This window comes from Prionailurus bengalensis, chromosome B3 (genome assembly GCF_016509475.1).
Source record: "Prionailurus bengalensis isolate Pbe53 chromosome B3, Fcat_Pben_1.1_paternal_pri, whole genome shotgun sequence".
In the NCBI taxonomy this organism is placed as follows: domain Eukaryota; kingdom Metazoa; phylum Chordata; class Mammalia; order Carnivora; family Felidae; genus Prionailurus; species Prionailurus bengalensis.
Window position 1 is genome coordinate 115,255,999 of NC_057355.1, and position 70,898 is coordinate 115,326,896.

At 51.1% G+C, this 70,898-nt stretch overlaps 1 protein-coding gene and 1 long non-coding RNA gene across 2 annotated transcripts; one reads left to right on the forward strand and one right to left on the reverse strand.

Moving 5' to 3' along the window:
* Positions 1-29,294: 29,294 nt before the first annotated feature.
* ZFP36L1 (ZFP36 ring finger protein like 1) lies at positions 29,295-34,418 on the reverse strand. The gene is made up of 2 exons (XM_043554366.1): positions 33,574-34,418; positions 29,295-31,170 (listed from the first exon to the last, which is right to left on the reverse strand). Exons 1-2 carry the CDS (start codon positions 33,628-33,630, stop codon positions 30,211-30,213), a joined length of 1,017 nt encoding a protein of 338 aa, XP_043410301.1. The 5' UTR covers positions 33,631-34,418; the 3' UTR covers positions 29,295-30,210.
* Positions 32,775-33,690, forward strand: LOC122467777. The gene is made up of 2 exons (XR_006293059.1): positions 32,775-32,888; positions 33,048-33,690. It is a non-coding gene; the product is annotated as an uncharacterized LOC122467777 (long non-coding RNA).
* Positions 34,419-70,898: the final 36,480 nt, after the last annotated feature.

Genomic DNA, 70,898 nt, shown 5'->3' on the forward strand with positions numbered 1-70,898 from the left:
TGGTGTGGTCTGGCCCTTCCCTGCGCTGGTGTCAGAGAGAGAACTAGAAGGTGGCTGATGCTCTCTAGTTCTTTAAGCGCAGAGTTTCCAGACCTCTCAGGTAGGTAGGGGGCTTCCTGCGGGAAGGCTAGAGGCGTGCTTGAGCCAGCCTGGGGGCAACAATCCCTCAGTACTTCCCATTTTCTGAACCCTACGCTAAACCAGAGGGAGGGGCAGGAACTAACATTTACTAATTCTCTGTTATGTGCCAGGCACTTTGCCCATGGCAGCACTACTTCCTATACCCCACAGAGGGTGTTATTATCGCCGTTTAACAGATGAGGAGAAACAGGTTCCAAGACGCTATCCATCATCACACAAAGTGGAAGGGATGGAATGGAATATAAATCCAGGGTTCTCACATCTCGGCGTGGTTCTCCCATCTCGGCGTGGATATGGGGGTGGATTGCAGACACCACGGTCACTTCCTGAGTCTATATATAGCGGGTTTACTGGAGTAGATGAAAAGAAGGAAAGCATAAAGTTCTACGGACTTCTGGATTTTTGTATTATGATCTCACGATGGATACTGGAAGTAAATGTAAAAATAGTTGCTGTTAGCATAGATATCTTTAATTTTGTTGTGTTACCATCTCAGTAAAAAACCACAAAAAGATTCCCTCCTAACAATTTCCTGTTCCCAAAGTAAGCAGCTGATGCATATAAACAGTAGCGACTAATATTCATCGACCCCTTACTGTGCACAAAGCCTTATACAGGAATCGCTCATCTAATCCGCCAACAGCCTATGCAAGAAGTACTCTTGTTACCTGTTTTACAGATGAGGACACTGAGGTGTAAAAGCGATTTCCTCCAGGTCGCTGAGGTGGTCAGAAAATCTAAAACCCCTATGGTCTGATACTGGAGCCCGTACCCTGACCCATTAAACTTAACGTTATCAGCTCTGAGACTTCTTGGACCAAGAAGGAAGCATGAGCCAATGAAGGTACCTAGTATGTGCTAGCACCAGAGAGTCAAGAAGCACTTAATAACCACTGGAGGGAAGGGAAAGAAGGAAGAGATGAATAAGGGGCAAATGGATGATTTTCTCATGGGTCTTGGGGGTAACGCACACATGGAAGAGTTGAGTTGGCCATTAGCAACTGGATCCTTCTAACTGCTGCCCTGTGAGGGCAAGATGGGGAAGGTGGGTGGGTGCAGACAGCTCCAAGGGAATTGGGCCCTACCTACGTGAGCTGTTTCCACGATGTTGACCGCTCAGGACAACATCACCAGTCTGGTATCATCTCAAACCACCCAGAGCTGGGCCGAGGGACCAGAAAGATACCTACCATAGATGAGGCTAAGGCCAAGAGGAACACCCACAGGAGGCTGCCCCAAACCCACAGTCATTTGGGGAGCATTGATGCTGGAAGGCAACCGGCTAAGGCTGGAGAGGACTCTGCCCCGGGAGTTAGCATCTAAATGTATCTCAGAAATGACCGCGGTTCTCATTTCTCTGTAGAGGAAAGACTCTGGGAGTTTCTTTTCTTCCCTCCAGGTCCCCCTTCTTCCTTTTCTCTGCTCACCAAGACCCAGGCCTGACTACTCTGCAGCCCCATCTCTCGTTACTGCTTCCTTCCCCCTCTAGGCCTCAGGGAATACCACTACTTTCTTTTTCCCCTGAATCCCCTACTCTCTTTCTCTTCCTCAATGTTTCCATCTGCAGTGGTAGTCCCTCTGCCCGGGATGCTCCTTCTCTAGACCTCCCTCAGTTGTCTAGACAAGCCTGCTCACCCTTCAGAAAGTCTTTCCCAACCCTCAGGAAGGTTAGGTGTTTGCTATGTGCCTCCATAGCACATCCTGCCTTGGCCCATGATTCATAGAATCACTTAACTGCTTTGAATCTCCATGAGGGCATGGACTGGGTCTACTTTATTCATTACTCTGTGCCTATTCCCCAGCACATAGCAACTGCTCTTCGATGGCTTTTAGCTCCATAATAGTACAGAGTTCAGACTCAATTTCTTTCAGGGACGTTGAGGAATGCAGTGCAGAACAAGCAAGGCAGGTGATTGGATTAGCTCAAGCACATTACTGTAAGGCTTGTTGGGGCTGGAGATCTTTCCCAGGTCCCCAGAGCCCCAAGAGGCCAGGTGAGATGTAGAGTCCCATGCCCACTGCTTTTTGGGTGAAAGGCCCCACTCCAAATGTAGAAAGCCTTGTTTTCAGCTGAAGCCAAGGTCTAGCTGGCTTCTTGCAGGAAGTCTGGACAGGCGGGGGGGGGGGGGGGGGGGAGGACGGGGGAGGGGGGAGAGAGGTAAGGGGGAGATCTGTAAGCCATCCGTCCTTGGCCAGCTGAAAGCAAGTCTCGGGCCAGGAACCCCACACTGCCACCTACCCACATAGCTCCTTCACCCCACCCCCAGGGACCAGCAAGAACTCAAGCTTAGGTAAACAAGGCCACAGGAAAGCAAGCATCCTTATCTGTTATCAGTTTTCTTTCTCCAGCTCAGCCACTTGGCTGGAATAGCAGCCAGGAGGTGGGAGTTGGCCAGACTCCTCCCCTTCTCTTCCTTATCTTTTCTCCCTGGCTAGCTTCTCCTCCCCCAGGACTTGAGCTCCCTGGGGTCAGTGCTCCCACCAGCTGGAGAAGGGAGGCGGTCCTATCATAACAACCCAAGTCAAGGCCGAGTCTCTGATTGTCTGCACTGGGGAGGCTCCCTCCTCCCTCCTTCCTTCCCCCCAGGTCCCCTCAGGATGGGGTCACAGATGTGTTTATCTTGTTGGGGAGACGGGAAGGGGTGGTGGGAAGCAGGCTGGAAGTTAGTCGAAGGATAGGATATGGAGGGCCCATGGTACCCTGCCTTCGACACCTAGGACAAGAGGGTTGCATTTGGGTCCTCGTGATGTTCAAATAAAAATCCAGTTGGGACCAGATGGAGGAGAGATCATTAGATATAAGTTCTCTTTCTGCTCTAAAAGTCTGTGACAACCAGCTAGAAGCCTGCGGGGAAAGGTTGTTGGCCGGGGTGAGTCTGACTGTCTCCCTGTCTCGTCTTTGGACTTCTAATTACATAAGCCTGGTACTGACCCAGAAAGAAAGGGTGGCTGCTAATACTCTCTAGACTGTCACATTACACCAGAGGCATGCCAGCCTGAAAAAAATCTGTAAGTCTGAGGCATCAGGTTCCATGAAATGAAAATATCCGAGCCACATCTCTAAGAAAATAGATTTCTATACTCCTCAGACCAACTGAATGGTAAGGAGAGACGCAGGCCCCTCCTCCTCACCCAGCCACATGCCCTTCTTTCCCCCACTGGTAGCCAAGGGGTCCTTGGAGCAAGTCAAACAGGGAGACTGGACGCATGCCCCAAAAGCGAGACAGATGAGGATGTGGTTGGAGTGGAGCACCTGGGATTTACAACAGCACAGTGAAAGCCAAAACCTGGCCAGATCAGGGTGTTTGGGGATGAATGTGCTCCCTGGACAAAAATAACCAAAATCCTAAACACTCCAACCAGACATCAGGAGGTTTCAAAACTACAATATGGTGGCACGTCATTTTATGGAGATGAGAGTGATAAATCTACGACCCTAAAATAATCCTGAAAAACCCCGAGGAAAGCAAGAGTTTGAGAAGCCAGCTTTGTGGCTGGATTAGGGGTAGGCAAACTACCACCCACCAGCCAAGTCTGGTCCCCTGCCTGTCTTTGTAAATAAAGTTTTCTTGAAACACAGCCACACTCAACCATTTACATATAGTCTATGGCTGCTTTGCTCCACAACAGACTCAAATAGTTGTGACAGAGACCACATGATATGGTCTGTAAAGCCTAAAATATATAAGGTCTGCCCTTTACAGAAAAAGCTTGCTGACTCTGGGGCTAGAAACACAGCATCCCAAAGCAGAAGGTGAAGTCCCAGCTCATCTGGTTCCATCAGAGAGCCACAAGTTCTCTGAGTATGTCCATCTCCACACCCAAAGATATCAGAGCATGGGACACAGATCCTCCTTGGCTGAGGCAGGAAGGGTCATACTGCATCTCGAACCCATTTATAATTCATTCGGCAATAAAGATATGTTGAGGGACCTGTTCTTAGCCTTTGGGATATACCAGTGAATGAAATAGACTTGTGTCTCCCGGAGCCTATACTCCTGCTTCTAGCTTATAACTCCATCCTAAGGCAATTGTCCACAACCGGATTCTGAGGTCTCTACGACTCACAAGTATTAGTGAGGTTGGACCCTCATATGGCCTATAACAGAACTCTTTGGGCCTTTTTCTTGCGGTAAACTTGATTATTGGTCATTAGAGGACAATTATCCTTTGATCTCCCAGGGGAGTTTAGGCTTGGCCATATGACTTGCATCGGCCAATGAAATGTGAGCAGAAGTGACAGGTGTCACTTCCAGAAAGAAGTTTTAAGGATCTGTGAGTGATTCATCACATTAGTCTCTCTTCCCTCTGCTATGAAATGGTCAGAGTCCCAGATCAAAAAGTCCCAACGTCTGTCCATCAGCCCAGGAGTGAAAAACACTGAGCAGACCTACAGAAACACACCACAGACACGTGGTACAAATGAAAAATAACCTTTGTTATCGCAAGCCACCAAGATTTTGTGGTCATTACCACAGCATGACCGCGCAAACCCTGACTTCATTCTTGCACACTAGATGTGTCCCAGTAAAGTTGACTGCATGTTTTTCCTCTAGTTCTCCACTGACTCTCATTGGGGAAATGATCATCTGATTCCAGTGGATGACACTGAATGATGACATTACATTCTCTAGACTGCAGAGCCCTCCCCATAAGACTTTTCATTTTGCTTGATTGTTACACTAACAACATCCAATGCTGCTTTTTGTGACTTCTGGAGGACAATGTCTTGTGGATCTGGGTTGTACCGTGACAGTTTTTTTAGTAGGTGGGGCCATCTAACTCACAGTTGTTGTTTTTTTAATTTAATGTTTATTTATTTGAGAGAGAGAGAGAGAGAGAGAGAGAGCGCATGCGTGGGGCAGGGGCAGAGAGAGAGGGAGACCTTACAGAATCTGAAGCAGGCTCCAGGCTCTGAGCTGTCAGCACAGAGCCCAATGCAGGGTTCGAACTCGTGAACAGCTAGATCATGACCTGAGCTGAAGTTGGCTGCTTAACCAACTGAGCCACCCGGGCGCCCCTAATTCACACTTTTACGTCCTAGCCTGAAAATTCTAGGTGAGTCCACTGGACGTATAAAAAACACATTGTCCTGATCTGCCAGTGTTGTTGGTTCAGAATCATATACATCAGATTTGTTTGTGCCTCGGATCTACACCTGTGCCCAGGCGACTTCCCTCTTCCACACCCTATACTCTAAAGTTCACAGTATTTCATGTTGGCCCCTTTGCCCCATTTCTGCATGAGAAGCAATTCTCCCCTGTGGCCAACCATTCTTGTTCTTTGAAACATGCTCCTGTTTTCTGGTCAGAAACATTTGTCTTCTGGGCTCCTGCATACCTTTCCTCTGACTCTGTCACTGCCGTGGCCAGCCCAGGACAGGCTGCAGGTGCCGGTTGAAGTTCCTGAAGCCAGAACCCCCAGGTTGGAAAAATTAGTGTGCTTGTGGGCAAATATCAGAGTCTTTACCAAGGCCAGGATTGGGGCTGCCGCCTGTGCAGTTTGTCAGGAAGGAGCCTGAGACCTGAGTTGGTGTAAGAGACGGGTACTGACCTTTGGGGCTGGCAGACCCACAGAGCACCTGGCAGAGCAAGGTGGAAAGCCATGGGTGTGCCTCATAGGTAGGACAGATGAGAAAAGAAATAGATTATTGCGATGCCAGCAAAGTACCAGAAGATCTGGTCTCCTCCTAGCCTAGAGCTCCTCCCTTCAAGGAGACATGGAAAGAGGGGTCCCCCCCCTTCCTTGCCTTCCTGGGAACCCAGGTAAGCCAGGTGTGAGGGCAGATGTCTGGGAAGGACAGGGGGCAGGACCAAGGGAGAGGAGGCGGGGCTGCTCAGAAGAACACCCCCCCAGATCCTTGCCCCTGTTCTCACCCTGCTCCAAATCCCAGTACAGGTGCTCAGTCCCAGAAACAGGAAGGAGAAATGGGAAGGTCAGGGTCAAGGCCCTCCTGGAAATATATGGGGTTGAGGCAGCTGAAACTCCTCCATTCTCCCCCTGTTCCTGACTAATAGATGCGAAAGCCCTTTCTAAACTGTGAAACGCCACAAAGTGTGAAGCCCTGCACGGCCATTATTTATTATTATTCTCTCTCCCTCGTACCCCAGGGGTCAGCCCATGTTCTGTCAGCCCCAGGTCTCAGCTTCTTCTTGAGGACACAGGGCTTGGCCACACCACCAGGCTTGCAGGAAGCCCTGCATTCCGTGGCGTTCTGAGTTCTTGTCTCCCTGTACCCTCCTGGCCTGGAGGTTCATCCTTTGGTTCTTCCCACCCAAGTCCCCATCTCCTGAAGCCACATCTCATCCATGCTTCTCCCGTGCCCCGTCCCATCCAGCTGGAGGTCAGTGGAGGCCCACCAGGTCTGAACCCCACACGGACATAAAGAGAGGGGCCGTGTGAGGGATCCCAGGGATGGTTCTCAACAAAGCTCTGGAGTCAGTCAACTGTCTTCCTTGTCCCAGCGTCCCTTCTTTAGGCCCCAGCCCTTTCTCTCCAGGCTACTATCTTCTCTGGCTGTCCCCAGCACTGAGCCCCGCTGCCCTCCCACACTGTAGAGCCCACTTTCCTCAGGCAGGACCCCAAACTCCAGCCCTTTATGGGATTCCTCAAAACCTGCCAGTCCTGGGGCGCCTGGGTGGCTCAGTGGGTTAAACGTCCGACTTTGGCTCAGGTCATGATCTCATGAGGTTCATGAGTTCGAGCCCCAAGTCAGGTTCTGCTCTGATAGTTCAGAGCCTGGAGCCTGCTTCGGATTCTGTGTCTCTGTCTCTCTCTGCCCCTCCCCCACTCGTGCTCTGTTTCTCTCTCTCTCTCTCTCTCTCTCTCCCTCAAAAATAAATAAACATTAAAACAAAACAACAAATCACCTGCCAGTCCTGTGATCCATCCTCTCAAGCTCGGCTCCCCTGCTCAGGGCAGACACCTAACTACCACAGGGCCTCCGTAGATGCTTCGTGAGTATCCAGCATCATGCTAAGTGATGTGTGGCTCCCAAATGAAATGCAATTCTCACCTTCAAGGGAGTTCGAGAAATGAGCACCTACCTGGAGAAAGAGAGTCATTCAAGGCCTCTGAGGCCACGAGTGGAGCCCTATGTTCTATTCGTGAAGGTCTGTGCAGTTCTATGGAGCTCAGACCTGGGGCCCAGTCCTTCATGGAAGGTGAATTTCATGTGGGCAGAGAGGACGGGTAGGCCTTGCTGCCCTAACACATTCCAGAGAGATGAAACTCTACTCTGTTTGGGAAAGACTTCCAGGGCTGAAGTTTTCACGGCAGCCCAACAACCAGATAGGGCTCTTTGGGCTCTACCAGATAGGGCTGCCTGCTGCCACCTAAGTTCCCTGCTCGGCTCCAGGAGATGGACAACAGCTGGTCACCAGCCTCAGGGCCATCACCCTTGGTGGACAAGAAGACAGGCGGTGGAGGAGCGTTGGCTGCTGAGCTGAGGAAACCAGCCCAGATGGGCTTTTCGGGAAAGGGCTCAGTGAACAGTCATCTGATATCTGCCTCTGGTTTCTGTGATTGACAGACAATTAACCACTGCACCAACAAGGGGGTGGGAGGTGTTTGGGGTTCTGCTGGAGACAAGAGAGTCCCAAGTGTTCTGGGTTAGTGAGGATGGTTAGGAATGAAAACATGGCCAAGTCATGGGAGGAGGTGGCCCCCACGGTCCCAGAACCATTGAGTTGAAGCTTCCAAACTGAGGAGGCTGCAAAATGAGTGTGGTTCTTTCGTGGCCGGCAGGCATGGGCCAAGCCAGCATGACTGATGGCCAGGCTGATTCAAGAGGGAGGGTGGCCCTGGGAGGCTGGTTGCTCATCGCCCCAGGACCGGGCTTCCTGAGAGAAACACAGAAAGAGCCAAGCTCCTGGTCATGCAGAGACTTCACGCGACCGTCCCCTAAGCCATGACAATTCTGTAAAATGGGTCAGACATGTAACCCTCACTACAGACGTGTGCAAACCTCAGGAGGCCCGTGATTTCCCTAGGGTCACACAGCAAGAAGTGGCCCAGAAGCCCCCACATGGATCTCCTCCTCCATCACTACCACACGACCTCCCCTAATCCACACAAGCTCTCCATGAGGACAGTCACTTTTATGATCTGCATTTCACACATGAGGACACTGAGGCTCAAAGAGGTCAAGGGCCTTCCCCAAGGTTATGCAAGGAGCAAGGGAGTAAGGTCAGGATTGAACCCCTGACTTTCCAACTTCAGAAGAGCCCACACTTGTAGTCACCAGTCCTTGCTGCCTCCCTTCCCATCTCCCACATAAGGAGCCGAGAAACAGCTTATTTTTTCCAAAAAGAGGCCCCTTCTCTGAGGGTATTGTGATCTGTAATATGAAAATGCACTTGGGGGAAAGCACACCCCTGTATGAGCCATTAAACAATGCTCTTGCAGACCCAGAGACAGGATGGCACCTCACCCCACATGATTGACATTCCATCTGCTCCCTCTACACCAACAGAAGATCCCTTTTTAATGTCATGTAGGCATGGAACATCGAGTGAGATATCACCACGCTGTCTTTGTTTGTTTCTTTATTTTTGAGAAAGAGAGAGAGAATGTGAGCAGGTGAGGGGCAGAGAAAGAGGGGGACAGAGGATCCGAAGCAGGCTCTGTGCTGACAGCAGCATGCCCGATGAGGTGGGGGCTGGAACTCACGAACTGCAAGATCATGACCTGAGCTGAAGTCGGACATTTAACCAACTGAGCCACCAAGGCACCCCACCATACTTTTATTGCTTACTATGGGTTAATTGATACTGGGTTGGGAGAAAAGTAGCCTCTTGGTAAAGCATAAGGACACACGTACCAAGAGGCTGTGTCCCCAAACACCAACACACTGTCACAACAGACAATGTGCTCTAAGAGAAACTCACTGCACACAAAGGGAAGGCAGGGGAGCTTCAGGAACGTACTCGGACCTCCGAGAAAGCAAGGTGGCCACACCTCCTAGGGCCTTACAAGGGCCCAGCCTGGGGAATTTCTGGAGGGCCTCATTTTCTGATTTGCCACCCCCACGCTACCTCTATACCCTTCCTGAAATTGTTTCTTCAACCCAGGAAGGCCCACCTGCCTCAACTGAGACCGAGTCGTACAAGAGGAAGCCAAAGAGGGTGAAATAGATCCAGGACAAAGGGCCGGCTCGTATCCAAATCCCCCCAGCTCCCATTTAAGAACTGGCTTTGTTTGAGGCACCCGGGGTGGTTCAGTTGGTCGAGCATCTTGATTTCTTGATTTCAACTCAGGTCACGGGTTGTGGGATCACGGTTTGTGGGATCGAGCCCCGCATCGGGCTGTGTGCTGACAGTGCAGAGCCTGCTTGGGATTCTCTCTCTCCCTCTCTCTCTCTGCCCCTCCCCTGCTCGTGCATGCTCCCCCTCTCTCAAAATAAATAAATCAACATTAAAAAAAAAAAAAAGAACTGGCTTTGTTTCCTGAGTTTCTTCACTCCTCCTCCATGCACGTCCCCGGCACTCCTGGAGGATGTGAATGGAGACAGGCTACAAGTCAGGGTCCCAGGTTGGCTTCGAGCTCCTGTAGAGACAGGTCTTCAGCCCTGGGCCCAAGCAGCAGAGGCAGAGAGGGGACACTGGGGGGAAAAACTGCTGGGGCAGAAAAAAAGCAAACTCTGGCCAGGCCCATCCTCTGTCCTCCACCTTGCTAAGACAAGATGGAGAAGAACTCAGACCTTCCCAGAAGCTCCTCTCCTGCAAGTCTGAACAAGAGGCTTTCCTGCTGCCCGTCCCTCTCCAGCGGTCAAGCGCCACGTTTCTTGCTCTATGATTTCATGCACCTCGGTCTCTAAGGCTTCTATTGCTTGTACTGTCATGTCACTTCCTGTGCCTGTTAATGTTGTGTTTGAAAAGGAAGGGCTGGATTGTACTCAGAGCTACATCCCAGGCACATAGCAAGTCTCAGTACTAACTCAGTGAGTACTTGTACAGGGCAAGTTAGGACCAGCCCCCTGTTCCCTGCTCTTTCCCTACGCCTCTACCATGGCACCACACCCACAGCGCCTTCTCTCTTGGTTTGTTTCTCTGCCTCTGCAGAGTCCCGGACTCTTGTCCACCCTTGCCGGGCACACACCTGCTATGAATATTCATTTGCTTAACATGTATTCCATTCCTTCCACCATTTATGTCTTACACGCTTTGTGCACAATTCTTTGATTTTTTTCAAAATGTTTATTTATTTTTGAGAAAGAGAGAGAGCTCAAGGAGGAGGGGCAGAGAGACAGAGGGAGACAGAGAATCCGAAGTAGACTCTGAGCAAACTGTCAGCGCGGAGCTCCATGTGGGGCTCAAACCCATGAACCATGAGATCATGACCTGAGCTGCAGTCGGATGCATAACCGACTGAACCACCCACATTTCTTTGATTTTTAAGCCACAACTCAGTAAGAGTCCAAAATTGGGTATTCTCCTATTTTACAGAGGGAAAAACTGAAGTTCAGAGAAGTTAACCGAGGACACCCAGCTGGTAAGAGGCAGAGGCAAAATTCGAACCCAGGCTTCTCTGGCATTCCAAGCCAAGCCCCTTCATTCAGGCCCACTGCCTCCTCAGTCTCAAGGCAATAACAGCCTTTTGTCATCAGACCCTTCCAGGCCTGTGGGCAACAGAGATACATCACCCCTGTGGGGAGCCTGTTTCTGCTGGCACCCAGGGAAGAGGTCTCAGGGAGCTCCAGCCTGGAGCTTTCCATCACCAGGGCTGGGAGCAGGGAAACGGGTGTTTTTCTTGCCTGCGGCCTGAAAGGCTGATTTCTACAATGTATCCGCCCTGGAGAATGACCGGAAGAAGTGGCATCCGGCTGGCTCAGGGAGGAGCTGACCTCTTCCCGCCCTACAGAGAAGGGATTTTCGCTGCAAACAGCAGCCACAGCTGCTCCTTGGTGCCCTCGGACAGGGAGTAGAGGGTCTGGGTGCAGGGTCTGGATTCTGCCCCCTGCCTGTTCAGGGCCTGGCCAGCTTCGGGGCCCACCATCTGAAAAGTTGGAGGGACTTTATCCTTTCTGACACTTGACCTGGAAGGCTCTCAAGGAAAATGACACTGGGACGCAAGACATTTCCTAGACGGAGGGCTGTGGGAGCTGATCCATTAAACAGTAACTGAGCATCTCCTAGGTAGGAGACCAAGGCGGACCCCTGGCTTTGCCACATACTGGCTGTGTGACCTTGGGAAAGGTACTTCTTTGTGCTGAGGCTCTTTCCCCATCTGAAAGCGGGGGAAAACAACCCTTATCTCAGTGAGTTGCTGGAACACCAGTAAGAAAATATAAGCAAGGGGCTTAGAACAATGCTTGGCACATAATGAGTGTTTTGCAAATGTTCAAAAGCTATGTGTTCAAAAGCATGTGACAGATACGGCAGACGCTGCCGCCAGGGTCAATTTGCTCATCTGTAAGTTGCTCCCAATTTGCAGATGAGAAACCTGACACGGAGCACAGGAGTGAAGCCGGCACTTGAATCCGAGGGCCTGGTTCCAAGCATTTCCACTCTCCCAAGGGTTCCTCACTCCGTAGCTCTTCACAGAACAGTGAAGTCACACAGCTGCTAAGTGGCGGAGCCGGGACTCCCCTCTGCCCCCACCCCCACCCCCACCCCCACCCCCGACCCTGGGGAATCAGAACTGGGAAGTGATGAGTTGGGGGATATTTGTTACATTTGCTTCTGATAGAATTTATTTAATTATTTATGTGTGTCTAATTTACTAGTTAATAATGGCTGTGTTTAACGGCTGACTCACAAAATTCCTGGAAATTTAGCAATCAGCCCTCCTGAACCAATACTATACATGGCCAATTATGTCTCAGGGCTGTTGTAAAAGGAAAGGAGGTAATGTCAGTATCAACCATCAGCCTGCTGGAACCAGCTGTGGGATCTCGGGCAAGTTTCTTAACCATCACATGCTTCAGATTTTCCCCATCTGTAAAATGCTGTTGTGAGAAAATGTATTTAAAGAATCAGCCAGGGGTGTGCCTGGGTGGCTCAGCTGGTTAAGCGTCCGACTTCAGCTCAGGTCATGATCTCACGGTTTGTGGGTTTGAGCCCCGCGTCAGGCTCTGAGCTGACAGCCTGGAGCCTGCTTTGGATTCTGTGTCTCCCTCTCTCTCTGCCCCCTCCTCCACTTGTACTCTCTCTCTCTCTCTCTCAAAAATAAATAAATGAACTTAAAAAAAAAAAAAAAAAAGGGAATCAGCCAGGGCGGGACCAAGCAAGGAGACAGTCGCGCAAAATTCAATAAGGCACTCTCTCCGGGTCATGCTAGTGCGAGGCTGGCACTGTATGCTTGCTTAACATTTATATACTAGGTGCCTTACTCACCTCACCCTAGTCCCAGCCCCACTCCTGACACATAGTAGGTACTTTAGTAGGTACTTGCTGCTCTGTTGCCACTGCAAAAGCTTCAGAGTGGGTGTAACCTAACAGGCTGGACTAGAAAAGTTATCTAACAACACATGAGAAACACAAGAGCTCAGTACATTGTCCCGGAGCATATGGTAGATACCCAACAAGGCTTTCAGATAATGAGGGTTATATTTCAGCAAATAACCCCCACGGCCTGCCGAGGAGACTGGGCTGTCACTAGAAGATCCAGGGCTATCTCTGGAAACAGTTGCTGCAAGCAAGAATGTCTTTGCATTAATTTGAAAGATAAAAACCACTAGTCTTCAAAGTATATGTTCTCCCACATAGGTAGATATATATTGTAGTATTATCCTCCCCCAAAAACGTTTCCAGTAAAGTTGGCACCAGTAGAAGATGGGCCTGTGGACCTGTGGTTTCCCAAGCTCTTTGACACCCCCTTGTATACCACCTACCCAAAGGTGGTGGTTCGGGGCAGGGAAGGTGCTGAGACACCGGCCAGACCCATCCCAGTGCGGGCTGGAGGCAGTGAGAAGAGAGCATTTGCTAAGCACGAGGGAAGGGGACCTGGGGTTTGCATTAGGGTCTCCAGAGAAACAGAATCAATAGGATACATGGAGATATATAGAAAGAGACTTATTATCAGGGATTGGCTCACAGGATTATGAAGGCTGAGAAGTCCTACCATCTGCCACCTACAAAGCATAAGGCCAGAAAAGCCAGTGCCATGGTTCTAGTCCAAATCCAAAGGCCTGAACTAGGGGAGCCGATGGGAGCCGATGGTGTGAGTCCCAGTCCTGGTCTGAGTCCAGAGGTCCCGAGAACGGGGAAGCCGAGGATATAAATCCCAGCCCTAGTCTGAAGGCCTGAGAGCAGAAGCACTAATGTCCAAGGGCCGGAGACGATGGATATTCCAACTCAGACAAAGAGCAAATTCTCCTTCCCTCCGCCTTTTTGTTTTATTCAGGCCCTCTTCGCATACTATGATGCGCTGCTACCCTGGTGAGGGCACTCTTCTCTACCGGGTCTACCAGTTCAAATGCCGATCTCTTCTAGAAAACACCTTCAGACACACTCAGAGATCATGTTTTACCAGCTATCTGGGCATCTCTTAGCTCAGTCAAGTTCACATATAAAATTAACCATCACAGGGGTGGCACCATAAAAAAGGTGGCTGGAACATTCCTAAAGTGTATCACATTTTGAAGGAAGACCAGTAGCAAATCTCTACACTAAAATCATTTGTCTTCAATGCAAATTCCAGATTAATACTGAAGTATTGTGATACAAGCATTGGATTTGGAATTAAACGGCTCAATTCCCACTCCTTACTACCTCCATAAACTTGGGCAAACCATTTGATCTCTAAAAGCCTCAGTTTCTGTAAAAAGTCCCCGTAAAGCAGGGACTGAGGTGAAGAACAGAGGGAAGGAGGGCTCTCGAACGCAGAGAGTTTCTACACAAATGCTCACAAAGGCTATGGGTTGGTTGGCCGTTGGAAGATCCCCGGCCAATGGCACCAAGAGCCAAGAAGAAGGTCCCTGTGGCTTCCGGAATGCACAGTGAGAACTGCAGGTGAGTGCCGTTCCCACAGATTCATCCTGACCCATGAATATTTGAACTGTGCATGCGCAGTTCACACCCAGCTGGTCTCAGGTGGAGATACTACAAGAACACTTCTGATTCCTGGGGTGGAAGGAGGGGCTCCACTCTAACCACTGCAGATTGATGTCTTAGTATCGAAGGTGTTCCTTCAGCAAACCCACATTGCCAGTGAACGGGGATGGGCCCGAGTCTCTCAGCCTTTCTTTACACAGAAGCCTAGCTCTCCAGGCTGGATTCTCCTCCCGCCGAAGGTGAGTTGGCCTGGGGTGTCTCTCCTCCATGCCCACTCTGGTTCTGTAGCCCCAGCCCTTGGGACACCTGAATTTGTTCTCTTCTGAGCCTGGGGGTGCTGAGGGAACACAGTGGGGTTCTACACAGCAGCTCAGGTAACAAAAAGAGCAGGGGGGGTGAAGGAGAAACGGCCAGGGACCTGTGGGAGGCACCTTAATGTGAGCTGTGGGATGGCAAGGAGGTGCGTAACCCAAAGGTGGAGGTATGGCCCCAGGCAGCCCAGGAAACAGATTACTGCGAGGCTCCTGTCCTCCCCCACCCATGTCTTGACAAGAATTATCATTCCACTCAAGATAAACAGCAGGCCCATATTGTACACTGGATGCTCTTTGACTTGCCTTTTGTGAGTGCATTTCTTTTGCATTTTATGTAGGGAGGTGAATTTCTACCTCTTGGTGATCCTACCTACCTTTGAAGTACCTGCCAAATTTCCCTAAGCTCAAAAGGAAACTTTCTTTAAGGGCTGATAAACCAAGAGAAGCAGTACTATCCTGTGTGATCCACTCACCTATGTTTTTTCTATAAAAGTATCTTCTATTAAGGAAAGGCATCTTTTATTAAAGTTTCTATTAAGCTAATTTTGCTTATTAGCTAAGCGAGTACAGGGCCTTAAAAAAGTAAACCACTAAGTACATATTCTTGACTCAACGTCACTGTTGGCAATGTGTCCCCATCCAACTCTGGATGCTCTTCAGAGAAAAATGAATGAATGTCATACTCGGTCCTTTTACTCTGGAATCCACGGCTGTGCTTCACGTTATCCCCTACAGCCACCTCTGCCCTTCCCCTGAGTCACAGACCTTCATGTCTGGTTCCTGGGCCCCAAACCGGAAGCACACAACATCCCTCTGTCTCCTATCTGCCCCTCTCCCTCAGAAGGCTATCCCTCAGTTTTTCAACTGGCTTCGTAAAGGCGCAAACCTTCTACCTTCTGAAATTCTTAAACAAACAAACAAACAAACAAAAAAACCTAATAAACTCACACATGCTTTCAAATTCCCAATTTGAATTTTCAATTCCCAGTGGGGCCACGTCAGGTAACACAGTGACATAGAATCAGTTTCTCCGTTCCGTCCACCTCCTCCCTCCCTTTCTTTATTCCTCCCTCTCCACCCCCATGATACAAGTTAGAGCTTCTTGGCCGCAAGCAACAGAAATGTGATCTGGCTGATTGAAGCAAAATAGAAATTCACTGAAAGGGTAGTATATATCTCACATAATCTGTCTACATGTTGACTCTGTCTACAAGTTTGGGACTCTGCAGCCGGAGGAATTTCCTTAAAACACAGCCCAGGGCTTGCCTAGTTAGAACACCACCTGCCGGGGGTACTGGGCACGGTGGCTTGTGCCACTAGCACGCTATCCCTGGACCCTGCACCCAGCTCCTAGCCCCACAGCCACCACTGCCCCCAAACTCACACCACCTCCAGAGAGAGTTTACTGGTCTCCACTTCTTCGCATCATTAGCTCCTGTTCTGAGTACGAGGGCAGGCATGTCTGATTGCCAAAGCCCGGGTCATAGGTCTGTGCCCTGGCCTCAAAGGGAGGCCGGGAAAGGGAACACATGGCATTTTCATCATCTAAAGAGGCGGGCTCTCATGCCACCCATTAGGACTAGGAAGGCAGGAGTCCCTAAACATGGGGAAAGGTTCAGGCACTAGCCGAAAGAAAAGCAACCATGGGTGACGTTCTCCAAGCCACTCGGCTCTCTGCTGCTTCCCACCCCCCACCCAGATCCACTGCCCCGGTAATCAGTGCAGGAGAATATTATAGGACAGAGACGTTCCCACACTTGACCCAGACAGTCTCTGACTCCTACTATGTCTAAGAGTAGAACAAACACTGGTTTTGATTGTCCACCAGACCACAAGCTGCCTAAAGGCATGGAACATGGATAGATCATTTGTAAAAATGGCTACAAACGTTCCTATCCTCTAGATGGGACTTTGCAGCTCCTCGCCCGAGGAGCAGAGTCTTCTTCCCATCTCAGTGCATCCCTGTCCAACTGCCAATTGTAGCACCTGTATCTCCGCCTGGGGCCTGTCTCTGGCCATCAGAGCCGCCCTGCCCATCCTCACAGCAGGGTAGAAGGGCCAAGTGGCCCTCAACCCATGACTGAGGGACTGCCGTATGCATACCCCAGCTCCTTGCCCCTTGGGTGTGCTTCCCTGAGACACGTGTCCTTTACCGTTCCTAGACCGTCCCACAAGATCAAGGTCCAGCCGCCCCCAGTGATACTAACTGGAAAACAAACCCCTTTATTGGCTGCCTTCCCTTCTCTGACTCACTCTCCCGCTCTCCTACTGGGATTTGCTGGGGTCACCTCTCAAATTAACCACTGCACTCGAATCCTTATCTTGGGGTTTACTTCTAAGCAACTAAAGACCAGGGGGCACCGGGCTGGGGCTTCTACTCAGAACCACTGTTGCTGTCAGCATCTCACCTCTGTTTCCACTGCTTCCTCCACTCCAGTGAGGGAGCCACCTGCATAGACACTGCCCTCTAACCCACCCACACCGCCTCGGTGCGCAAACACCCCAGGACAGCTCCTCACGGGGCTTCAGTGGCTTGAAGAACCATTTCCTCCACCATCTGGCTTTGTCCTTCACTCTGCCATCCACCAACTGTGTCACCTCATGGTCCGGAGGGTGAAGGTGGGTGGAGGAGGAAAGACTGAGAAAAGAGGAAGAGCCAGACTTGGAACAGAAAGGTGTGGAGTAGGCGGGGCTACCCTGCCTGTCTCTCTTACCGGGCCCAGATCTGGCAGAAGGCCCAACCTGAGCCCCTGGCAGGATGTGGTACTCAGAGGAACAAGTTCCCCAGCCCCAGGGACACAGGAGCCATCTGCCCAGTGCATACATTCAAAGATATCTACCGAGAGCCTCTCAGCTGCCAAGACTGCTCTGGGTGCTGAGATACAGTGCATGCACGCACACGTGCGCACACACACACACACACACAACATATATCTCTCACCCCAGGCCAGGGGTTTCTGTCTTAGAGCCTCACGGCACAAAGGAAGCAGAAGTAGGAATTGGTTCTGGGGTCAGGTAGATCTGTATCTAAATCCTGTCTCCAGCCTCAAGTAGCTGTGTGACCTTGGGCATGTTGGTTAACCTCTCTGTGTGTTTCCCCACTCCGAGATAGGGATAGTAGCAGTACTTATCTCGCAGGGTTGTTGGGAAGGTTAAGTGAGAGAACCCCAGGGGCGCCTGGGTGGCTCAGTCGGTTAAGTGTCCGACTTCGGCTCAGGTCGTGTGATTCTTGCATTCGGGCCCCACGGCGGGGTTTGGTTCAGGTCTTGCATCGGGCTCTATGGTGACAGCTCAGAGCCTGAGGCCTGCTGCGGATTCTGTGTCTCCCTCGCTCTTTGCCCCTCCCCCGCTCACACTCCGTGTCTCTCTCTCTCAAAAATAAATAAACATTAAAAAAAATGTGTTGTTAAGTGACGGAACCTCTGACACCTATAAGCCCTTAATAAACCTCAGCTATTAGGATTCCCTTTAAGGCGGTACCTCTGTTGTATAATCCACCCTGTTGCCCACAAACTCTGCTGGCGCGGGGCCCGACAGGAATGCATGTGAGTGTGGCTAGTGGGCTAAATTCCTTCAACATAACTGTCTTTTGTTTGCATTGTCTTCACTTCTCTGAAGAACTAGGCTTTTTCCTGTTGCCTTTTTTTCCCCCAAACCCTTAGTGCACTTGGGCTTTTATTTTCATTACTCTTGATAGAGATAGGAATACAGAGAAATACGTCTCTACCATTGGGGAAAAAGAAAAAAAAAAGGTGTAGAGGGCCTGGGGACCTACAGGGAGTGGTGGGGACTGAGGCAGGCCAGAGAGCACAAGCCGGGTCTTAAAAGACACTCCTCAGATCCACACGACTGACACCTCGGTTGATGTCAAAGGGGAATATGAGTCTTCCGTGGCCAGATACACCAATGGTTCAAGAGATGCCAGAAAACCAGATTACTATTTTCTAAATCTGCTGGTTTTTAAACGTTGGCTCAAAATATTTAGAAATATTGTGTAAGGCACAGTACATTTTAATGGGCCCAAGGGCTGGCTGATTCAAACGCATGGACAGTGACCTTGAGACCTCTCCATCCTTATCATCTCCAGGTCTCTGCGGTCTGAGTTCTTCGTGACGCAGGGGCACCACACGTCGCCGCTCCAGTGGATGCCATTCCCATTCAATTCCTTGAGACTGATGGCTTAGAGCTGTAGCGGGTGCGTCCCGTACCCCCCAGAGCCAGGCCAGTGGGCAACCATAAGCAAGCCTCTCTCCAGACAGACGCAGGCACTCTCCAGCCTCTCCCCGCTGTGACTTGTTGGCACTAAATGCACCACCCAATTTGCAGACTGTCACAAGCTGTACTAGCCCCTAATTATCTCAAGCTAGTCTTTTATTGTATGTGTATAGAATGCCATCAGAGTCCAAAATCCAATCTCATTAATGGATGGCTTCATTAATTTATGCCTTACCTCCTCAGCCAAAAAGCAAACTCTTTTATGAACAAGGATCACATTTGCCATCTTTTTGAACCATATAGCACCTTTCATGTTGTACTAGTACCCAGTACCTGTCTACATGTTGACGGATTCAGCACAGAGGGAATTCTGAATTTGTGGTGGATACCATTTGGGTTAACACATCAGGATACAGAAGAAATCTCTTCCAGGAACACAAAGAAAGAGGAATAGGTAGGGCCAGACCCAAATTTATCTAACAACAAAAAATTAGCCATCTCTATGCCCTGTGCATCAACACTTACCAGCAACCATAAATAGCTGCAGGGGCTGATTTCATGTTGTCATTAAGAGTAGCTTGTTTTGGGGACACCTGGGGGGCTCAGTTGGTTAAGTGTCCGACTTCGGCTCAGGTCATGATCTCACAGTTCAGGAGTTCGAGCCCCACGTCGGGCTCTGTGCTGACAGCTCAGAGACTGGAACCTGCTTCGGATTCTGTGTCTCGCTCTCTCTCTGCCCCTCCCCTACTTGTGCTCTGTCAAAAATAAATACACATTAAAAATTTTAAAAAGAGTAGCTGATTTTTAATTTTTTCTCACCAGTGAAATGGACTCATCCAAGCTTACTAGGCATCTCCTAGCCAGGAAGGAAGAATGTATAAACCTGTTTGTAAAGTATATTTTAAAGCAGAGAGATAATTAGGTATGTTGCAGCCGAGTGCACTGTTAGATGGCTAAAGTATATCAGTAAAAAACAATCCTCAGTTGTTAATTTGTGTCTGAGTTGAACTATCTATATTTAACCTGGTGATTACTTAAATAGTTTCCTTGGTGTCTACCTGGGGTTTTTGTAATTTGTTATGTGGAATAAAATAATCCATTTGCATTTGTATTTACTCTTCACTTCCCAAAGCTACTTAGTTGTGGTTTTTTTTCCTCTTTTAATAGCCCCAGAACCCCTAATAAAAGAGAGTTGAACAAACAGTTTGAGAACAGAGGAGTGAGTACAAAACACAGAGTACTTGAATCACAAGGTGGTCCAGCTGGAAAGAGCCTTGAGATAACCAAACCCAACCCTGTCCTCTTACAGATGAAGCAGCCAAGCCCCCAAAAAGGTTGGGTGACTCACCCACGGATACGGCCAGCAAGAGACACTCTGCCCACCTGACTCCCCAGGGCTCGCTCTGCTCTCCCTCAGTTCCTTCCAACGTCTGCAACCACTGAGGGGCCCAATCCCGTGGGACGAGGGGCTCGTAGGATCGGAAGCTATAAAGCCTATTCCAATAGTAAAATTTTATCCATTCGGGATGTGCCGGGTGTCTGCTGAGTGCCAGGAGATGGAACACTGGAGACAGAACAGTGAATAAGGGCCCAGGTGTCTGCTTTGTCACCTTGACCTTCAAGTTTGGCATGATGATGACTGAGAATAAATAAATAAATCAATAAACATGACGCTTTCAGAGAGTGAGCCGTACTAAAATAGTATACCAGGATCGTATGACAGCTTAAGGAGGAGGGGGCTGCTTTGGATAAGTATGTCATGCAATCACTCTGTAGTCTCCCTGATGGGGGCCGGGGGGTGGGGTATGGCTGGAGAGCATTGTGGGGGCCTGGGAGGGAGGTTGGTAAGCCCCCAGGTTTGGTTTGAATATCACCCATGACAGGAAATTCACTACCTCCAAAGGCCAACCCAGCTTGTTAAAAAGCTCTTTCCTGAACTCAGCTGAAATCTACCTCCCTGGGACTTCAAATTTCAATAACTCATTCTCCAAGTGTCACAGAAACCAGTCAGCTAGTGATGTTAAGCAGCATGTGCAAGTGCAAAGCACCATTCTAAAATAAGACAGTTGTTTGAATGTTTTGATGTTAAATGGTGTGTTTGGCAAGTACAACATACCAGGGAGGTGACTTACAGGGTCTCATTCAACCTCCAGTTCGTAAACGTGTTTCAAACCACCACTTCAAAGGAGGTTCAGACCGTCAACTTCTAGAGTCCCGTCCGTGTGAGTCACCTGACGTCATTAACAGGACACCTCCACACCCTACTGTCCAGAACTCTAGGTGGGGCTTTGGAGCATCGACACTGCTGGCTCCATCGCCCCAGCAGTTGGCATGAAAGAGGAAGTTTGGCTCCATGCATTTTGCTTTCTAAGAGATTCATGGAATCCTAGAACCAAGAATGCATCTGGTCCAACCCCCCTATAGCGAAGACGAGGAAATGAAAGGCTAGAAATTAGAAGTGGCCACTCAGGTTCATCAGCAAGCTATGGCAAGGGTGGGACTTGTCCTCTCCAGCCCCCAAACCAGGCTGGGCACAGCTGGGCAGCTGTACTCATAATATATAACTCCCGGGTTTACCTTCATGTTGGCATGAACTTGCAATCCTCCAGTGATTTTTAATGTACGTCTAAGATGAGAAAGCCCAGCTCCCGAACCCCCTTTGCATGTAGACCTGCAGTCCAGAAACCCTCCGGAACATCCGACTCTGCACGGAAGGGGCCGGGCCCCCTCTCTGGCTTTGATGTGCTCTGTTTGCCTTGCAGGGTCATCCACTGTGCAGGAACACTCTGCTGTAGCTCCAAACCAAACCAGAAGCTGCAGGATGCAAGGAGAGAGGCAGAGGCAAGGACAACACAGAAACCAAAAATATTTTGGCTTTTACCTGAGTCCAAGAGTCTGACCGAACCCACCGCCTGGCTGCCCAGATTGCCTGAGGGCACTCGAGGCCGGGGCAAAGTGTCAGCAACAGGGGAAGAAAGAGACCTGGGGAAACAGGCCTTTTTGAGCCAATCACTGAGCCCTGCCCACCCTCCCCCAGCTTGAGGCAATTGGGGGAAGATTCGAGTGGGGGCTGTGGCTGATCGACAGTGCCTCCTTCCTCTGTCCTCACCGGGCACTGTCCTCATCGGGTACTGGCTAGAGCTTGAGAACCTATCATTTTTCTCCCCCTGACCCTGCACTCGCAGGAATAAGTGACTTTCTTGAGTGGAGGGGGAATGCTGGAATGCAGTCAGAATCTCTCAGAAAAGGAAGCACCAGAAGAAGGAACAGCAACTCCAGCAACTGTCCAGGGCCTGCCAGAGAAGACCCCCAAGGTCCCAGGTTCCAGGTGGACAGGAAGGCTGGTTAGGAAGTAATCACCTTAGCCCTTAGGAGGCTCCTGAAGTACCCGGGGTCGCTCCATCACTCATCGGGCAGGACGACACTAAAATATTATTCTCTCCACCACTAGTCATGCAGCAGCACACCTGAGACAGGGACTTGGTTTTCAATGCAGCTGCTGCAACTGAGGGTGATCCCAGTGCACTAGCCACTACCATATTGTACCTCAGTTTCTCCATTTGTAAAAGAGGCAGAAAATCAGCCTACCCTCTGCTCACCACCCCGACCCCCTGCGCTGTGGAGAGGGTAACCGGATGGGATGGCAACATCCCAAGGAAGGACAAGCTGAGGGCAGACATATTCTCCTCCATTCCTGTGGGTCCCCAGGGGAGAGTAAACCACAGAACCCAAATCTGCTGGTGACCCCAGTGCATCTAACATCTGTCTCCCTCCCAGTTGGAGCGTGGGGACTTGAGAGCTTGGGTGGTGGGGTCAGACGGACCAGGGTTACAGCTCAGTCATGTACAACTGTGTGATTGGGAATACTGACCTCTTCCTGAGCCCGACTTTCCCCATCTGTAAAATGGGTCTAATAATAGTACTTACTCATAAGTACTATCAAATGAGAACATGTGATTGAAGACTGAAACCAGCACCTGGAACACCTGGTAGGTCTCCACAAGCACTGAAGAGTGTCATTATTTTTATGATGCAAATTTTGAAGATTCACCTACAACATACACACCACATGTGAACTCAAGGCAGGGAACCCAGAAGGTGGGCCACATCAACAAAGCGCTTCAAGTTATGACACTAAAACATCCCTGGGGAGGGGGCTCTGTCACCCTGGAGTGCAGCAAGCTACTCCTATGCTCTCAATACCACCTTTGTCCAGGGTCTTTCATTACCAAAACTCCTTCCTCTCCGTCTCCTCTGATCCTCACCACAGCAGGGTATGTTTCCTGTACCCCTGCTTAGAGGAGGAAAACAAGTCTCAGGGAGGTTAAGTGACTTGCCCAAGGCCACACAGCTTGTAAGTGCCGGAGCAGGGTTATAAATCCAGGCGGGCATGGCAGGGCTAGAGTGAGAGGGAGGGAAGTGAGATGGCAGGAGTGCCAAATTTAGGGAGGCACTCATTTGTACAACACTGAGAGGGAACATCTTCAATTCTGCCATTCTGTCTGAGCCCAACCAAGCCTCAGGCCCTTCCCAGAGCACTGAGGCTACGGCCTCCACATACTGCCCTTGTGGACCAGCCCTGCAAGAGCCTGTCCCTAAGCCTGGGGGTGGAGAAACCCATCAGCTGAGCTGGGTGTCTCCCTCAGGATCCAAGAAGTTTCCTAAAGCCTTAATACTGCAACCGTGTCCCAAAAGAGTGGAATGGAACAGGGGTCAGAAGTGGTGCCCTGACGGCCACGTGAGGCTTCAATGCACCCTTGAGCCTGAGGGCGGGGGAAGACAGGCTGGGCCAGGCAGGCTCCTCAGAGGCCTCCCAACCCCCATCAGCCTCAGGGGCAGATGGGCCTGGACAGGCTGGCCATGTGGAGGAATCCCAGGACGCTAATGCTGGCCTGCCCAGCCAAGCTCTCCTCTCTCCAGCCCCTCAGAGCTCAGAAAGGCTCTAACTTGGCCTCCCTCTACCTCACACAAAGTGTGGGAGGTACCAACTAGCCACAGGAGATTAATTTTGAATCTGCAGAGCGAGAAACTCTTTTCTAATGTGGAAGCTTCTATTTACTAATGAGATCTTTTGATTTACTAATTAGCTTGCTTGAGTCTGGATGGCTGTGCATTGAGTTTTTCTAAGGAAACAACACCTGTGCATTGAGGGGCATATAGGGTAGTGGGCAGCTGTGTAGGCTTGAAACCGACGTGCCGGAATTCAAATCCCACTTCACGTACACAAGTCCCCCAGCTGCTCCGAACCCATTCTCTCCTTCTATAAAAAGGGAACAGGAGCGGTACTGATGTCCTCAGATCGTGGCTATTACCAAAACCAGCCACAAGGTGCTGAGTGCCTATACTGGGCCGGGTACTCGTTTCGTTTCACTTTTTTCTTTTTTTTCTTTCTTTCTTTCTTTCTTTCTTTCTTTTTTGATGAATTTCATTTTTCCCTTATATGTAAGAACACTTACAACAACGCGATAGGTGTTTGTATTTACATGTAACTTACATACAGTAAAGTACTTGCATCTTCCTCATGCAGCTCAATGAACTTTGGTGTGTATGTAGTCTATCTTCTAATGGGATCTCTATCATCGTAGATCGTTTCGCCTGCTTATGAACCTCATATAAGTGGACTTACACACAATACACTCTTTTTGGCTGGCTTCTATCCCTTAACTTTACGTTTCTGTAATTCATCCATGTTGTTGTGTTTCCCTGCATTGGTTTTTTATACAGCCGTATAGTACTCCATTGTGTGCGCTGCGGTGTATCCATCAGACCGAGGTGTCGTTATCATCTTGTCGTTATCCCATCTCGCGAATGGGGAAACTGGGGCTCTAAACTGTTCGCTAAGTGTTCAGCCTGGGGTCACAACGGTGAGGTTGACATTGAGCAGGGATTTGAACCCAGCTGCGTCCGGCTCCAAATCCAGACCCTCACCCTGGACAACAGAGGCTCCCATGCCCCTGGAGCACTGGGATGGGCAGAAATGAACTCTGTGCCTTGTGGTCATGACCTCCTTCTCCCTGAGGCACAGTGGGGAGTCAGGAGGCAGCTGCCTGACTAGCCCCGGGAGGTGAGAAAATTGCCTCAGGTTTGGCCATTGCCAATATTTATTTTCACTGTGTCCCAGGCTGATGGTGCAGGCACAGGTGTCACTCCCAGCTTTGTACCTTGAGACCTGGCCTTCGCCAACATGTTGAAATAACTGCAAACAGCCGAGACGTGGGGGAAGCATCCTCGTGCCTGAGCAGCAGCTGGCTCTCATGGGTAGGAGGAGGGAATCTGGCCTGGCTTGGGGACAGCACCTGCCCTGGCTCCTCAGAGATTAGTTCCCACAACAGTAGCTCAGATGTAACCCTCTGTGACTGAGGGTTCTGAGGCCGGGAGATCTTCTGCAATCCAAGCTTTGCCCACTAAGAAGAGGTGGGTCGCCATGGGGACTCCTAGCGCTGGCCTGATCTCAAGAAAATGCCAAGGTTTTGCGCTGCTCCCCAACTCTCTGGGTCCTTGCTTGCGCCTAGCAGACCAGAAGCCGGTCAGAGAAGGGTCATCCGCAAGGCAGCAGGAGGAGGTGAGGAGCCTGGGTAGTCTCCTGGGCCCCCTCCCCCCCTGAACCCAGGCACTGTTTCGGGCAGTCCAGCCAGACGTGATTAAATGGTTGGCTACGTGCAGGAGGGTAAGATCCCAGGGGAAGAAGGGCACAGGGCCAACACCCCAGGTGGCCCTGGGGCACCCTTTGCTCTGTCGATCATTAACAGAAGCCACCCCATGGCAGGCAGACAAGGGGAAAGTCCAAGGGGGAGGCCTACCCCCTCCTCCCAGGCACCGTCCTCCAAACATGCCAACCCAGGACCTCGTGGGACATGAGATCATGACACTGGAGGGGTGTGTGCAGAGTCATCTAATCCAACTGGCTGCTTCTTGTGTCCCTGCAAAGTCTCCACAGGCCAAGGGAGTTGGGAACTAACACCGGTCGATTTGCAGTTACTATGTGCCAGGGACTGTGCCAAATGTAGTCAGTATGTCAGCCTGCAACATGGTGGCAAAATGCAATGAGGGAGCTGGCCCGCCTGGGTTCAAATCTCAACACTTCTAGCTTTGTGACCAATCAGTGAGCTTCTCTGCGCCCCAATTTCTCCATACATAAAATGAGGAGAGTATAGGAGTGCCTCCATGAGGTCACATGAGCATGTAATGAGTTGACACACACGAAGTTCTCAGACTACCTGCCACTTGTGAAGAGCTGTCTTTGCTAACTGTTCACTGGGTCCTCAGCCACCTCTTGAGATACAGATGAAAACTCCAAGGTTGAGTCATCTGCCCAAGGCACAGCTGGCACAAAGAGAGCTGGGATCTGAACCCGGGTCAAAGGGTTCCATCGCCGTCTCCCTCCATGCCATGGAAGCTTCCTCCTGCCATGACGCTGTCTGTTCCTTTGGTAACCAGTGTTTCATGATCCAATGGGCTATAAAACCTATCTCGTGTCTGCCTCCCTGTTCTCTCAAAGGCCCTCCTTTCACCAGAGTGTCAATGAGCTGCAGTAGGCCCCCAAACTTCCTCCTGAAAATGAAGCTTCCTGGCCCAGAGAGGTAAGTCCTTGCTCAGTGGCCAAAGTAACTCTTTTCTTTTTGCTGCTCCAAGGGAAGACCCGTAGCCAAGGGCCAGACCATGGGTTGCCAAACAGCCATGGAGGCCCTGCCCTACCAGGGCAGACCTCATGCAGGCCCCCAAACCAGAGATGCCCCAAGGTCTGGGACCGGAGGTAGGGAAGCAGTCCTTGCATCTAAGGAACTTGCTGACAAAGGCAGACCTGACCTTCCCTGCTCCACTTCCCTTGGTGTAGGCCTTACCTCCAGCTCTCTCTGCATGTCTCCCGTCTTCCCTGCTGCAGAGGAGCTTAGGGATGAAGGTCTCCTGCCAACTCTGGGCTCACACCTCCCTCACCTGCAGCTTAGAGCACAGGCCCATTGCTAAGGCCCCTCCATCTTCCAGGATTTGGGAAGAAAAGGCCCAAGTTTCTGCTAGTTCTTTTCCCATATAGCTTTGGATGGATCTCCTCTATCTTGAAGATGTAGATGGCAGAAAATCCAACTTTGTGGTGACAACCATGCAGGGCCTGAGCAGCCAAAATTCCAGCCTGTGTTTCCCATGGAGACTCTTAGGTGGGGAAAAGGGTCAAGGCTTAGGTACAGAGAGTTTCCCAAGGCCATAGCGAGTATCTCCTTGCCTGTACAGGCAACCCCCACCCTCAAAGGCATCCTGGAGTCTATTTTTCTAATTTTGGTATCACTCAAGTGATGGATTCCAACTGAAGAACTTCTGAGCAGACCGATGGGTATGCTTAGCCTCTGAGAACCCAGCCAGTGTCACCATGAGCCAGAGAATTAGATGTCTGCCATATGCTCACCTATGCCTGCAGGGAATGAGCTCAAGGTAAACAATTAAATGTCTTTTTGCCTTTAGTCAGCAAGGAAGATCACATGCCACCACCACCACCACCACCACGCGCGCGCGCACACACACACACACACACCCTCGTTCCCTCTGCACGCACTGGCAGCCTGGGTTCACTCCAGTCCCAGGAAGGGCTGCTGTCCCCTCCCTCCACCAGCAGTCGCTGCCCTAGGAAAGGGCATCTGCCCCGCCCCCCCCCAGGCAGGGAAGGAAGAGTTGACAAGGTGCATAAGGTAGGTCTTCCCAAGCCTCAAGGGCAGCCCAGCCAATGTCTGCTGCAGACGTAACTTTGGGAGAGATCAAGTGAAGGTAGAAATTCAGCTCACCCCCCAAAACTTAGTGCAAGGAACCAAAGGCAGCCTCAAATAGCAATATCCATCCCTGCCTCCCCCGAAAAGAACGGCTCCCAAGAACCAAGAACCAGACTTAGGGTTTTCAGAAGGATCCAACCCCTCTGGCAAGCAAAATATCCCCTTCAAAGCGGTCATCTGGCCTTGGCTGCAGTGCTTCTAGCTAGGGGGACCTGACTCTTCCCAAGATGACAACCTACCTATCCTGCCTGGCATGTGTAACAAGACTTAAGGTGGTGGGAATTCCTGATGACTTCCCATTAGGACTAGCCATTTTAATAGCCACTTCCCCCTAACAGCCCTCCAAATACAGAAGTGCAGGTCAGCTCCAGGTGGATCCACCCCCAACTCCAGTGCCCTTGTTTGGGCCCCTGACCATCTTAGATGCTCCTCTCCAAGCCTGCAATCCTTCATCATGCCCACCCCAGACAGGTGTTGAGAGGCTATAGAGTTTCAGGTCAATTTCATGTGGGAAAAATGAGCCTGCAAACACTCCGCAAAGAACTCACTCAAACCCAGACTTGGTTGGAGTACCATGTGCCAGGGGAAAAGGAACGAAGACCGTAAACTGGAGAAGACTGTGCTTTAGCTTTTGCTGAAGGCCTCCGAAGCTGCACAGGTGCCCAAGGCTGGTGCCTGGTCAATAACCAACACACTGGGAAGGTAATAGAGAAGTATGGGCTCCCTTTGCAATAAACTCCCATCCCATCCCCTCTAAGCCCAGAGACTTCCAGCATCAATGGAGGGAACTACAGCCATAGGTTTAGCTGTTATGGCTGAGAAAAAAGCAACAAGCACTCCTCTTCCCCAGCACCTGTATCCTATACAAAAGACAAACCTATAGGCAAAGGAAAACCACAAACCAAGTAAAACCAGCTTCACCATCCATGTTTCTTGAAAAAAACGGGGTTTATTGATTTTTAAACTGCAAATAGTCGTTACAAAAAGTTTTTTTTTCTTTTAAATAAATTCACACAAAGAAAGAGAAATAGAAAGCGACGGTAGTGACCAGCAAGAGGAATAATAATTACATTCATCTTAATGTGTGTGTGCCAGTTCTGTTTGCATTAACATTGGAAAACTCCAAACCTGGAATCCAGAACCTCAGATCTGCAATCGGAATGTCTTGAGATGGGCACGTGGAAGTCAAAGGGTTTCTTTTGTTTTTTTGTTTTTTCCCTTTTAGAAGCCATACATAAAAGTTGTTTTCCTTCTGTACTGTCACAGAACTTTTACATACATTCTCAGTCCTAGCTGAAAAGGCCTAAAGAAGAAGAAACTCAATTTGCAGTCCAACACAAAGGGGGGAAATTTCTAAAATAAATAATCCAACAGTTTTTTGCATTTTTTTAAATTAATTTTTCATTTTTTTAAAATAAAATAACCAAAAAAAGTGTAAAGTTACAAAAAATGTCGTTGAAGAATAATATATTAAAACTGTGGAAAAAAAAAAAGGAAAAAGACACGTCACAAAATTTTAAGATTAATATGAAGATCATAATTTAACATAAAAGAATATATTCTATGGATTTGTCATCCCGATAAATATGAACAAAATTAACAAAAAAAAAAAGCATAGTTTTGGCAATAAATACGTTTTGATAAGTTAAATAAGCTTTTTTATATTGATGTGCAGTGACAAGCAAAATTTTTGCTCTCCAATTTCTGAAAGTTATATGAAGTTTAAAACCCAGGGAAAAAAGCATGGCGTGAGTGCTCTAAGGATAGACCTACGGTATTCTAGAGCAAAAACCATTGAAGCTACTTCTACAGGAAATCGTTTTAACACAGCTATTGTATGTGGAATGAATACCATTAACTGCTCACCCCTTACATGTTTTTTTAGCTTTTCTCTCATTTTTTTGTTATTTTTTTTTTTAAAGATGTCACATATGAACTGGGGAACTTTAGCACCAAAATCAAGTCTCTCATAGTCCATCTAGCTTCCCCATCCTCCCCACTTAAAAAAAAAAAAAAAAAAAAAAAAAAGAAAGAAAAAATTAAATCACAAAGTCCCACTTATGTCGCGATCTTCATCCACTTTTTGTCTTCCTTCCTGTAGACCTACGCGAACCCAGGCAAGATTAGTCAACAGAGGTTCAGGTCGGGAAGAAAAAGGTTTTGAATGTCAAGATAGGTTTCCCCAAAAACCCAAGTCTGGCAACAACTCTCCCAAGAGGGGTGTGGGGGGGTCATGGGGAGAGGGGAGGGGGAGGGTGTGGGAGGCTGAAATAAGGGAAGGTGCAGTTGGGTCGCCAGCGGAGGGAGCTGCTGGTTCTGGGTCCCCTCCCCCTCCCCCATGGGCAGAGGCTCAGGGAGGCCCACGGGTGCCCTCTGGCGCTGAAGAGGTAATGTAGTCACAGTGACAAAGTTAGATTACAAGGCACTAAATTGCTTCTGTAAACTGTTACTGCTTTTTCTTTTGTGATTTGGCACTTAAGGCGTAAGCCGAGGGGAAAAAGGCATCTACTGACAAATATGGGACTTGTCTGTTATGCATGGTAAGTGGGCTATAAAATCGAGGAGAGGGGGTTTCAAGCCAGAGGAAGCTACTGACAAATTGACTTGTCCTTATGTTGGGGGGGGGGGGGCGGTCAAGAGAGGGGAGAGGGAAGGGGCATTCCAAGGTTCTGGGGGAAAGGGGTTGAGCTTAACCTTGTTAATGTAGGGGTTGTCAGGAATCAGGGAGAGAGGGAGGGGAGGGTAAGGATGGGGAGTGGAGTAGGCAGGGGGTCCCTCCCTACCCGGGGTTTAGTCATCTGAGATGGAAAGTCTGCTGAAAATGGGCAGGCGTCTTGAGTTGTCCAAGGTGGGGGAATCTGAGCCACTGTGGCTGCTGCTGGAGCTGCTCAGATAGCCCTCCTGGTCCGAGAGAGAATCCTGAGGGCTGGGGGGAGAGTCAAACATGTGAGGGGACTCGGACATGGGCCGGAAGAGGAAGGTGGTCGGGGAGCCACCCCCGGGCAGCCCCATGCTAGGGGCAAAGAGGTTCGCCAGCTCCTGGCTGGAGAAGGCGAAGGGATTATTGGTGCCATCTGGCAGGGTGGGTGAGCCCAGGAGGTCATCGGCGCTCAGGATGGGGGGTGGGGTGATGGACGTGGGGCTGTCCAGCAGCCCTGTGGCAGCGGCGGTGGCAGCGGCACTGGGAAACCCAGCAAAGCTAAAGCTATGCTGGAGGCGGGGACGGTCAGCGGAGAGGTCCCGGGCCCCGGCCAGGGCGCGGCGCTCCTCAGCGTTGTGGATGAAGTGGCAGCGGGGCCCATACGGGCAAAAGCCGATGGTGTGGAAGGTGCGGCACAGCTCCGTCTTGTACTTGGGGTGACGGGTCAGGCTTCGGAGCTCGTGGATGCCATGCGCGAACTGGCACTTGTCCCCGTACTTACAGGCGCCGTTCTCCTCAAAGGGGCGGCACAGCTCCGTCTTGTAGCGGCTGGAGTTGACCTGGCCGCTCCCTGGCTGCTTCTGGGTGGGCAGCAGCCGCTCGCCCCCTTCTGAGAAAGAGCGGTCTCGGAAGCGGCTGTCCCGAGAGCTCAGAGCTGGGGCCGGCTCGCCCTTGAGGCTGCTGAGGAGCTGGTTCTGGTGGAACTTGGAGCTGGGCAGGGTGACCGAGTGCCTCCGGGGGAAGCCCCCACCGGCAGGGGTGCCCACCGCCTTCCTGTCCAGCAGGCAGCCCCCTGCACTGGGAGTACTGTAGTTAAGCATCTTGTTACCCTGGAGGGAAGAGAGGGAAGAGAGAGGATGGTTGGTGACAAAGGCCATGTACCAGGGCCAAGAAAACTACCCCTAAGTGCAGCCCCCTCCACAATCGGAAATGCCCCTTGTGTCTCTAAGGAACTACCTCTAACTCAGCCCTGGCAAGCCCCCTCCCACAAACCAGCCACCTAGCTTTACTTTGGCCCCATGCATAAGAAACTACAAAGTCCTAACATATAAAAAATTGTTATACATGCACCCTACTCCATGCAGACCCCTGGAATGCACCCCCATATCCTGTCTCCAAAGCTACCACTTTTATCCATAAAATCTAACTTTTTTACCTCCCCAGTAGATTCCTCAGCTAAAAACATCTCCCGTAACTCCGACTTCTCTAGATTCCCTTTCCCCCAAAACAAGAACAGGAAAACTTAGGAGACTCTGAGTACCCTCCTTTTCATCAGTCCCTCCTTGATTGACACTCCACACAAACAAATGCCTGGCTTCCCAAGACTCAACTTCCTCCTTCAGAAAGGTTCCCTTCCTTTGGCAACAGGTTTCCAGACTGCCTTTGCTTTACTTGCTAAGAGGAGGGGAAGAGGAAGGGTCAGGAGAAATCCTCCATCTGGGGTGGGGGGTGGGGGGCAGGAGAAGGATGGGATTCTAAAATAAAGTTCATTGCCCCATGCCCTGGAAAGAGGTGCCTTCTACAATGATCTCCCCACCCCCTCCACTGGGAAGATGCCTTTGCAGTTAGTGTTCTGGCTGCAAGGGCAGGCTTGGATAAGAGCGCCAGTGTTTAATCTTTAACGCAAAGCTGCAGGTGGGAAGGAAAAGGAAAGCACCAAATCCCCCCACCCGCCTCCCAGTCAATAGTAGATTTGGGGGGAGGGAAGCAGAGCCACCACAGACAGGTTTCTGTTCCAATGGTATACCCTGGTCACCTGCCCAATCTGTACCCAAGATTCGGAAAGGGCACAAGCTGGGGACCAGGGAGTTGGCTCCCAGCCCATGTGGGTGTCATTGTGCAAATTCTAAAGTTGGTCCCTTAGGATCAGCTGCAGGGGCTCGGGAATCTGTAACAGCAACCACCCCACAGAGCGGATTACAGGAACCAAGTTGAGAGCCCGGTTCCCAACAATAAGGTTCATTTAAAAAGTCCGGGGGGGGGGGGGGGGGTGGGGACGGGGGTAGGGAGCGAGGGAAAGAGAAATAGATCAAAGAGTGAGAAAGCCGGGAAGAGAAGGAAGGAGTGCAACAGAGCTCAGGTTAGCTGCCAGGGCAACTGGAGTTTGGGAAAGCCCAGAGAGGGAAGGAAGCTGAAATTCAAACTTTTTTTTATGTTGTTCTTCAGCTCCTCGGAGTCCCTGCACCCCAACCCTGCAGCCCTGGGGCCCTGGCAGCTGGGCCGACTGGAGAAGCAAGCTGGGAAAAGAGAGCGACATGACCCAACGTGTTTAAAAGAAGGCAAAACACTTTAGCAATTAAAAGTAGCCTAGCAGCTCCCCGCTTTCAAAGTGGGGAGAGGGGATGAACATAATCTAACATCCAAAGGCTTTTGCTGTGTACACTTAAACCGCATTCATGGAAAATTGTGTTTAAAACCCGCTTTTTTTCACACAGGCTGGCAAGCTACGCCACTTAAGGAGGCCCCATTAAATCCTTCCTCGCAGAGCCCCTTGAGCTCAGGCCGGCATTTTGTTCTCCAGGCCCCCCTCAACCCCCTCGGAAAACAGGTAAACGGGTCAAGCCTAGTACCATTATCACCCCAAAGTTTGCAGTACTGTAGGCGATCCCAGAAGGAAGCCTGGACGAGCTGGGGCGAACTGAAGTCCTACTGCAAACCCGTTCTGCAACATCCTTTTGAATCACAACTCTTGGCCTTTTTCTCGCAGGTTCCCAGCCCTTCCACATCAGACATCCCAGTAGAGATGTCGTCCGGAGACTCACTTCCCCAAGGGGAGCCCCTGCTGACCCCACTGGCTGGCGGTGTGGCTGGAGACTCGAACCCCTCCCGGCGACAGCGAGACCCAGAGCGCGCACAGGCAAACCGAGCAGACCAGCGAAACCGGGCTCAAGCAGCACATTACGGGCGACGGAATCACCAAAAAAAAAAAAAAAAAGTGGTCCCAGCAAATGACCCGCATCCTTCGGGCGGCCTCGCCACGCAAACTTCGCCCCCCAAAACTCTGATCCCCAAAATTCCCATGCAGTAGCCGCCAGAACCTGTTGAAACTCAAAGGGTGGGAAGGAGCGAGCCAAATTCCTTTAAACTGGGGGGAAAGTAAGGCGGAAAAAAGAACCATCTTGCCTCTCTTCCTCTCCTTCCTACTTTCCAAGACCTGAACTTTTGAGGGTTCTTTCTTTAGGCAAAAGAGGAAAAAGAAAACTTTGAAAAGCGAACCCTCCGCCCCACTCTACCTTGCATAAAACTTCACTCAAGTCGAAGATGGTGGCAGACACGAGGGTGGTGGTCATCCTGGGCGCTCGCACGGGGCAGGGACGAGGATCTGGTGTGCCGCGAAGGTCCCGGTGCGGGGAAGGCGCAGCCTCCGGCTCTCCGGTCTGGAGTCCCACACGCCTGCTCCCGGCGCCCCTCGCCTTTCTGACTCTCCCCGACTGCGGCGCGCGAAGCCCAATTTATAAAGTTCAGATTTGGTGGACCGGGGGAGGAGGAGCTTTAAACTTATTTAAATGAGGAAGAGGAGGAAAAAAAAGGTGATTGACACTGAAGTTGAATCAGCCATGCGGTCAAACTCGGGAAGAAAAAAAAAAAAAGAAACTTTCAAAAGGAAGAAGGGGGAGGGGAAACGAGGAAAGAAGGCTAAGAAAAAAAAAAAAACCAACTGCAAGCAGCGCACAACTTTTTTTTCTTAAAGAGGAAAAGTTTCGAGTCTCTCGCTTGGCTACCCGGCGCTTGGGGCGCCCCTCTGTGGGGCCGCGCGGCGCGAGGGGGAGGGGCGCCCCCCCCTTTGTCAGCCTGCGAGCGCGGCTCTGTGACATCATTCATTCCACCCTCTTCGGGGTTCTTGTTGTTGTGTTGTTGTTTTTTTGTCGGGCAGGAAGGCGGGCTCGACTTTCTCTTTTTGCAGGCGGGAGCAGAACCCGTCCTTAGCGCCCGGGCTGCGGTTTCCATCTTGAGCAGATCTCCCCTGAAACTTCTCCAAGTGCCCCCCACAACTTAACTCTTTTCCCGAGTTTTCTTCCGCACTCGGCTGCCTTCCGCAAACCAAGCAGGACCAGAACATCGGGAATTTGGGACGCAGAAAGCATTCGGGTCTAAGGTTTTTAGTTTAGTTTAGTTTTTTTTTTGTTTTTTTTTTTTCAGCAGGTCGTGGGGGAGGTAGAGTGGTGGGGGAAACTAGGGAGAGTTTTTCCCTGGGGGAGGGGGGGGGACCGGGCCCGGCCGGGAGAGCGCAGCACGGTTTCGCGCGCCGCACGCGTCTACACTCTCCTGTGCTTCGCAACCGAACGGCGGGAGGGGCAGTAGCGAAAAAGACCACCGCCCGGAAGGACTGCTTGCTTGTTTAACAGGCTTGGGAGTGGGATTTATTTCACGCATTCAACCCTTAAACTTCTTCAAAAAGAAAACATGAATCCTCATGAATGTCCTTTCCAATCCGCCCTCCTCGCCCCCCCCCGAAACACCAATAACGCACAACTTTCCACGAGCGCTCTGAACTATGGGACACACGCACACACCCCTAGACGCTTGAACAATGAAAAAAGTTACTTTGGCAAGAATGAAGGTAAAGAAACGGGGGAGGCGACACTTTTAACTTCTTGTTGCTTCTCCCCCGCCCCCACGGGAACGGAACATATGGCTTGTCACGCTGCGCTGTTTGGGCGGGATGGGGGGAAGGGGGCATGGGATCTTCCAAACCCCCCCCCCCATAGATTATTACTCCTTTTAAGACTGTAATATATTTACTGTTAGCTTCAGAGGCCTCTCCTTCCACCCAAATAAAAAGTTGTTAACGTGTCGCCCACGGCCCCCGGGTGCTGGAGCGAAGACCCAGGCGGAAATCGCGGGGCTGTGTTTCTTTCCTATTTCCCCGCGTGCCCGGCCGCCTCCTCAGCCCTCGCACGTTTCTTCCCAGCACTCAAGGCGGCCGGGTCTGTTATGAAACCCCGTGCGCTGAGTGGCTAAGAGCGGGTTCCATTGCGATGTAATTAGGTCACCCCATTATGAGCACGTTTCTTTGGAAAGGACAGGGCGGGCGGAGCAGAGCGCTCGAGTCGCGCTCTCACCACCACCACCCACCCACACACACACACTCACGCATTTTTATTGCATTTCTGGTGTATTCGTCAACCTCCGAGCAGACCCAGGGAAACCTTCCAAATCACAACTGTTTTAGGAACCGGTTATTTTTCATCTTTGCGAAACACAGAACTTTTGCTGCAACCACCAACCTACGTGATCCCAGCCGGGTCTGCTTTTATTTGGCCCCTCTGACTTAAATTGATGGCCCCCATTTTTAACCCGGCTGCTGCCCCTTGCCTTTCCTTCTGCTGCTGTCCAGCCGCCTGTTGCTTCCCTCCCCCTGCTCCCATATTTCAGCTTTTCTTGAAATCTGGCAAGCGCCAGAAAGGGAAATAACTTCCATCCACCTTAATTTAAATCACTCAAGTGTAGGTTTCTTTCTTAAAGGGGTGTTTGCTCGCTCCTTTACCCAGCTCCAAGAAAGGGAGGGGGTCGTGCAGTTTCTTGGTGATGAGGTAATGAGTTCCAGATTTCAGGACAGAGCAGGCTGCGCGTTAAAACCACAAGGTTAGTCTGCGTCCTGATGTGAAGCTATTTCGTCCTTTTATCTGCCTCCCCCCCACCGCAAAAGACCCATTGGTCTTTAATTCTGGAGGGTTCGCGAAGCTCTGCTGGGGGGATGGAGGAGGGGTGGAAAAGCGAGGGAGAAGGGGGACCCGGAGCGGGTGGGGCCGCCTGCCCGGCCCCAGGCCTGGCCCGCTGTCCCCCCCGCCCGCGGCTGCAGGACTGGCTAGAAGCACCATCACGCGGCCCCGGAGCCGCAGGCTAGCTAAAAAGTCTTTTTTCCCAACCCCCCCCCCCCCCCAAGAGAACTCCGATTCCTCGAATTTCCTCCGCTTTTCCAACTCCCGGCCGCCTCTCCCCTCCCCCGCTCCCGGGGCGCGGGCAACGCGGGGCGGCGGCCAGCCTGGCCCGCTCGCTCCGGAGTTGTTTACCGGCCCCGCCGACCCACCGAGTTTGTTCCAGCTCCCAGAGCCTGCCTCTATAATTAAACTCTTTTTTAATTGTTGGGTTGAAACGTCATTTCGGGGACTTTCCAAGGGTGAGGGAGCCGAGGGGAGGGAGCGAGCCTCCTTAACCCTTCGCTGACCCGGCGGGCCGCAGAGTGGCGTCCAGCAGGGCCGAGGAGGGCTGAGAGTCCAGGGACCGAAGCCGGCCCGCCCCGACTGGACCGGCTCTCCAGGTGCCCGATGGCGGCGGGGACGGCGGAGAGCTCCGACCCGGACGGGAAGGCCGACGAAAGCCATCCGCCGAGCTCCCCGCCCCCTAAGCAATGAAGTCCGCGCTCCGGTTCCTTACCCGCGCGGGGCCGCGAGAGGCAGTGCCTCCACCTGCACTGCAGCTTCCGACCGGGAGGCGATCCGCCGGATCCTCCGTCCCAGGCCCGACTATCAGGGCCCTCCTGGCGCACTTGGAGCCGGTCCCCTCGCGAGGAGGGGCTGGGCAGGTATTTTTGGATGGGGGCGTTAGGTTTTGTTCAAGGAGGAAGGTGAAAGTCCCTCGAAATTAGGGAACCGCGACGGATGTATTCATGGGTCATTCTGGACCGTGGGCGCACCTCGCGGCAGGTGAGCGTGTGGGGTGCCAGGCCCCTAGCGGGCTTGGCCACGTCAACAGCGACCTCCAAGGCACCCCTCCCCAGGATCCCATCCTGGCCCGGTTGCAGCACGCGATCTGCCATCGCAGAGTCCCATGGCTTCAGGTCGTTTGCACAAACCCCCAAATTCTTCGGATCGGGCCCCGCCCGCCCCGGACCTCTGCCACCTGAGACCCTGGAACAGCTGTAAGATCTCTGGATTAGAGAGAGGTGGAGGTATGGCCAAGTGCGGCCTGAGAGTTACGTGGTTTAGATTCACCTGTAGTGCTTGTGGAATGCAGATTCCTGAGCTTGGACCCAGGCCCAGTGAATCAGATGGTCTGGGTGGGGATTCATATGCTCTGGGGTGGGGTCAGGAATCTGCATTTCTAGTAATTTCCTGCTAGTGACTCAGACATTGAGGTCTGAGAATCAGTAGTCCAAAACGTTGAAGTTGGGCCATTCTGGATCCAAATCTTGGCCCTGCCATTTTCTAGCCGTGTGACTTTTCAAGACAGTGACCAAAGCCTCTGTTTTCTCATCCCTAAAATATGGATGATAATACATGGGCCGCTAAAGTGCTTAGTTTCAACCCTAGCAGAACCCTTTTATATGCCTAGCCATTGTATGTAAACGAAACCATTCTTGAGGCCTTATTACACCACAAAACACATTTTGGGGAGTATTCACTTTGCAAAAGGATGCTTCAGTATGAACATCCGTGAAATGGTCAGCTAACAACTTTGACCCCTTCTGCGCCTTCTCCTTCCTTGCCTGGGCCTGCCTAGAGACACAGGATAGCCCAGGAGTTTTGAGCCACCTAGACTTTGAGGGGAAGCCCAACTCTGCCAGCTGGTCACCAGTTGCACAACCTCAAGCAGGTCACTTATTCTCTGGGGTGGTCGGGAAGGTTAAACTCTTCCAGCCAGTGCTTAGCTCCAACAGCCACTTGCCCTCCAGTCACTCCAAACTCTAGCAGTTGCTGGTGGTTTGCTGCACAGCCCTCCCTGGGGCTTTGCTCAAGAGGTTCCTTCTGCTGGGGTTTCACGCAGCTCCCAGAGCAGGCAAAATACCTCTCTCGCAGCAGGCCCACTGCAGCCTGCGGCACTCCGGCATTCTACTGCATTTTATGGGAATTATCTGTTTACTCCCACTGGACCTAGCAACTCCTGGAGGGCAAGGGCAGCTCTATTACCTGGGTCTCAGGAGTAGGTCCTGAGTAGGTACGCAATTCATTTTTTTCCCCAGCTTTTACAGCACCTGCTGTTGTAACCATTAGGATACTTTGGTCACCCTAAACCCGGCAGTGGGAATAGAAGAAGGATGGACGAGGCTCCAGGAGTGACAGGAAGGGGGGAGGCCTTGGGCTCTGCCATCAGGGGAGATGGCACCCTTACCAGGTTCAGAAGGCCAGAGCTGGTAATTCAGGAAGGCTGGGCTTCCACGGCTTGCCAAGGGCAAGTTCTGTGCAGCTGTTAAGAGGTGACATAGTCTAATGGAATGAGCACTGGTCGAGGAGTCAGGAATCTTGGATTCTAGAGCTGCTCTGCCGCTAGTTCAGTAGGTCATTCTCTACTCCGGGCTTCCATATTCTGCTCTGTAGATGGAGAGCATTAGACTAGGCAGGTGGTACTCGAATATCACGCTGAGCAGAATTACCTGGGGAGCTTTTAAAGCTATACAGATGCCCTGCGCCACCCCATCCCAGTCCAGCCTCCTCCAAAGATTCCACTTCAGTTGGTCTGGTGTGAGGCCCAGCATTTGTATCTTCTAAGCTGTCCAGATAATTCTATTGTGAATCTATTATGAACCCAGAAGCACTGGATTTGATTATGTTAGATCAGTAGTTCTCAACCAGGGATGATTTTGCCCCCACCCCCACCCCATGAACATTTGGCAATGTCTAGATACATTTTGGGTTGTCACTATTGGGAGGTGGGGAGGTCAGTGCTACTGGCATCTAGAAGATAGAGGCCTGATATGCTGCTAAACATCCACACAATAGCCCCCACAACAAAATTTATCTGACCCAAAATGTCAATGGTACCCAAACTGAAAAACCCAGTTTTAGAGGTTCTTTCCAACTCCCAAGATCCCTGCATACTTAGGCTCTATCCCCACTCCCCCTGAAACCCTTCTCCTTAGGGCAGCCCAAGTGATCTTTTTCTTGTTTTTTTTTTTTTTTTTCACATTTATTTATTTATTTTGAGAGACAGAGTTCTTCGCTGTCAATGCAGAGCCTGACGCAGGGCTCAATCCTCTGAACCATGAGATCACGACCTGAGCTGAAATCAAGAGTCAGACGCTTAACCTATTGAGCCACCCAGGTGCCCCTCCAAGTGATCTTTTCCAAAACCTAGATCTAGGGTGCCTGGCTGTCTTAGTCAGTGGAGCATACCGCTCTTGATCTCAGGGTTGTGAGTTCCAGCCCACATTAGGTGTAGAGATTACTTAAAAATAAAATCTTTAGGGGCGCCTGGGTGGCGCAGTCGGTTAAGCGTCCGACTTCAGCCAGGTCACGATCTCGCGGTCCGTGAGTTCGAGCCCCGCGTCGGGCTCTGGGCTGATGGCTCAGAGCCTGGAGCCTGTTTCCGATTCTGTGTCTCCCTCTCTCTCTGCCCCTCCCCCGTTCATGCCCTGTCTCTCTCTGTCCCAAAAATAAATAAACATTGAAAAAAAATTTTTTTAAATAAAAAAATAATTAAAAAATAAATAAAAATAAAATCTTTAAACAACAACAACAACAAAACCCCCCAAACCTAGACCTGATCTTGTGTTACACTTGCCTAAAAACCTTGGCTACCCATCCTTCTTGGAATAAAAACCATACCCATAGTCCAGCATAGTCTGACTCTCTTACTGCTCCAGTCTGGACTTTCATACCCCTCCCTCCCTCCCACCACTTCTCCCACCCCCCAGGGAACCCCCCTTTGCTCTGGTCAGTTTCAGATGAAAATGAAGGATACTTCCTTCTGCCCTAGGGCCTTGACACTTGTTATTTCTCCTGTCTGAACTGACCTTCCTTTGGCCCAAATAAATTCTAAATCATCCTTTAGAATCCAGCTCAAGCATCACTCCCTCCAAGACAAGGTATCTCTCTCCTCTCTGAAGTCCTCATGGAATGTTCATTTCGTTCAGAGTAGTTATTTCCGTTTATAAGTATATGTTCATTCCTGTCGCTTTTTTTTTCTTTTTAATTTCACATGCAGAAAAATTGACCTATCTTTGGTGTACAGATTTTTTTTTTTTTTAAATTTTGGAGATGGAGAGGGACAGCACAGGAGCCAGGGAGAGGAGCAGAGGGAGTGAGAGTGAATCCTAAGTAAGCTCCCCGCTCAGCGCAGAGCCTGATGCAGGGCTCCACCCAGGACCCTGGGATCGTGATCTGAGCCGAAATCAAGAGTCAGAGCCACCCAGGCGCCCTTAGCATGCAGACTTTTAATGTGAATAGATTAATCACCACCATGACCAGGAAACAGAACAGCTCCATCACCCCCAAAAACTTCCCTCATGCTACCCCCTTGTAGTCATGTGCTTCCCCTCCCTTCACTCTGCAACCACTGATCTGGTCCCTATACTGTAATTTCATCTTTTCCAGAATGCCATATAAATAGAATCATATAGGATGTATGATTTCACACAACGTAATGCCTTTGAGATTTATCCATGCTGTTGCATGTATCGCTAGTTCATTCCTTTTTGTTGAAGAATACTATTTCACTGTATGGGTGCACCATTTTTTATTCACCTGTTGAAAGACATTGGATTATTTCTAGTTGGGGGCCCTGATGAATAGAGCTGCAGTAGCATTTGTGTACGGCTTTTTCTGTGAACACGGTGCCTATTTCTCTAGGGTAAATAAGTAGGAGTGGGATTGCGGGGTCAAATGGTAAGTGTATGTTAAAAACTGCCAAACTGGGGCGCCTGGGTGGCTCAGTCGTTGAGCTTCCGACACTTGATTTCCACTCAGGTCATGATCTCACAGTGAGTTCAATCCTTGAGTCTGGCTCTGCACTGACAGCATGGAGCCTGCTTGGGATTCTCTCTCTCTCTCTCTCTCTCTCTCTCTCTCTCTCTCTCTTTTTCTCTCTCTGCCCCTCCCCTGCTCGCATGCTCTCTCTCAAAATAAATAAATAACATTTAAAAAGAAACCTGCCAAACTGTTTCCCAGAGTGGATATACCATTATGCATCTCCAACAGCAATATGTAAGTTACATGTAAGCAACAGTTGTTCCACACCCCGACACCAAGCCTTACAATTGTCCGTATCTTTTATTTTAGTCATTCCAATAGTATGTGGTAGTATCTCATTATGGTTTTAATTTGCATTTCATTCATGGCTAATGATGTTAAACATCTTTTCATGTACTTATTTGCTATACGTGTATGTCCTCTTTGGTGAAATATCTGTCCAGGTCTTGCCTATTTTTTAAACTGGGTTATTTGTTTTCCCACTCTTGAGTATTGAGAGTTCTTTTTTTTTTTTTAATGTTTATTTATTTTTGAGAGAGAGTCAGAGCGCGAGTGGGGGAGGGGCACATAAAGAAGGAGACACAGAATCTGAAGCAAAATCTGCAGAGCCCGATGCAGGGCTCCACCTCACAAAGTGCCAGATCATGACCTGAGCTGAAGTCAGACTCTTAACCGACTGAGCCACCCAGGTGCCCCTCTTTTTTTTTTTTTAAGCTATTTTATTTATTTATTTTTAAAATGTTTGTTTGTTTGTTCGTTTATTGGGAGAGAGGGAGAGAGCAAGAATCCTAAGTAGGCTCCATGCTGTCATCACAGAGCAGGATGCCATCCAGGCACCCAGAGGGTTCTTTATATATTCTAGATACAGTTGCTTTGTTGGATATGTGATGTGCAAATATTTTCTTTAGAGTGCACCTTAGCTTTTCATTCTCTGAGCAAATTATTTTTCACAGAGCAGAAGGTTTCAGTTTTGATGACTTTTTTTCAGTTTTTCTTTTGTGGATCATGCTTTTAATGTTGCAACTCACACTCTTTACCTGACCCTGCGTTAAGATTTTTTCTTTTAAAATTTAATAGTTTTATGCTTTACGCTTAGATCTGTGATCCATCTTGAGTTAGTTTTTATAGACGATGGGAAATTTAGGTTGAGGTTTGTTTTTTTGCCTTTGGGTGTTCAATCCTAACACTGTTGTTGGGTTTTGTTTGTTTTTTTTTTTAATTTTTTTTTTCAACGTTTATTCATTTTGGGACAGAGAGAGACAGAGCATGAACGGGGGAGGGGCAGAGAGAGAGGGAGACACAGAATCGGAAACAGGCTCCAGGCTCTGAGCCATCAGCCCAGATCCTGACGCGGGGCTCGAACTCACGGACCGCGAGATCGTGACCTGGCTGAAGTCGGACGCTTAACCGACTGCGCCACCCAGGCGCCCCAAGGGTTTTTTTTTTAAGTTTATTTATTTTGAGAGAGAGAGAGAGAGAGAGGGAGAAAAAGATGGGGAGGAGCAGAGAAAGAGAGAGAGACAGAATCCCAAGCAGGCTCTGCACTGTTAGCGCAGAGCCCCATGCAGGGCTGGAACCCACGAACTGTGAGATCATGACCTGAGCCGAGATCATGACCTGAGCTGAGGTCAAGAGCCAGATGCTTACCAACTGAGCAACTCAGGCCACCCCCCCCCCCAGCACTATTTATTAAAGAGACTATCATTTGTCCATTGAATTGTTTGCGCCTATTCAAAAATCAGTTGGTCATAGTTGTATGGGTCTCTTTATTCTGTTCCACTGGTCTGTGTGTCCATTCTTTTGCCAGTGCTACACTTGTCTCGGTTATCGTGGCTTCATGGGAAGTCTTAAAATCAGGTGGTGTAATTCCTCCAACTTTATTCTTATTTTTCAAAATTATTCTCATTAGTGTGCCTTTTCATATGAATTTCATAATCATCTTGTCTGTATCTTCCAAAAAAATTGTGCTGGGAATTTTATTAGAATTGCATTAAACCTATAGATCAATTCAAGAAGAAGTGACATCTTTACCATGTTGAGTCTTCTAATCCATGTACATGGTATGTCTATTTATGTAGGTTTTTGATTTCTTGAATCAGTGTTTTATAGTTTTTATTTATATGTATTTTTAAGTACGCTCCTTGCCCAGCGTGGAGCCCATGACCCTGAGATCAAGACCCGAGCTGAGATCAAAAGTTGGATGCTTAACCAACCAAGCCACCCAGACACCCCTTTGTAGTGTTTAACCTATAGATCCTACACGTTTTGTTAGATTTATACCTAGTATTTCCCTCCTTTGGGGAACTATTATATTTTTTCTTAATTTCAGTTCCTAATTTTTCATGGCTAGTGTATAGAAATACAGTTTTTTGTGCATTGGCCTTGTATCCTGTGTTCTAAGTCACCTTAGTTGTAAGAAAGTTTTTTTGGTAGATTCCTTAAGTTTTGTTTTGTGTGTATGTGTTTTTAACATAGATTATCTGCAAATTATCTGCAAATAGGAACAGCTTAATTTCTCCCTTTCCAATCTCATGCCTTACATTTCTTTTTCCTGCCTTATTGCCCTGTCTAGGACTTCCAGTATGATACTGAACAGGCATTCATGAGTGGACACCCTCACCTGATCCCAATCTTAGGGGAAAGCATTCAGTCTTTGACTATTAAGTACAACATTGGTTTCAGGTTATTTTACAGTCGTTTAACTTTTTTGTTGTTGTTTATTTATTTTTGACAGAGAGAGAGAGAGAGAGACAGAGCATGAGTGGGGGAGGGGCAGAGAGAGAGGGTGACACAGAATCCAAAGCAGGCTCCAAGCTCCAGGCTGTCAGCACAGAGCCCGACGCGGGGCTCAGACTCACAGACCGTGAGGTCATGACCTGAGCCAAAGTCAGACGCTCAACCGACTGAGCCACCCAGGTGCCCCTGGTCATTTAACTTTTTGACATCTCCCTTCCCACTAGGATGTATACTCCATGAGAGCAGTCTCTCTGCTCTCCACTCAACCTTCAGTGCCTGCAACGGTACCTAACACACAGTTAACAATTCTCTACTTTAGTAACTTATCCAGCCATAACCACTGCCCTTATGACAGACAGCAGAAGGACTTGGCTGAACATTCAGACATTGTGAAGAATAACTGGACGATAAATACCCTAGTGGATCCAACCAGGCATTAGCCCCATGGAGTTGGCCACTTGAAACTGCAGCTTTCTAGCAAGCCGTTCTGTGTCGAAGCATTGAGCTATCAGGAAAAGATGACTGCAATAAAATAATTATTTCAGACTGAGAGCATTCTATTCCCAAAGGGAATCTAAACAAAAAGCTCTTGGCTCTGAAAAACAGGGGCTTTCAGGGTAAAGAGTCACACTGCTCTGAAATCTTAGGCCCTCGGATGGGTGGGGTTGTTTCGCTAAATTTATTTCAGCCGCTTATAGAAACACAAGGGGGAGGAGGGGGTGGCTGCTTGCACACCAGCCCTGGCTCTGGAGTATTAATATCTGCCGGGTCAGGCTTTTATTTGGGTTTTGTTTCACCTTTTGGGGGTGGGGAGACAGGCAGGCAGCAGGAACATCTCACGGCTGCACGGCTTCTGAGCTGTGGTTTTCCACCTTTCTCCCTGTGCACTCCCAGCAGGCCCACCCAGCCCCCTCCCGCCTCACCTGAGGGTAGCTCTGTACCCACTGAATACCAAGCAGTCTCACCCACGTACCTTTCACATCTACTCTTCTCCCATTTCCAGAAGGGGTCTGAGCATTCCAAGAGAGTGGGAGTGAGAGATGGAACCTGCTTGCTTGCTTGCTTTCTGGCACAAGTGTGGGGCACCTTTGTCCCTGGCCCCATCAGAACCCCCTACCCAATCCCTTACCCCATCCTCTGTGGCTCTGCTATTTGCATTTGGGGTTGGGGGGGCGGTTCTTGTATATGAAATCCAGGTCTTTTGAATCCTGTCTTCCTTCTCAGCCTCCCCCTCAAGCACTGAACACACATTTTTCTCGGTGCCTGATACCTGTCACACGCTCACACCCATACGGAGAAAAAGGGGTTACGTGAAACCACCATGTTGCTCTCTAAACACCTGTTCTCGTCTGAATTTGGAATGCTTTATGGAACACAGGTTAATCACCTCCCACGGATGTGGGAGAAACTGAGGCACAGGAAGCGGAGGTGAGATGTGTATCCGCCGGCTGGCTCTCAGAGGTACCCACTGAACCGAAAGGCCCAGAGAAACATAGGGCCCCGTGTCTGGGAACTCGCTGTTGTGCGGCCCGCTGTCTAAGGGCAGGAAGAGGAGACACACGAGCTGAACAAGCTGCTAGGCTTATGACTCAAATAATTACATGAGAATATGGGGAAGTACCTCACACGGTGCTCGGCCCATGGGAACCCAACAAATGCCAGCCTCGTTCTTTGGCAAACTCCTGCTTCCTGGCTCACCAGGGAAGATGGCAGGCATATCCTTGTCCTCTCCGCTCCCCAGCCCCCAGTTCAAAAGACTGAACAGGCACTGATGGGAGAGGAAGGTGGCTGCTTCGGGGAGAATAAAGGTTATAGACACAAACTGTAAAGTGCTCACGAGGAAACTAAGTTTCTCTTTTGTCCCAGCACCAGCCAGTTGGCTTTGGAATTATCCCTCCAGCCCGGAGTGGGACCAACCCCGCCCTGGGGAGCTGTTCCTTTGAGAAGCAGGACTCACCTTCCCAGCCAGAACAGGGATCAGACAACCCTTGGAGGGTCGCCCATAGGCAGCGGGAGAGAGGATGGACCTTTGCCACAGCCCTGTGACTTCTCCCAAGATGAGTTTCTCCTGCCAAATGCACCCTCCACCCTGTGGGGACCACGGGCCCCCAAACCAGGGCCTGCCCTTGTCCGACCAAAGGCAACCAGATCTGTTGCAGCTGTTCAGTGAGAGAAAGAGCTCTCCCAGAGACCAGGGAAGTGGCTAGAGAAAGATTCCTGCCAGCCTGGGGGTGTAAATATTTATACAACGTGCTATGTGGGCAGAGGGAGGTGGCAGGAACGAGGCGGCCCCGAGACCGCAGGGTGTAGGAGCCTACTCTTTGCGCTCAGGTGGGAAGGGCAAGAGGCTGCTAGGATCCTAATCCCCCCCTCAACACCCCAAACCCCTACATCAAAGAGGCTGGTCTTTGTCCCCAGCCCTCCTGCCAGAATTGAGAGGAGAACTTAAAAGAAAGTTCACCATCCTTCTCCTAAGTCCCCTAACCGTTCATTCCTCCTGGCTAGGATAGGCCTCTCTGCCAGGAAGGAGGCCCTGCCTTCAACCAGAGACAGAGCAGCTCCACAGGGCCCAGGCCTAAGGATTTGTGGGCCCCTGGGGCTCATGGTTCTAGAGTTTTTAAGGATGCTCGGCCCCAAGACTTGGACTCTAGGGCTGAAGGCTTAGAAAATACAAGCAAAATATAAAATAGGCAAAGATTTCTCTCAAGCTTCTATATAATCAACAATACCTTTCCAAAGTAGCAGTAACATGGTACACGGATGGTGATGAGGAATGGATGGGACTGGCAAGAGAGCAAGGTGTGGAGAAGGTGGGGGAGCCCTTGATGGCACTTCCAGAACAGCACGTGGCCACCATCACACGGGGCCTAGAAAAAGACAGTGCAGCCCCACGGACGTCCACCTGGTGCTCTTGGGCCCCGGCACCCCAGGACGCAGCTCAGCCCCAGGTGTGCACTGACTTAGCTGCCCCTCATCTAGGCCGCTAAGGTCTCAGCCAGGACCCAATGGCATTGACGTCCCAGGGTGGGAGGCAAGCCTGGGTCGGGGGTGGGGGGTGAGGGGGACAGCCAGATGGACTCCAGTCGATCTGCCTCAGACAGCTGGGGAGCAGAGCCAGGATGCGCCTCTCCTCCCTCCCCCATCACTCCAGACAAGGAGGGGCGCGGCTGCAACTTCTTGGGTTTCTCTGCCACCGCGCCCGCGCCCATCGAGAAGCACCACCTGCTTCTATCAGTATGGGGCTGACCCTGAGGCCCCCCACAGGTGGGGTTTGTGTTGCTCCTCAGCGGCCAACAGCCTTTCAGACACCTGAAATGATCAGGCACCACTTGCATTCCCCGTGCCCCTTCGAAAACGCGCACTGGCAGGAGTGGGGGTGTCGGGAAGGAAGGGCCTTCTACTGGAAAACCGCCTCGGTCTTCCGCCAGAGAGTGAACATCTAAAGACACCCGGCCTCCTCCAAGAGGCAGCCCCCTCTGCGGCAAGTCCCCCACCCACAGCACATCCCTTTGCAAGTAATACATTCCCAGTGCGAGCACCTCCCCTGAGCTCCGGCCTTTAGGGTGGAATCTGGTGAATGCCCCACCTGTCTGCTCAGAGAGGGACGGATTCCACTGCCTCCCTGAGCAGTGGGGCCCAGGCCCACACACACCGTGGAGGAAACACCATCTGCCCCAACCCTCAGCCCGGGGCCTGGCAGCCGATGTCAACCCTCACAGGGGGAGAGCAGCCCTGTCCCCAGCCCTCCCTCTCCAGAAGGGAGCTCCTCTTCCAGGGACACCAGGGCTGCGGTGAGAATCTTCAGATGCTCAGGTCCTCTTCTGCCGCCATGGCTCTGCCTGCCGGCTGTGGCCTCCTTCTTGCCAGCACTGCTTAAACAGATGAGCAAGAATAAAAGCCTGTGTGGCCCAAGGAAAGCTTTAGGGGAAAGAACGGACGCTGAAGGAAGAGGAGGGGAAGGACTCTTAAGAAACAGGAGAGGAGGGGAATTCAGGAAACAGACAAAATAAACCGTCCGAGAATCCAGATGTAAAACAAGGGAAGCCAAAAAAGAAAGAAAAATTATGCTAAGAAGGCAAAGTTGGGGTGGGGAAGGGAATTGAGAATGAAGAAGCGGGGTGGGGGGGGGCGGTTATAAATATGCTGAAAAGAGAGAAGAATGGGAGAGCAAACAACACCAGAAAAAAAATAAAAAATAGAGACCCAGGAGAGAGACAGAGGCAGCAGTGAGTTTAAAACTGCTTTGACCCTCAACCAGCCACACTCCTAATGTTCTGAGTCTTAGTGCTTGAGTCTTGTTGATTTCAGAGCCTTCCAACAAGAGCAAAGGACAATCCTAGGAAAGCAAGCTTTCCTCCCTGCGTGTTTTTCCTACAATTCCCCCCGGTGCACCTCCACTGTTGCTCTTTTTCACGGGTAGAGCTCATCTCCCTGGGGCAAGGCGGAAAAGCATTCCAGTCTGCCCCAGACTCTGGTGGCTTCCATCATGGTGCCCCCTGGAGGGCCCACTGGAGGATCTGAGCAGCAGGAGCCCTGCGGTGGGAGCAGCACCGGGTTGTGATACAGCTGTGCTGTCAGCTTTTCATCCTCCAGGGAGGGGCTTACCCCAGCCACCTCTCTGTGGACCAGGGCTAACCTGGAACAGAGGGGCTCTGCAAAGCCAGAGGAGTCCCAGCAAATGCAACTTTTGGAAACAACTTGGATGATTTAGTTTCCAGGCATTCCCAAGGGGACCTAAAGATAGCTACAGTTTTCCCATTGCTGGGTTGGCAAACAGCTCCTTGAAGCTCACCTTTAATGCCTTGTATTCATAAACTCCATGAGCACCGGCAGAAGATTCTGGTTCCTCTCCCTTTGTTGGCTTGGCCTTTCAGCCTTGTGTTGCCTCTCTCTCTTCTGGAGTCAGCCAGCGTCTCTCGTCTGTGTCTGCTTAGGTCGTTCGTTTCCCTTAGGTTATCACTCCCCCTCTGCCCACTCTTCCATTTCTCTAGGGCAGCAGGAGTAGGGAGAGAGGCTAAAAACAAACCAAGGCAAAATCAAGCAGCAGAGGAAGTGAGTTTGGTTTAGTGGCCAGCGTTGGGGCTGTCTGCAGTGGGGGTGGCAGGCTCCTGATGGACGGGGGTCTGAGCCTCCCCAGGCCCCCTGAAACTGCTCCTCCAAAGTTCAGCCAAGGGGAAGCCACACAGGCTGAACTCTGACTGACAAGGACAAAGAAAACGGTTCTTGCACCAGCCCTTCTCCCCAAGAATTCTTAAGTGCTTGACCCTGGTTCTGTACGTTCCAAACGTCGTATTTTTCTTCGCTCAAAAACTGAGGGATGTGACACAATCGACAGAAGGGATGTCTAGGTTGTAGCCTTAGATACTCAAGCCGGTTTCTTCTCATCCCTCCTAACCTTCAAACCTGCCACAATCGTATAATCTGTGACTCAAACTATTATTTAACCATGAAAAAAGACAAACCAGGAAATTAGAGGCTGAATGACCTAAAATTTATTCCATTCAACTGAGCTAATCTCCTAATAAGGGTGTGTATAATAATAAGTCATGCTATATCTGTTCTGGAAGATGTGAACATTGCAGGGGAAAGCGCATGGTGATTGCAGATCCTAACTTGTTGAGATTTGTCCTCAAAAGGGTAAGTGCCTGGTCCTAGGCCAAGCTGCCTAGCAGTTTGCCAGATGAGTCTCAACATTTGGGAACCGATGTTGCAGCAAAGAGTGCCCAGTGTGCGGGCCGACCCCATTCAAACCCCTCACTGCCACTTCCTAGGCGAGCAAGGCACTTACCTGCCTCCTTTAGTCTCCTCCACTATGAAATGGCAATGACAGCAATCCTGATCTCCCGGGGCTGCTGCTGTGAGGACAGATGAGCGAGGCGCTTGGCACATGTGAGCAGACCCCCTCCCTCCCATCAACCCCCCCCCCCCCAGTCAACTGTTGCTGTATGTTAAGCAGCGAATTGGCAAGACTAAGGAGAAGGCTGGAGGCCCCACCAAGTGGGGTTCCACGGAGTCACTGGAACACAGTCAAGTATCCCAAGCAAGAGAGAGAAGAGGGTCCCAGAGGAAGCCCAGGCAGCTGGCGGGTGGAGCACTGCATGGAGAGCCAAGGACAGCCACTCAGAGCGTGGGGAATGCACTCCAGTCCTGCTGCGTTAGCTCAACTCCTTGCATCCCCACCCTTGCATGGGTTCACCCTTACATGAAACCCAGCACTAGCTCCCACTAGGTGCACAGCACCGGCCAGGCCCAGGGCTGTAGGGGGAGCAAGGTTACTAAGGGATCACTGGCCTCCGAGACTTCATGACCAGGCATTTCTGCCCAAATTCAGAAATCTGCCCTTTCAGGAGCCAGACTGTGAGGAGATGACCAAATGCTGAGACATTCTTATTTCAGGGCCAGTTTTCTTTCTTTAAGTGGAAAGGCAAAGAGTTCAGAAATGTGCTGGAAATGTGAACACGAAATGGAATCTTGTTAACATTTAAGGACTGTTGCTAATTTCTAGATGAGATAAAGACGATATGGCTAAGTTTAATGAGGCCCTTTTATTTAGAGATACATACTGAAATACTGGCAGGTAAAATGCTATGCTCTGATATATAGCATTTACTTCAATATTATATGGGAGGTGGAGAGGCGGACGGTGGTATAAATGGACAAGCTTGGCCAAGAGTTGGTGATGTGGGTGGTGGGTACATGGGGATTCATCACACTACTCTGTCTCTTCCCATATATGTTTGAAATTTTCCATAATAAAAGGTCTTCAGTTCATAAAAGCTGAAAAAAACCTTAACTCGGGGATTCTTGTCTTATTGGGTCTTGTAACATGATATCTACTTCCTGAGGACATGTGCTCTTGGACATGAGATGAGCCTGTGGGAGACCTGCCAGGAGTGGGGAGGACTAGAGAACAGGCAGGGAGACCAGCATCCATGGGGCAGAAAAGCACCCCAAACCCTCCACCTATCCCCCCCCCAACACACACACATGAGAATCAAGAGTGGTGTCCCGTCCCTCAGGGCCTCCCAGGCTGGGAAGAAACATTCGAAGAGGCTGGTGTTCATTTTGCACTGCTTTTAAACTCAGTGAAAATTATCTTTCGGTTGGTTTCAATGTGTTTTAAAGCACAATGATTTTTTTTTTTTTTTTTGCCAGTAGAGAGCTATTATCGAAGAGTGGGCAACCTCTCCAACCTCGAATGGAAAATGGGAAGAGTCACGCCTGCCCCGCTTGCTAGAGTGTGAGGCGAAATGAGATTCATGAGCGTGAAGTGCCTAAGTGATAAACGATGGGTCTGATTTGAGGGGTCTTCGACAAATGCCAGCCTCTAGCCTCTCACGACCACCTTAGGGGTTCTGTTGCAACTGCAGAGGCTTCACTTCAACATCTGAATTAAATAAAAGTCAAAGCATTCCTACTCTGAGCCCTCTTTGGGCCAAGAATCCTACTGGGTGTCACAGAAGCCCCTGCTGTCCTCTCCGTCCCCCGAGGGGCCACCCCTGCTCTGGGAAGAACAGGCCACTTGGGATGGAGCCCTCACCGCTTTCTGGTTGAAGAATGAGTTGGAAAATGAGGAACAGGGCACCCCCCACTCCAGGCCGTGCCTTTGAATGGCAAAACGCATCCTAAGCAGGCAGGTATACAGCCGATCATCTCCTTCCCAATCACAGAGGCAGGTAGCTCAGGGTACAGATGGACAGCAGATCCTGCGCTCACCAGCTCCCCGCTACAGGGAGCTTCTGGAACCTTCCCAGCTTGTTATAGGCAAGCAGCATGGAGGCCTCCAGACCCCAAAGGGCAGCAGAACACACCCTCCCACGTCAGAGGGATGTGCCAAGTGGTTGGTCAAGGTGACTGGACCACCGACACCCTTCCAAGAATGAATCTAAGTAGCCATGGTGTCCAGAGGAAGGGATCCCAGGAGAGGCAGGTGGCCCACAGAGCCAATTCGAAAGTCTTTGCCACTTGTCCCCAGGCAACTGTTTAGTGGCTTTCTAGAGACAGGTGCCAGCCAGGAGTGGGTGTTTGTGACTTTAGGTGAGGGCTACAGGACTGGAAGGGACAGGGGACACAGCAGAAGGTAGTCCTGTCACTGAGAAAGCAGCCACCCCAAGCCTTGAGATTCTGGCTCTACAACCTCCTGCCAAGCGATGAAAGTATTTGCCCCATCCCAACCTGCTCCGTGCCCCAGTCTCTCCTTCACACCACTGTCCACCCAACGCGGCTGCGTGCTCTTTGCACCTTCTACCCTAGGAAGAAACAGAACGGAGGGAGGGAGGGTGCCCTACACAAAATTTTAACACTCTCAAAAAGTCCTTGGGCTCTGGGAACTTTGAAATGCATCCATGGGGTTATTCTAAGCTCTCTGAAAGTCCCCTGGCTCCAGAGAAGAGAGCACTCTCTGTCGTGAGACCTTGAGTGTAGAGGCTAAGAGCACAGCCTTTGGAGCCACAAGGCCTGAGCCTGAAGCCCAGCTCTGCTATTCCCCCCCCCCCCCCCCCCCCCCCCCCCCCCCCCCCCCCCCCCCCCCCCCCCCCCCCCCCCCCCCCCCCCCCCCCCCCCCCCCCCCCCCCCCCCCCCCCCCCCCCCCCCGTACCAAAGCACAAGGTACTCAGCCCTCTGGGCCTCAGTCTTCTCTGTAAAATGAAGATAACAGATGGCTCTATAGGGCAGAGCTGGGGCTTACAGTGATGGCTGGACAGAAGAAGCCCTCAGTAAATAAATATTAGCAAGGGTTCCTCCTCAGCCCAGTGGGACACACTACCAACAACCCCTCGTTTCCTGGAAGAAACACCTGTGCTACAAGGTGGGAAGGTAGTGGAAAGAGGCCTAAAATCTTCATAGAAAGTGGCTCAAGGACATGCACAGAGTACCCTTCTCCACGGAAATCAGAAACCCCAAAGAGCTGTGCTTTTTCCATCAGAATGCAACTCCCGGAGACCACCAGGCTATGCAGGCTGCAGGGGGCAGAGGCCGAGTCTGGAGTAGAAATGTTACCTAGTGTTTCCCTGGATGGGTGGAGACAGAAAGGGATACTGACTGGGTGCAGCCCTCCTGTGGCCACTTTGGTTTTTGTGTCGGACACACAGAAAACATCACTCAGTTGGAAAGCAGGGCGTATTAAACTCATCAGCCAGAGGCCTCCAGGCAGGCTGATTGCCCTGTGGGGGTCAGGCCCACGGAGGCGGGTGGGGGACAGGCCCGGGGAGAGCCAGTCTGGCCGAGCCCAGGCCTGCACCCAAGGGTTGGGCTTCTCTGGGATGGGAAGGAAAGAGTTAAACCAACGCTGGGCTTTGGGAGGGAGGCTTTGCAGCTATAAACAGTGAGCCAAGGGAGGGAGGGAGCTGACACAGGATGTGGCCAGGGCTCTAGCTGTCTGATTATTAACTTCACTTTTATTTGGAGGGGGATTCGATTCTCTGTTTTACTTCCCATCAAGGAAGTGAAAGCCCAGGTCTCGGAGGGGCCTGGTTTCAGATTGTTTTGTCACAGCTCATTCATTTTTCCCCTTAAATAAATAAACAAAACCACCTCTTTGTTTTCCCCTTAATGAGCGTTCAGCAAATCATCTGTGGGTGGGGCATGAAAGGGGTTTTCTGGAGTCCTTCATGAAGTAACTTGGGCTTATTCTTCTGGAAGGAAAAAGGAGTCTTCTTTTGGCTTCAGCTTCCTCTAAGACTTTCTTTTCTACCTCCTCTGGAGATCTCAGCCTGAAATCATGACCTCAAGTCCAGCGTAGACCTTTCTTGGCTGGCCTCTGGGGCCTGACCTGCAGCCTGGCAACCCTTGTCCCAGGCTCCCACCCCAAGGCCACACAGAGGAAGCAACATCACAGGGCTCAGTAGTTAGTCTTCTTGATCAAGCTTAGACCCATGGTGTTTGTTCCTATGGCACCCTGACATTTCCACTAAAAATAACTTAAAGTAATTAAAAACACAAAAGGATTCCATTACAGGGCTTAAGAAAACACCATTCCACCTTTCCTTCGCCCAAGGTTCAAAACGCTTGGGAACTTTGTTTCCAACATCAAAACCCATTCAATAATTTCACGGATTCTCTTGCAACAACCCTTTCCTGTTGGTGTGTGAGGTGCCACAGGGGACACAAAGACCACTACCAACTACCACGTGGTCCCTCCTGTCCTGGTGCCCACAATTCAGTGGGGGAAGATGCAGGGGGAGGAAAAACAGGGGAGTCCTGGTGGCAAAGGCTAATGAATGGTACCATAGGTGGGCAGAGGAGGGGAGGGCCACATTCTGCTGGCAGCAGAGGGAGGAAAACTGAGGAAGGCTTCTTGGTGGAGCTGATATTTAAGCTTGACCTTGCAGGGCTGACAATATTACAAGGAATATTCTAAATGCTGAGAAGTACCAAATGACAGACAATATCAACATGTGAACCAGGTCCGATATAAGACAACTGGAGTGGTGTGGCCTGTAGGGGCTGTGGCTCCTCAAGTGGCATTCAGAATGGCATTGAAAGTCCCCAGGGTGGAGACGGGCTGAAAGGAAACTGCCACTCAGATTCAGCCCCAGGCTGCCAGTCCTTGACCCTTGGCTTGGACACCCGTGTGATCTGGGAAGGAGTGGCACTTCATGCTGTGAGCAACAGGATACCACACTTGGATACACACTCCTCTCAGATCCTGACTCTGGGTTGCCAGACCAACACCTGCTGACCAGTAGGAGCCACTTTACTGCCTCTGACTTCATGCTCTTTCAACACGGGGCAAGAAGAAAGAGCGTGCCCTGCAAAGAATCCAATTCACTTACAAAAGCTCTGGCTTTTGGAATGGCTAGTGGGATGGGATTTCCAAACATCCCTGGGGAAGATGCCAGGGCGTCAGGTTTTCCTGAAGTTCTTATTATTTTCCTTCCCGCGGCGACCGGGGCTCCGGCCCTGAGTCCGCCGCCCCCCGGCCATGAGGGGGTTAAGCGGCCGCCAAGATGGCCGACTTGTTTTGCACTTCGGAGGGGTCACGCGGGAGGCTGCCCTTTGCCTTGGGGAGGCTGTCAAGGTCCCGCCGCCCTCTCTGGCGCTATGCCCCAGGCGGCCTGACGGTATCTCCTCCCCTGCGTGTCCTGCAGTCCCGCAGAACCTTCCAGGCCCAAGGCGAGCCAGACTCGCCTCCAGGCCGGCCTTGGACGGCGAGGCAGGGAGGTCCGTCGTCGGGGAGGCAAGGGCCAGGGCTGCGCGTGGCTGCGCCCTTCGGCCCCTAGGAACGCGGGGGACCGGGAGCCTGGGGACGAAGGGCCGAGGCCGCTGCCTGGACCGGCTGTCCCAGCATTTCCTCGCCCCGGGCCGAAGCCACCCCAGCTGGTCTCCGGCCGGCCTCCGAGGGCTGCTCCCGCTCCCGCCGGCCGCCTTCGCAGGGGCGCCATGAACGTGGTCGCACTGCCCTCCAGTGGCCAGCCGGCCAAACAGCGCGCGGGGGCCGGCGTGGATCCCCTCTCCGGGCTTATCTCCTTAAAGAAGGGCTGCTCCTCTGCTACGTTTGAACACGTGGCCTTGCTCACCCGCGGTTCTCCTTACAGGCGGCCCAAGCTGCCTCTTGCCACAGTGCACACTGATGGAAAAGCAGGGGACTTGCTTGCTCCAGTGGTTCTCAAACTTAAGTATGCACCAGGAACCGCCCCCCCCCCGCCCCCCCAGTTAGGTCAAACCCGTGTTGCTGGGTCCCACACCCAGGGTCAGAGAATTTGCATTTCTAACAAGTTCCCAGGGGTTGCTGCTGCCACTGGTCCTGGGACCACATTTACAGACCAACTAGCTCAGTTTGCCCATCCTTTCCTCGGGATTCTGGCATCACTCATTGAATATATAATGCACCTGCTGGGCACTGAGGACAAGAAGTGACCATGACCAAGTTCCCACCCTTGTGTGGCTTACTCTAACAAAGGAGATAGACTTGTTTAAACAAATAATTTCATAAACAGATACAAGATTCCATTTGAAAAAAGTTTTCAAATTCCCGTGAAGGAAGAAAATAAAGCATTCGAAGAACATATATACATGGGAAACTGGCTTCTTTTTTCTTTTTTCTTTTTTCTTTTTTCTGTTTTTTTTTTTTTTTTTTTTTTTTTTTTTTTTAGGTGAGGGGGACTGGTTTCCATTTGGGATGGGCTATTGGAGAAGACCGCCCTGAGGAAACCCTTAAACTGAGGCCAGAAGGAGGAGGGGAGAGATCTGGGGAGGAACGGATGAGGGGTGTGGCTGCAGGCAGAGCAGGGAGAAGCTGTGGAGGGGCAGAGACTGGAAGGGCAGAGCTGGGGGGCAGGCAGAGGGTCACAGCAGCCCCCCCCCCCACCAGATCAGCACACCTGGTCCCAGAGACCTGCCTCTTCAGAAGGGTCAACATTCAGAGAAGAGGAGGAGAAAAGGTAGATACTGAGCTTGCACAGTCACTGCCCTCCCCCGTTTGCTCATCATTAGATGATCCCCCAGGTGTCTTGGTCAAAGCCCAGCCCGCCAGCACACTGTCAGAGGGATGGATGAATAGAAGCCCCTGCTCAGTGACCCTGCAACTATGCGAAGGAAGGCCTTTGGATTAATAGCCTCAAGGGGAGGGAGGAAAGAACACCTGAAAAAATACATGCAGCTTTAGAGTCAAACGAATCCAGTTCAAATACTCGCCCTGCTCCCAACTCACTGTGTGATCTCCAGCAAGTGGCCTAACCTCTCTGAGCCTCAGCTTCCTCATCTGAGAAATGAGAACAGGACAGTACCTACCGCATGGGGTCGTTCTGAAGATAGAGTACTAACTACCATTTGCCAAGTGCCTATTCCATGCAAAGTCCTGCGCTAAGGGCTTCTCATCCATAACACGAGGTGCCGCAAGGAATGAGGTTTGATCATGGGAGCCTGACTGTTACCATTTCACAGCGGGCCCCAGTGCTTTGTACAAGTGGGTACCTTCAGTAGAAGGAGCTTAGCGAGCCCTGGGAACCCGGTAAGCACTCAATAAATGGTGGCCTTCGTTTTTTAGCCAGAGAAAAGGGACCCTTGCGGAGAGGTGAGCGGGCCGGACAAGACGGCACACCCACTTCTCCCCAGGAGGGCCAGCCCCGGGTCTAGTTAGCCAATGCCGGTGTTGGGACGTCAGCTCTTACTCACTCTTCCCAGAGAGCAGCTAATTAGCCTCCCCACAGCCAGGAGCTCCCCAGATGAAAGGTGCTTAATACAAATGCAAGGCGTGACCCCCATATTTATAACCCAGGTTCCCTTGGGTGAGGTAGGCCCGGGGGTGGAGAGACAGGCCAGATCAGGGCCTCGCCTTCTTTATGACAGAGATTCTCAGGGAAGGTAGCTGGGCTGAGGTGGTTGTGAGCCTGAGAAAAAGGCTCCCGGCTGGTGGGTGTGGGGCCGCCCAGGTCCTGGGAGTGGGAGGTGCCAGTTGGCTGAGGGGGCAGAATGCTCCAGGTTCCAGGCTGCCTTCTAGACCAGGAGCTTAGAGGGCAGGAGGCGGACAGCCTAGGGTAGGGTGGGTCACAGCGGGGACTCGGATGCCAGGCTGCTGGGTGGAGATTCCACCTCCACAGTGGCTACATCGTGTCCCCGAGCCTCAGCCTCCTCATCTGCGAAGTGGGCATAAGGATAGCCTGGACCTCACAGCTATTCACCGACAACACTTAGCACAGGCAGCACCTGGCACCCACTGTGTAAAGAATGAGGATTCGTGTATTTGTTCAATCAACAGACAGTTATCAAGCACTTACTAGGTGCCAGGCAATGGGCGCTGGAAATACAGTCGTGAGCCAAAGAGATCAAGGATCTCTTCCTGTGGAACTCACGTTCTATATGGAAGACACACAAGAAACACAAGAACCAGGAGATTCCTGATACACTGCCCGGCAACGGTGTGCACTGTGAAGATGACGAGAGATGGGACACAGGGATGTGACAGGGGTGACATGCCGAACACAGCGGTCACATACACTCTCCAAGGCGGGTAGAAGCAGGTATGAGCAGATTAAGAAATGCACCGGGGTTGAAGGGTCAGCCCAAAGCTGTCCGGCAAATCGGAGGCTGGAGCCTGGCTCGGCAGCACGGGAACCGTGACCACAGCTGCTGAAGCGGCCACTGAAGTCCCCTCTTTCCCCTGGAAGAGGGGCTATGCCAGCCTCAGCCACCTGCCCTCATCTCCTCCAGCCAGCGCCTCACACGCACCTTCTCTCTGGATCCTCCCAGCCACCTACTGGGGCAGTAGCAACCCCATCATCTTCGTTGAGGTGACACTTCCATGACAGCAAATGAACCTTTTTAAAGTGAACGATTGGGGGGCATTTAGCATGTGCGCGAAGTTGTGCGGCCCGGACCCCTATCTGGTTGTGAAGCATCTTCACCCCAAAAGGAGACTCCTATCCATTAAGCAGCTGCTCCCCCTGCCCCCTCCCCCCCCCAGCCCCTGGAAACTGCCAGTCTACTTTCTGTCTCTCTGGATTTGCCTCTTCTGATACTCCATACACCCAGACCTTTGGGGCCCGGCTTCTTTCATTCAGCGTGTTTTCAGGCACGGGCTGGGATTCCGCTTCTTTTTATGGCTGAATAATGCTCCATTGTATGTAAGCACCTCCATTTTACAGATGAGGAAACAGACTCAGGGCAAATAATCAACACCCAAAGGTCACAGCCCATCTGTGGCCGACTGGGATTTGATAGCAGCCCGAGTTCCCGCTGTGGAAACATGCATTCGAGCAGGCCTGCTCCCCAGAGGGCTGGCACCCGGGCACTACTGTCCCAAGAGGAGGGCTGCGGCTGGCACATGCTGGCTCCCCCCCTTGTGACCTGGCCTCTTCTCAGTACAGGCTCACAGGCGTGGGCAAGGTGGCCTCCCAGTCACCCTGCTCCAGGCAAGGCCAGAGCATGGCTGAAGAGGCCACCTCCTCAGGGGAAATTCCAGCTCCTGGTCAACCACAGGCGAGGGCACTCATGGGGTTCAAGCCCTCCCTCTCAACTGGGTCATGAGGCTGGGTGGTGACTCAGCCCTGGGGCTAGCCTGGTGGGCAGGCCACGTCGTGAGCATTTTCCCCAGCCAGCTCCCCGGGCAGAGCTGCGGGTACCTCAATGCACGAGCGTGTATTAAGCATTTACTCTATCTATGCCAGGCCTTTAAAGCAGCCCCTTTCTGAAGAGGGTGCCAGCCCCCAAATCGAAAGCGGGTGCTAAGACCAAGGAACAGGGCCTAGGAAATCCCTGACCTCACTCAAGAAGGCTGCACACAGGCTGGGTCTGCCAGAGTCCCCCCCTTCAGCCCAGAGGCACCAGGGCAGGCAGCGCACAGGGGTCTTGAACGCCCGCCTGGGATGCCCACCTTGGCTCACTCCACACCCAAGCAAGAAATGGTACTCACTCCCCCTTGAGCCCGTTCTGACCCTGCCTAGTGGCCATTCATTCCATTCAGTCAGTGCCAGTCACACTGCTGGACGACGAGGATACAGAAGTTTAAAGAAAAAATAGTCCCTGTCCTTTAGAAGCTTAAAAGTGAGTGAACTAATCCAACTAAGCAAACTAGGAATGACCCCATGGCCGGGGGCGAGGAGCCCAGAGGCCAGGCCCCAACCGCGTGGGCAGCTGCAGCTGAAATGTGGGTGCACGTGTGTTTGCGTGGATCCCGCAGCTGAGCCCATCTTTAGACTGGAATCGATCCCCCAAGGCAGGTCCATTCAGTAAATTAGCCTGAAAACACGGGCCTGTGGGCTGTGGGCTCCTTAACCCCCTACCCCCCACCGGCACCCCCATTCAGGATGCAGAAGGCTTTTCCCAGCAAGGAAAGCTCCCCTAAAGGTGCCAGTGAGGACGGGCTGAGCCCATCACAGGCTCCAGGAGGCAGTCGTAGGGGTGCTGGGCTGAGCCAAATGGCCAGGGGACATCCAAGCAGGTACGCTGCCACTGCCCCCTGTGGCATCCCCTGATGACAGAACACCTCGCAGGTGCCAGGCTCATGCTCAGCACTTCACGTGCAGCGCATGTCTTAAACCCCTGAGATTTTTTTACCAGTGCTTTGCTCGATGTCAGAGGGCTGGCGGAGGATTTGCATTCTGGTCTGACCTACTCCAGAGTCCACACCCACAGTTCTACTCGCTTTCCCCAGCCAAGGCTAGCACAACACACGCCCCCATGTACTTGCAGCCTCCTGGCCAGGCTGCCGGAGGGTGGGGGTGGGGGAGGGGTGGGGGAGGGGAAGAAATCCCTCAGACAGAGGCCACTTCAACCCTGCTCCTGTCCCTCTCCCCTCTCCCGCCCCAGCTAACCCTTCCAGTTCAGCCAGTTTTTTCTGCAGCCAGAAAGCACCTTCTGCCCCCAAGGAGCCCCCAGAGCAGCAGAAGGGAACAGTCCACACCAAGCCTGCGGAAGGGATTCGGGTTGGGGCTGAGTCCTGGCCAGGTATGGGCCTCAGACGGGAGTTGAAATGACCCCCTCGAGCGATCAGATGCTCTAGGTCTGTCCCCACCCCACAGCTGTCATGGCGAACTTGGCAGCAAAAAGGGAAGGAGGGAGCTAGATCTTCCAGGTGTCTTGGCTGACCTGATACAACCCCAGAGTGCCCCTCGGGCAAGAAGGCAGAGGGAAGGGGTGCGTGGGAAGGCAGTGATTATCGCCTTCCATGTCAAGGCTGGGCGTGGGGGCCACCTGCCCAAGGAGCATAGCCTGACTGAAAGGCAGGGATGAGATGGGGTAGCCGTGGGGAAATAGGCCAAGTGCAGTCCCCAGAGCCAGACATGGCCACCGAGAGGCCCAGTAACCACAGCCCCATTTCCTGGCCTCTGGTTCAAGCACTTTAATTCATCCTGAAGCCAGTCTTTACATCCACTCTGGGAGGAGGAAGGTGCATGGGGTCTCTGTTTTCTATATGAGAAGACTGGCACTCAGAAATTTGAGAGTGTATGGGCACCTGGATGGCTCAGTCGGGTGAGCATCCGGCTCTCGATTTCAGCTCAAGTCATGATTCCAGGATCATGGGATCGAGCTCCACCTCCAGCTCTCTGCTGAGCATGGAACCTACTTAAGATTCTCTTTCTCTCTCTTTCTCTCTCTCTCCTTTTGCCCCTTTCCTCCACTCATGCATGTGCTCTCTCTATATATAAATTTTTTAAAAAAGAAAAGAAGTTTGAGAGTAAAAAAAAAAAAAAATGTTGAGAATGTGCCCGTAGTCACGCGTCTAGAAACAATACAATCAGAATTCACATCTGGTCCCTCTGGCCCCGAAGGCCCTGCCCTTGACCACTTAGCACTTCCTTGCTGGCTGTTCCGGGCACTGGCCTGGCACCTGAGGTGTTCATTCACCGGATGAGGGAGGGAGTGGATAAGCAAGTGGACAGGCCTGGGGATGAGTAAGTGGAGAAGTGGGTCCACTTGTCCCACAGCCCCCAGTGGGTGAGCAAGTGGGCAGGTGAATGAGTGGATGAGGGAGGGAGGGGACCAATGCATCAGAAGTGGAGGGTAAACTAGTAAACCAGCAGCTGGATGGTTAACGGCTCAGCCGGAGGGAAAAGCAGTTGCTGCTGTCACATGGCCTCTGGGAGAGAGGAAGGAATGTGGCTTCTGAGAAACTGGGTGGCCCAGTGGCAGGCTGGCTCACCGTGAATACCCCCCAGGTCTCCCTCCCTAGACAGCAAGTCTCCAGAACAAGGGGCTCTGGAAGCCCCAGGGCCTCTGCCTGCCAGACACACGCACATTCGATGACCAAGTATCCGGCTGGCCTGGTCAATCATCAACGGGCCACTGAGAGCTCAATTGCTTAAGAGGACCCTGGGCCAGGTATCGACCTGCCCACCCCTTCTGGGAGGAAAAGAGGAGCAAGAGACCCATTGGCCCTGCCTGAGGTGTAGGTGGGGGTGGGTGGCTGAGAGGCCCTCACCGCTGCCCTGCACAGGCAGGTAGGCATGGCCGGGATAGCCACCCTGTCCACTGGCCGCTGGGCCTGGGGTCAGTGCCCTGGCCTGTTTGCCTAAGGGGGTGGGTTCAAGCTGGCATGGAAGTGGCTCACTGCCATGGCCAAGGAGAGCCGACGGCCCCTCCTTCTGGGGTAAGGCCCCACTTGGGCTCTGGACTGGGGGTGGGGGAGGCTAGATGGAGCCAGGAATAAAGATAATGTGTGAGAAAGGGGGCGAGGGTAAGGCTGTTGCTCTAATGAGAGGCTGTGTATCTTAGAGCTGGAGGGAGGGGCCCCTAGGGGTCTATGAGCCTACCTCCCAACACCTTCCATGAAACCCAAAGGGAAAGTCAAGGACAATTCTGTGCATTGACGGGCACACAGAGGGACTCCCCACCCCCACCCCCACCCCCACCCCCACCCCCACCCCCACCCCCAGTCAACTCTCTGGGGGAGACTGAAGTAAGCAAGAGGCAGGTGGGAGCCCAAGGATCTCTGGAGAACAAGTGCCAGATACTCCTCAACCCAGAGTCATGCCTGGTCAGGCACAGCCCTGCCTAGCCATGAGTTGTATCCCTACCTCCAATGGGTGCATGTGGGGGTGTGGGACATGTGGTCCAGGGAGGTAACAGGGGGTGTGAAGGGTGGGGGTAGGGCACACAGAAAGCTGCTCAAACAGCCTGGCTCCCTCCCCTGTGCCCTCTGGCCTTGCATGAGCCCCCTGCCGCAAGGAACCCTTTCAGGGGACAGAGACCAATACTGCCCTCCTTGGCCTTCCGGTGCAGGGCCCCTTGGGCTAGTTAGCCCCATATCCCCAAATAGGGACCTTCTGGAGACTACACTCCATCCCAGGAAATGCCACAGAGATCAGTCTGAACACAGAGCAGGGCGGCAGTGGGAAGCTGAGTTTGGGGCTGGGGACCTCCCATCCCTGTCTCAGCATGGGCCCAGAGTGGGGACGCGAGCGCCCTCTGGTGCCTTCCTGTGGCACAGGCGCATAGAGCTCTACGCCCCAGACGGGACTCAAGCGAGCACAGCTTCAAGGCAGCCTCCCACAGACTCCAGGAGCATCTTCGGAGCAACCAGCAACTGCCTAAAACCAAAGATTAAGGTGATACAGCCTACATCAAAGAGTCATTGTGAGGACTGCACGACATCCGCAGCCCTCTTCGCACCACGTTCTACAAATAATAATAATAACACCAAGAGGAAAAAGCTGTTTGAATCCTCACAACGACCAGGCTGAGGTAGGTGTTATTTCCAGTTTCCTGATGACATGAGGGCTTGCACAAGAGCACACAGATAGTATCTGGCAGAACGTGGATTTGAGCCTAGATGTGACACCAAACTTGTACTGTGTTCTAGGCACTCCACTATAACCACTCTGATCTTAACAAGAGAGGCCATTTCCAGCCAAAGGGCGGCTTTTTCTCTCCTGTCTCCTGCTCCCAAGAGAGACTGCGCTGCTGGCCCAGCAAAACGGTCCCTCCTTCTGTTGTGGTTGTAAAGTGTCAGTGATAAGCCCTCGCTTATCTCGTTATACTTTACAAAGGACTTTTACCTGTGCTGTTGTCTCATTATCCCTTCACACTTGCCCTGTGAGGGAGGGGCCCGTAGCCCCATACAACATACACCCCCAAAGTCAGCGGTCCACTCAAGTTCCAGCCCCATACCCACACAACCTCCACCTGGGGCCAAAGCCAGTACCTGGGATTCCTGTAAAAATCTACTCACAGAAAATATTTGCAAAACACATCTGACAAGGGACTAGTATCCAGGATATAGAAGTAATAACTCAGTAATGAAAAGACGAATAACCCCATTTTCAAATAGGCAAAAGATTTAGACAAAAGATTTCAAAAGAAGATATGTGAATGGCCAATAAGCATATAAAAGGAGATAGTCAACACCATTAGTCATTATTAGTCATCACTATTAGTCATCATTAGGAAGTGCAAAATAAAACCACAGTGAGATACCTTTCTACGCTCACCACAATGGTGAAAATCAAAAAGCCTGACAGAGCCAAATGCTGACGAGAATGTTCACTGGAACATTCATACATTGTTGGTAAAGGTATAAAGTGGTACAACCACTCTGGAAAAGGTCTAGTGGTTTCTTTGAAAACAAAACATATACCTCGTCTATAACCTAGCAATTCCACTTCCTAGGTATGTAACCAAGAGAAATGAAGCCATATGTTCGCAAAAAGACTTGTACAGGAACGTTCCTAGCAACCGTACTCATAATAACCCCAAAACAGACTGTGGCACCCCTACCGAACAGAATAGGATTTCACAATGAAAAGGGACATATCACAGACACACATGGCATCATGAATGTATCAACAACATTATGCTGATGAAAGAAAGGGCTGCCAAGGAGACCTAACGTGTGATTCTACTTATACGTGGTTCTAAAGCCGGCGAAACAGGGGCCCCCCGGGGGCTCATTCCATTAAGCGTGCGATTCTTGATCTGGGCTCAGATCATGATCTCACGATTTGTGAGATCGAGCCCAGCATGGGGCTCCACGACAAGACTGTGAAGCCTGCTTGGGATTCTCTCTCTCCCTTTCTCTCTGCCCCTCCCCTCTTCTCTCTCTCTCTCTCAAAGAAATAAACTTAAAAAAATATTTTAAAGCTGGCAAAATAATCGGTGGTGCGAAAGAAATCAGAAGGGCAGTTGCCTCTTGGGGGCCGGGGCTGGGATTGATTGGGAAGAGGCATGGGGGAACTCACTGGTTGCTGGTAATGTTTTATGTCTTGATTGGAGTCTGGTTTCATCAGTAGATGCATTTGTCAAAACTCAAAGGGACAGTTAATGTGTACATTTCATGGTATATAAGTTTTACCTCAAAGGGGGGAAAAAACCACTACAGATATTGCATCCTAATTAACAAGTTGCATGTGGGGGTACTCAGGGGGAAGTGTACTGATTGGTCCCAACCTGTCTTTCCAGAGACTTGCCCCACCAAACGGGTTCCGCCCACGAGTGGTGGCTGAGAGGGTGCCTCGCAGATGCCAACATGCAAACAAATCTTCTGCGTGGCTTGCTAAGCAGAACATTTGGAATCAGAAGGCCTGGGCTGGGGCCCAAGAGTGTGCATTGCTAACAAGCTCCAGGTGTCGCTGCTGGTCCTCGGGCTCCACTTTGAGTAGCGAGGACTTAGAATATTACCTTCTGATAAAGGTAATTCATATATCGGGACCCACAAAATAGAGGCCACCCCAGTGGCCTGGCCCACATCACAGATCTAAACCCAAGTCAGGCTGCAATTAACAGGAAATGCGTCACTATCAGGAAACCGGATATACACCAATCACAGTCCTCCAACTCTGCACTCGCTTGCTCGGTGGCTCGTTTACCTGACCCTAGGGAAATACAGCCTGCTAGCCTTTAAGGGAATCCCCGGCCTTGGAGCCAATCATGCTCTGTTTCCACGTAAAACCCTTGCCCCAAATCCCTCAGGAAGACTGCTCCACGATTGTACGGCACTATTCTCCCCCCACCCCCACCCACAGAAAGACACCGAACTCATCACTAAATTGTTTACATCGGTCACTTGACATTTCCACCTCTTGGCCTTTGCTCCCACTGTTTCCTCACTCTCCAGCTTGCTCTGCCCTCCCCACGCCATGACTTGTCCTCTCCATGCCCATCCATGTCCTACCTTTTCCCATCCATCCTTCCTCTCCCAGCAGATGACAACTGATAATGATGATGATGATAAATGATAGCGACAACAACCTTTTGAGACCTTATTAGGTGCCAGGGACTGTGCTCTGTGCTTTACGAGCATTATTTTAGGTTTAACCCTTTTAGTAACCCTATGGGGTTGGTATGAATATTGTTCCCATTTTATGGATGAGGAAACTGAAGTATAGAGAGGCTAAGTATTCGCCCAAGGTCACACAATCTTGGCCGTGTGGATGCTTCCTTTGGTTCTAATTATGGAACAGCCTTGTGGTAAAAAGCACCCACCCCCCACCGCCAGCTCCAAGCTCCCCACTCGCCCCCACTGATCCCTTGTAGCTAGCTCTCTGCCTGCTATGTGGGTCTTTCTAGGCCATCCCCTCCAGTTCAGATCACTCCCTGCAATCTTCTCTCCAAACTCAGGGTGTCCAGAGTCTAAAGCAGCTGACCTGGGGTCCGCTGACCTGGAGGAGACCCCACGAAAGACTGCTCTGCTCCCACCCCAAACTATAGGCTCTGTGAAGGCAGGCCCAGACCCGCCTTGTATAGTTGCACCCCCAGGGACATTTGCTCACTATAGATAGATGGGGGGGTGGGGGTGGCATGGGGGGTGGCATAATGAGGTCTCCTGCGCTGGCCTGGTCCCCACAGATCTGCACCTGACTCAGATGAGAGGCACCTTCTTCACCTACCCCCAAGTAACCCTGCCACTCCTCAGTGTCTCCGTCACCCTCCAACCTAAACCCAGAGGCTGACAGGTTGGGGACTGATGTCCTCAGACCCGAGGCACTACCCACCCTGAGCCCTCACCCCAGTCCTGCAGTTCCCAGCCTTCGCCGGCACACCCTCCATCCCAAAGGCCTTTGGCGGTTTCTCTCCCGCCCCCCCCCCCACTCCTCCCCAAGACCGCTTAGGGAGGATATTTTACTTTCCCAGTCAAGCTCGGGGATGCAATTTCTCCTCCTAAGAGGTTAGGCTAATTGCTCTTCCCAGAAGAAAATCCTCCGAGGTTTTCCTTGTGGTGGGATAGGAGGTTTGAAAATTACATGTTCGGGGCAACATCTGGTTACTATATTAAAGTCCAGTCTCAAAGCGGGGTGGCCACTGGGGAGCACAGGCGCCATCTGCTGGCCCAAAGAAGGATTGCGGCAAGAGTCTCCCAGCCTGACTTGATTTTTCTCATTTTAAAAGCGCCGTGACAACATTGATGTCTAATATTTTGGCCCGCACATACATTAATTGAATGATTTCCAGGGACAGAAAGACTTCAAATGTACCGGACACAAGCACATCAATTTGTATACGTTAAATATCCACGGCTTTCTGTTTATCAATCAGACCTCAATCAAGTAGTTTGTTTGTTTGTTTTTTAAAGTACCAGACACACAATTTATAAACCTTAGGCAATGAAAAGACTAGGTATGTGTATACACACACACACAAATACGCTGACATTTAATTGATGATAATCCCTAGCACTTCTTATATCAAATTAGTTATGCAGCTTTTATCCTATTAGATTATCTTAAGCTCGTCTTTAAACAAATGGGATCTCTCAAGCATTAAGGTGGGAACATAAATGAGAGGTAATTTTCAGTCTATCGAATTATAATAGCACATACTCATCAATGCAGCAATCCCATTACTGGTAATGAAACTTACAGACACATCCACATTCATGGGTACAACGATAATGTTCAGGGGTTTCCTCGGCAGCCTCATTAATAACAGCAAAACACCAGGAAGCACCCATCTAATTCCAACACTCACACGCTTCAATTAAAAAAATAAAAAAAAAAAAAGCTTGGAGCACCTGGGTGGCTCACTTGGTCGAGCACAGGACTTCAACTCAGGTCCTGATCTCATGGTCCATGAGTTAGAGCCCCACGTGGGTTTCACTGAGGTCAGCAGACCCCTCTTTAGGTCCTCAGGGCAGAGTCTGCTCTGAATCCTCTGTCCCCCTGTCTTTCTGCCCTTCCCCTGCTCACGTTCAATCTCTCAAAATTAAATAAGCATTTTTTTTTTTTAAAGCTACCGTACTTTTTCCAAAGAAATCCACTTTTCTAGGTGTCTGAGCATCCAGGGCCACAGTTAGGGCTCCAGAATGCACTGAGGAGCTCCATGAACTGGCCAATAGGTTTTGAAATGCAGACATAGCTTTCATACAGGGCAAAAAACAAAAACAAAAACAAAAAGCAAAACCACCAACCATTTAGCCAAGATATCTCGAAAACACAAAAAATTTTCGGAAACAGAGTTTTGATTCATAGCCGTCAGCCTTACCTTAAGCGTGTAGCGAAAGGGAAGTCAAGTCATGAGTTGGGTATTAGAAGAAAATATCAGGACAGAACTGAAGGGAAAGCCAAATCATGGCATGTTTCTGAGCGGAGTCAGGCCCAGAGAGCACCACATGCCTTAATCAGCCCTGGGGCACAAACCATCAGGGCTGAGGCTCAAGGGAGCCTGTGGCCTGTCTCAATGTATGCTAAACTTCTGCATGCAGTAGCTGGGAGAAATCAGACAGGCCTGTCAGCCTCCCAAAAGATGGCAGACCCATGTGGGCCAACATCCACAGCCCCAGGAGGACAGAAAATGCTGGACAGTGTGAGCCACTGCACACCTTGACTTCCCGGGCCCCTTGAAACAGATGTCAAGATGGACATTCACAGCAGCCGGAAACCACACACAGACCCCAGGCCCCAAGCACAAGCCGTGGGAGGGCAGCAGCATATGCAAATGGATGAGAGGGGAAAGGACTGGAAACTACTTCTTCAGCCCAGCTGGGGGCAGGTGGGATGGGGGCGGGGGTGGGGGGGTTGCTCGGTGAGGGGTTACTGCACCCTACAATATTCCAGAGGCAAAAAAGTCCAGAAGCATAAAAACCACAACCGAGAAGAAAAAAAGAACTACAACATTTCATCAACGCTAAGATGCACAGTCTTTTCGTTTTTTGTTATCTTTGAAGTCTGGGTTTCAAACCTACAATTGATGGCAGGTCAGTTCATTTGGCAGCTTTGTCTTCTTTCTCAGAAGAGCGCAAGATGGAAACGACTGTGGAGGCACCTGGGTTAAGCGTCTGACTCTTGATTTCAGCTCAGGCCATGATCTCACAGCTCATGGGTTCAAGCCCCACGTCAGGATCTGTGCTGATAGCTCGGAGCCTGCTTGGAATTCTCTCTCTCCCTCTCCCTCTGCCCCTCCCCCACTCGCAACATAAATAAATAAATATGACTTTATTTTTTAATTGTGGCATGACTGACAAATGTAAAAAGTGTGTAAGATACACGTACACGTTGTAAAAGGATTCTCCCCCCCCAAAAGATGCCTCTTACAATTGGTGGCATTCAATAATGTCTCAATAAAATTGAAAAAAATTGATGAATGTTAGAGCCAATGAAATCCAGTATTATTTATTGAGCCCTAATTATATTGCCGGCACATGTTGGTCAGTTAGCGTGGGGGAGCACACAACCCCAGGAGCCTTCCATCACAGAGGAGAAGCGAGACTCAGGTGAAATAACTTTCCCCGGGTCACAAAGGCAGTAAGCAGCAGAGACAGGATTCAGGGCCCAGGTTTGCTGGCCCCCTGTGCTTCCCATTATGTTGTCCTAGTCTCCTGCCTTCTAGATAAAGCGAGAGGGGCAAGGCCAAAGCCAGTTTGTCATTTCTGTCCTCAGGCCCTGGTTAATTCTCCAGGAGAGGTAGGTCATTGTCATCTGCTCTGTTTCAATCCTTAGTAGTCAGCTCCAGGCTCAGAAGTTTCCAGAAGCCCTGCTTCATGGCTCCCAGCTCACCTGATTCTGCCACAGCTCAGTGAGCTTGGCCTCCTTGACCTGTCTCCACCGCCCATCCTCCCAGGCTTTAATTGTGGGTTTCCTGTTGCCTTCCCAGCCCCACTGGGTCTTTACTGACCAAGCTTACTCCCTGCTTCTCTGCCCACCGCAGGCCCTGGGGAAAGCAGCTTGAAGGAGATCCCAAAGGTGGCAGTTTGGCGAAAGACACTAATTGCAAGTTCTCTTTTCAGACTGGGACTGACTAGTAGGATGGCCAGGTCAGGGCTCCACGTTCAAAACCGCTGGTGACAGAAGGGGCCACTGGCAAGGCCTGTCTGGGTTCCAGCCGTGGGGGCTGGGAAGAACCAGTGGGATCGTAGATCAAACCAGGGTCACTGTCCCCCAGAGACCGAAGGACATCTCTCCTTTCTCCTCCTCTATGCTGCAGCCACCTGCACCCCAAAGACCTGGCACCTGCTACACGTGCCCCTTACCCCCCAGTTGGGCTTCATTTCCTGATGACCCCTGTGTGTTCAATTGCTCCCTGCCAGGCCTGGTGGGTTCAAAGCTTATGCTTGGACACTCAAGTCTCGGCCAGAAGAGCCTTTGGCTCTCCCAGGCCTAAGGGTCCCCTTCCCTCTGCCCGGACACACATCCTGGCACCAGTTCTCACCTCTACTACCATTGTGGCTTTGCTATTCCCATGGGCTCGACAAATATTTGTACCCATGACGAGCAGACACTCTGTCAAGTGCTGAGATGACAGGACACCACAGAGGGGGCAAGGAGCAGGAACAGACACAGTAGAGCATGGCAGGTGTTACAGGGGCAGTGCTGTGCAGAGAAGGCTCACGCCCCCCACCCCCCGCCCCCGAGAGCCAGCAGCGGGCACCTCCTCTCCACCTTGCGGTCCGGGCCATCAACTTAGTAGACGGAAATCGGCCACGGCGGGGGAGTGCTTACGCCACCGAGATCAGCAAATGCTGCAAACCAGAGCTCTATTTGTTTGCTAGACGGCAAGATGGTAACCGTGTCCTAGCAGGGACCCTGGGCCCCGGGAGGGCCACTGGCTTGGTTGGAGTTCTCCCTCAAAAACAGACCCTGAGTCAAGGACTGAAGAACAGGGGTTTATTTGGAAGCTGGTGGCCAGGAGCAGCAGTGGTGGGGCCCGAACTGTGAACAAGCTGGCCTCCCTCCTCCCCGCCCCTCTGCTTTCCAGCCTTGCCTGCCACTCTGCTGGCTCAACTTACCTCACAGGACCTCTTCCTTGCAGGGGTTTGTCCCGGTTTCAGAGCATTCTGAGGGCTTCATGAAAAGCAGCCCGCCAGCAACCAGGACTTGGCTCCCAAGTGGCCTGTTACAGTGCCTCATCTCTGCACCCCCTCCCCCCCACCATGGGGCCTGTCCCAGGGATTATTCCAGATGCGGGATGGGGCATTTCAGCTCAACAATACTACCTGCCCTTACTCTGGGCCCCTTGCCAGACAATGCAAAAGTCCCCACCAACATCAAGGTGCCTAATTTCCATGGGGGTGTAGGGGAGGGGAAAAAAAAACAACAACTTTTTTTCCTCTACCCATCTCAGGTTCATGGCTCTGCATATTAGACTAACAAAAGACTGATTTCAGAAGTATTTTCCGCTTTGTGTAGAACTCTACTCCTATAATAGCAAATGTAATATTAGAACAAAAATTTTCTTCTGGGTTTTGTTTCCACGGGTATTTGGACTCAGATTCTTAAAAAAAAAAAAAAAAATCAACATATACTTCACAAAGTTGGGGAAAAAAAAGTTAACAAATGATAGATCTTCTGGAATGATTCAGATGTTTGTCTATTTTATTTTTTTATTTTTTT

What these genes read in the sequence shown, in the direction of transcription:
- ZFP36L1 (XM_043554366.1), bottom strand. Translation starts at nt 33,630, where the DNA reads ATGACCACCACCCTCGTGTCTGCCACCATCTTCGACTTGAGTGAAGTT. An exon ending in TGAGTGAAGTTTTATGCAAG is followed by an intron (nt 31,171 to 33,573) that starts GTAGAGTGGGGC and finishes TCTTCCCTCCAG; the next exon opens with GGTAACAAGATGCTTAACTA.